This window comes from Puntigrus tetrazona, chromosome 23, assembly GCF_018831695.1.
Source record: "Puntigrus tetrazona isolate hp1 chromosome 23, ASM1883169v1, whole genome shotgun sequence".
Classification (NCBI taxonomy): domain Eukaryota; kingdom Metazoa; phylum Chordata; class Actinopteri; order Cypriniformes; family Cyprinidae; genus Puntigrus; species Puntigrus tetrazona.
Genome location: NC_056721.1, coordinates 9,881,848 through 9,953,936, shown reverse-complemented (window position 1 = coordinate 9,953,936; position 72,089 = coordinate 9,881,848). Strand labels below are relative to the sequence as shown.

The 72,089-nt window shown below is 36.7% G+C and overlaps 4 protein-coding genes and 1 long non-coding RNA gene across 9 annotated transcripts; 3 read left to right on the top strand and 2 right to left on the bottom strand.

Moving 5' to 3' along the window:
- The first annotated feature begins 12,928 nt into the window (after positions 1 to 12,928).
- Positions 12,929 to 33,890, top strand: sgk1 (serum/glucocorticoid regulated kinase 1). 5 transcript variants are annotated; one of them, XM_043224507.1, is made up of 15 exons: positions 12,929 to 12,947; positions 13,073 to 13,192; positions 13,325 to 13,446; positions 16,371 to 16,610; positions 24,257 to 24,454; positions 25,216 to 25,276; positions 30,158 to 30,233; positions 30,518 to 30,593; positions 30,708 to 30,896; positions 31,010 to 31,141; positions 31,564 to 31,800; positions 31,902 to 31,997; positions 32,138 to 32,293; positions 32,425 to 32,514; positions 32,697 to 33,890. In XM_043224507.1, the coding sequence occupies exons 3-15, from the start codon at positions 13,369 to 13,371 to the stop codon at positions 32,862 to 32,864; spliced, it is 1,797 nt and encodes a 598-aa protein (XP_043080442.1). In that variant the 5' UTR covers positions 12,929 to 12,947; positions 13,073 to 13,192; positions 13,325 to 13,368; the 3' UTR covers positions 32,865 to 33,890. The 5 variants fall into 5 exon arrangements, with proteins under 5 accessions (XP_043080442.1, XP_043080445.1, XP_043080444.1 ...); XM_043224510.1 differs by lacking the exons at positions 12,929 to 12,947; positions 13,073 to 13,192; positions 13,325 to 13,446; ... (1 more) ...; positions 24,257 to 24,454; positions 25,216 to 25,276 and adding exons at positions 27,767 to 27,904; positions 28,080 to 28,197; XM_043224509.1 differs by lacking the exons at positions 12,929 to 12,947; positions 13,073 to 13,192; positions 13,325 to 13,446; ... (1 more) ...; positions 24,257 to 24,454; positions 25,216 to 25,276 and adding an exon at positions 27,769 to 27,904.
- Positions 33,891 to 36,281: 2,391 nt separating this feature from the next.
- Positions 36,282 to 45,149, top strand: slc2a12 (solute carrier family 2 member 12). The gene is made up of 6 exons (XM_043224506.1): positions 36,282 to 36,427; positions 36,997 to 37,131; positions 38,740 to 40,131; positions 41,445 to 41,567; positions 43,138 to 43,270; positions 43,867 to 45,149. Exons 2-6 carry the CDS (start codon positions 37,020 to 37,022, stop codon positions 43,955 to 43,957), a joined length of 1,851 nt encoding a protein of 616 aa, XP_043080441.1. The 5' UTR covers positions 36,282 to 36,427; positions 36,997 to 37,019; the 3' UTR covers positions 43,958 to 45,149.
- Positions 45,075 to 49,714, bottom strand: tbpl1 (TBP-like 1). The gene is made up of 7 exons (XM_043224542.1): positions 49,467 to 49,714; positions 48,566 to 48,768; positions 47,426 to 47,508; positions 47,246 to 47,309; positions 47,056 to 47,159; positions 46,437 to 46,531; positions 45,075 to 45,767 (listed from the first exon to the last, which is right to left on the bottom strand). The coding sequence occupies exons 2-7, from the start codon at positions 48,698 to 48,700 to the stop codon at positions 45,688 to 45,690; spliced, it is 561 nt and encodes a 186-aa protein (XP_043080477.1). The 5' UTR covers positions 48,701 to 48,768; positions 49,467 to 49,714; the 3' UTR covers positions 45,075 to 45,687.
- A 15,843-nt stretch (positions 49,715 to 65,557) lies between these two features.
- Positions 65,558 to 68,892, bottom strand: LOC122328703. The gene is made up of 3 exons (XR_006247821.1): positions 67,292 to 68,892; positions 66,918 to 66,950; positions 65,558 to 66,204 (listed from the first exon to the last, which is right to left on the bottom strand). It is a non-coding gene; the product is annotated as an uncharacterized LOC122328703 (long non-coding RNA).
- A 190-nt stretch (positions 68,893 to 69,082) lies between these two features.
- Positions 69,083 to 70,500, top strand: tcf21 (transcription factor 21). Its single transcript, XM_043224541.1, has 2 exons — positions 69,083 to 69,773; positions 70,356 to 70,500. The coding sequence occupies exons 1-2, from the start codon at positions 69,216 to 69,218 to the stop codon at positions 70,443 to 70,445; spliced, it is 648 nt and encodes a 215-aa protein (XP_043080476.1). The 5' UTR covers positions 69,083 to 69,215; the 3' UTR covers positions 70,446 to 70,500.
- Positions 70,501 to 72,089: the final 1,589 nt, after the last annotated feature.

Sequence of the window (72,089 nt, the reverse complement as noted above, 5' to 3'; positions counted from 1 at the left end):
CCAGTAGTAATTTTGTAATCTTAAAGACATAAATAAAAATGACTAATTATAAAATCATTATTAAACTGTTTTTCTGCTTTAGAATATTATCGAGGAAAGAAAACTGCAGTGCCACAGAAACATCAGGAGCAACAAACAAACATAGTGGACTCCATAAAATCACACAGGCTTACATTAAGGAAAGTGTCAGATGGTACATTGTGACCTATATATAAGATTAGTTTGGTTTAATTATCCTTATCTTATTTACTTTTGAAATATTGGTAAACGGTTCAGCAGCTTTTTGTGGAGAGATATGCATGTGATATGATATTCTGAAGATATGACTTCTGAAAAGAAATATGGTTCTTTTCCTAGTAGTGAAGGAAAGTGAGTTTGTTTTGTTTGCTAAGGTTGTGTGGAGAAGGCCAGAAACACGTGGTTCACATTAGCACCATCACGCTTGGCACATTTGCAGAACAAACACACTTGATAACATGATCTTTTTGAAAAGATCAGTCAGAAAGGAATGTACAGAATGTAGAAATGAAGTGTTATAAATGAGCAACAGTGTCACTGTAGGCTGGTGATTTCACAACAAAATACAAAGGGAAATTCAGTGTATTGTGTAGATACTTCTGAGCAGGAAGCGCATGTCAGAAGTTTTGTAATTTTTCCTTAACGTGGGAATAAAGCTGTTTGTCAGGGCTGATGGGTATAAAGTTACTTCATGTTTGGCTATGAAGTGACATATCCAACATGCTTTTCAAGATAATTCATTATAAAATATTCCTGTTGGAGCTCGTGTTTGAAAGAATTGTAAATGTTAAATTTTGATCCAAAATGGTTTGTATAAAGCTCAATACAAATGTCCCCAGTGCAGCTTACATAGAATATAATAGTGCCCTACAAACCACAGAACCTGATTTTGCTGAATGTGACGCGTTCCTGGTTCCAACATCTTTGCTGATCCTGGAACAACATTGCGATTAACTAGATTAATCAGATTTGAAGAACCATTTTATAGTTTTGTGAAGTTTAGGCTTTTAATCAGTGTTTGGTGCCTTTACATCAGCATCATTAATCTATTATTAAATCTGAGTATTGACTAGTACTCATGGGTGAGGTTAGGTTTAGATGTAGAGATATGGTCAAGACTAAAATTTTGGATTAAAATGTTGTTCCAGTGTCAACAAAATTTGCTGACCTAGGAACACATTGAACTCAGCAAAATCAGGACTACAAACCACCATTGTGCAAACCAAAAGACCACAAAAAATAAAAGTTAAAACAGACTTTTTTTCCCAGAACAATGAGCAGAAGCACAACATATATATATATATATATATATATATATATATATATATATATATATATATATATATATATATATATATATAATATACAAATAAGAAATGTAACCTGAAATCAAACACAAATGGACAATTGGCTTCATCATTATGAGATGTCATCATGTCCAAGACTTTCTACCTAAATGTTGACATGTGCAAATATTTTTGACAAGAGACGCAGTGACCTTGCTGTTGTGTAATACGGTTAAGGACAGATGATTGCATTAGTGGTTTCATTCATGTACACACAGTCTAAGAGGCCAGTGGCCGTCATTGCGGATTAAACCAGACATTGTGATCAAACTCACCACAGGAATCTGCCCCAAACTAACACGCAAGAGAAAAACACAACATGGAAATCACTGACACCACTAAAGCCCAAAAAAGTGCAGTTAGACATTTCAAGGGTAAAAACAAAGCAAAACTATGTGAAAAACTGACTTCAGAAAGACCAATTAGTGCAGAATCTACAAGATAGAATTGAGATACTTGCACATGCCTTATTCTGCCAGCATCAGATAAAAAAGATGCTGATTGTCAGTCTTACATAAGCCAGGCAGAGAGAGAAAGATAGAGACAGAGAGAGGACAGCCTGTCTCCTCCTGCATTTGTCCCTCAGGGTGGAGGGAACCGGCTGACTTACCGTCTCTTCAGCCCCCTTAACAAGCACAGCATTCCCCCTAAACGCAGGTTACACAAGGATCTTCACCAGCAGTGATTCACGCTGGTAATTTGTCTATGTTTTTAGGATCAGCCTTAAGCCCTGAATGTCTGGGACTGGATGTGATATTACAATTTTACTGTCTTACCATCATTTTTATTTATTTTACTAGCTTGTTTTGTTTTTACAGATGATATTTTGCAGATTAAAATATAAGACGACAGCCAGACCAAAAAGGAGGCATGGAGGAATAAAAGAGAAGACGGCCTAACAAATAGAGCTATACTATTTTTAAAAGATAGCTGTTGGTGAAGTTTTCTGAAATGTTTTGTGAATTTGAAGATGGGAGATAATTAAAAGATGCTGTCACTGCCAATGAATGTATTTGGAATTGGAAGTGATAAACAAACAAAACATTCACTTTATCACAGCCTCTAATCTAGTTTTCAGAATTTTTTATGTTTTATGGGGAGTAGGCAGTGTGACGCAATGCCATTTCAGGTCAATTTATATGAATTATTTGTGCTACCTGGTTGAAATGTATTCCAGAGAAGTGGCGTGTTTCAGCAGATCAAATTGAATTCAGTTTTTTCTTGAAGTACCAAGGACACACATTTATACATATATAAATTTGGGTTCAGAAATGAAGTTCACTGCTTTTTGGTCTTAATTCAGGCCACCAAAATGTCATATTTCATTGTGCGGCTTTATTAAGCATGAAAATGCCAAACATAAAATTGCTGCTGTTGTTTTCTCACCCTAATGCTATTCTGAAAAATGAGCTATCAGGCTCCAAAAAGGCACTATAAAAGCAGTCCATATAACCCAGTATTTATATTTCAAGTAGCCATATGACAGTTAAACACTGTAAACTTTCCCAGAATTAAAGTCTGTATTTTTGGATATATTAAGCTCTCGAATCAAATATAGCTTTGATGATGCAGGTTTGGTGAAATGATGAATCAATAATGTTTGATGTTATTGATGTATTTGACAGCTCATGGTCGTTTTACTAAAAAAAACTTTTGAAGATTCTTTAAAAATTCTCTTTTATGATTTTCACAGATTAAATGCAGCTTTGGAACGACATCAGGGTGAGTAAATAATCGCTGAATTTTCTTTGCTTTAATACATCAAAACATCACTAGAATGTGAATGTAGAAACTGAAACTTCTCCACAAAAGTTGCCTGTTTCACTCTGTCCCGTGAGAGGCGGATGCTGTTGCTGGGATATTGTTGCCTGGATACCATTGTTTCCATGTGTGGCCTGTATCATTCTGTGGTCAGATGAGACCCTTACAATTGTGTGACGTCAAGTTCCAGCCAATCGGCACGCAGGATGAGCCGAGGGGTGCTTACGCAAGTGGTAAGAGCACACAGTGCGCATACCAATGATCTTAGCACACACACAGTCTGAATACTGAGCAGCCGATACACACACAACAGTGCTGAACTGAATTAAATACATTTCCAGCTTTAACAAAAGAATGAAATTAACCAATTAGTTTTCATTCATACAAACCTAGACTTCTAATTATGTTTGTGTGCGTGTGTGTGTGTGGTTGAGAGAGAAATTCACTCACATCTTCATTAGCACACGAATTCAAGCCTTTAACACACTTCAGTCACTCATCAAAAACAAACAACTCACAAGCTCAAAGCACAGAGAAAACCGTACACTTCCTGTGCTACAATTTCCTAAAAAAACACTCCTGACATGTCTTAGCTATTACAGTGAGCCAAGAAAGTGCTCACATTTTTTTTTGTATGGTTATATCTGTTTTGGGGTGATCTGATCACAAGTGGATTACACTTAAAATGGGTTTAAATGGGGTCCAATGTGTCTTTAGAATTGATGACTCACATCACATTTGAGGACTCAGGATGTGCGATCATGATTGTTTTCTAACTACAGGTTAAGACTAAGATGAAGCTCTGTGCAGCCTAAAGCTGGAACTCCGGATATCAAGGAAGTCAAGGGTACCGGATCTTCACTGATGCTTCAGGAAATTTGTGAGTCATATGTTGGACCTCTACAGCAGCTGGCATGCTTGTCTGATGGACACCGTGATAAAGCCAGATGATTTACGTGAGGTGCGTAACCCACGCTTGGCACACAATGTAAGTTTTAACAAATAATTTTGCTTCTAAGCTTTTAAAGTTTTTCAGAAATTATTCTTTTTTTTTTTTGCAAGGACGCATTAGCTTGATCAGAAGTTACAGTAAAGACTTTGACATTACCATAGATTTCCATTTCAAATAAATACTTTTCTTTTGAACTTTATGTTCATCAAATAGTCACCACATCACTGCATTGATAATAATAATAAATAAAAATACATTTCTTGAGCACCAATCAGCATATGAGAATGATTTCTGAAGGATCATGTGTAAATGGGGAGATAATGCTAAAAAATCAGCTGTGCTTTTAGAAGAATAAATGCCATTTTACATTATATAACAATAGAAAACTGTTCTTTTTAAATAGTAATTCATTTCAAAGTATTACTGTTTTAAAAAAAAAAAATTAACCCCAAACTTTTCAGCTGTAATGTTGTTGAAAAGAGTATTAAAAACAAATCATTTTCATTTGAATATTTTTCATAAATGTGGCTGGCATACTGCAAACTATTTGTTTTATTATTTTCACCGTTTTGCTGAATTTCAAGCCCAAATCTGATTAAGAGCATATGCTCATCTGTTTAATGAGGAAAAATCATGTTTTGATTATGATAATTTTTGATAATTTGATTATTATATTTTTTGTTGTGTACCTGTGTTAGTCATGTATGGATGTGCATGCTTCACTACATTTTCTCAGTTGTGTACATTCCAAACATACTTGTGTACATTCCAAACACAGTTGTGTACATTCCCTGAACACTTTCTTCACACAAATCCATTCAAACACACATTCAAACAATGTTCAGGTAACCTCATAGCTTTGTAATATAAAGAAGGATGTTAAAACGGAAAAGAGTAGAAGTCTGAGTGTATGTGTGTTGAAGGTCATTTTGAAGGGCAGTGGAATGTTATCAGCGTTGGTTTTAATGCCAGGAAGACTTTTTTTTGAGTTATGTAATGTTGTACAATGGCATTCCACACACTGGACAATAAATGACCACTAAGCCTCTAGGAAACAATGCAGGGTGTGTGTGTGTGTGTGTGTGTGTATGTGAAGTCTATGCATGTGTGATATCCTCTACATTTTTAACCCGATGCCACAAAACTGCAGCATAGAAGTGAAACTAGGTTAAGATCCCACTTCAGGCTGTCTGTAAAATCTACAGATCTGACAGGTTTCAAGGAACTGTGAGAACGGCTTGCCTGCGTATGTCTGTGTGAGGAAGCGAGAGAGTTGTTGAGAAGATGCTCACTTTTGTCATTCTTTGGGTCATTAACATTTTATCTATCTTAAACCTTCTCAGCATTGTACAGCTTAGCATTTCGGACAATGGCGATATAAATTGGGGGTGACTTTGGACCAATCAGCTGTAAAAGAGTGAGGTGTGTTTCTCTCTCTTTTTTTTCAGCAGTGAGAATCCAGGCCGAGTCCTTTGGGATCTTTCTGCTCATATCCAATTCACTTTAACACAAGCCGTCCTTTCTGCTCTGTCTCAAATTTATTGTTTTCATCTCTCTGACTCATCTCTCTCTCTCTATCCTTCTCTTTTCCTTTCTATCTTGGTTAAATATTCTCTTTGTATGGTCTTGTCTGGGTTGTGAGTGACTCCTTATCATTAGTTTTAAGTCAGCGGAGGCATTTCCACAAATGAGTGGTGAAACGCTGTCCAGCTGCAATCCTCTTACAGTCAACTGCTGGTATCTAGTATACAAGAGTTGCACATTCTCTGCATACAGAGTGCTCTCAGTATCATACTGCAATGTTTTCTGGTAGATTTAGCAGGATAAATGTATCTGAGATTCAGAAATTAATGAGATATTAAGGAAATAGTTCACCGTAAAAATGTGCAAAACTGGATGGGGACCAGGAAACTATTCAACTTCTGTTGTTTTTACTTATTTTAAGCATCAATCTCCTTTTAATATAGTTATATATTTAATATAGTTTAATATAATATAATGTTTTGAATGTTTTCATCTTATACCGTTTCCATCCAATTATGTGGTCTTGTAATGTGTGTTTTAACATTTTTAAATGCTCTATTGACCAGTCAGCATCCGAAAATGGAATTATATATTAATAATCCACTTCATTTTATTATCATTTTAATTATATATCATATTATATATATATATATATATATATATATATATATATATATATATATATATATATATATATATATATATATATATATATATATATATATATATATATATATATATATATATATATTAACTATATTTATATATAATATAGAATATACAAAGATATAAATGTAAATCTTTCAAAATATACACACGCATGTGTGTTTTTATATATACATAATAAATATACACAGTACACATACATTATGAAACAAAATTTGTAATCGTGATTAATTGCTTGACAGCACTAATAATAATGTATAAAAAAGAAGGTTTAATAATTAGTGAGATAAGTAATATAACTATGTTTTATGATTCTACTGATCTTATGCAAGCCTGTAAATGACAGTTGAGAACAAGAACAAAACCGTTGTGCAACTATGGAAAATCCTCAATGCAGTTTTGTATTTACTTAAAGACAATGGAGCTATACTGTGACAAGAGCTTAATATAGACTACCAGAATAATGTGATTTTCCTCACTCTATCCCTGCTACTTAAAATCATTCATAGTTTCTATTTTTCCTTTTTCAGTATTATCTTACTCATCGTGTGCTTTGGCCTTTTCAGAAATGCAGAGCAGTTGAAAGACCTCCCTGAGTTCTGTGTGTGTGCGTGTGGGAGAGAGATAGGGTCTGTGCAGCACCATATGTCTGTGGCTTTAAACTCATGTCATGTTTGACACGGTCACTTTCACGGTCTTAAGCATGAAAGGCACTCAAACACATACCATGCATCCAGTCTGTTATGTCAGTCTGGGCATAATCAATCTGTCCCTCAATCATTCTCTCTATGGGCAGAGAATGTGAAAGACCATCAGATGTACAATCCTCATGATGCTCACTAAGATAAAACAGCTATTGTACACTTATGCTGTCATTTAAGCCAGTCCAGCAGGTTGCATTCAGTTGAAAAGTTTTAGTTTAGTTTTTTTTAATGAGTGTAAATATTAATTGATGGGGTTGTAAATAAATGTTTGAGAGGAGCATATAAAGAACATACATTTTTCCCAATAAGTGGTTGGATATGCTTACAAAATTCCTAAATGTCATTCTGTTAGATAACAACTTATCAAATCAATCGATATGTGTAAACAAATTATATTTGACCTTTTCTTCTTCAAAGACTATCAGTGTAGCATGACCTTTTTCTGTAATTATTTTAATTTCAGGTATATTTTTAGTAGTTGTAGTAGTAGACTTGAACATAAGCTTTATTAAAACTCTCTCTTTTTTTCTTTCAAGGTAGTGTTTTTTGTTTTAATATTTAAATTTTATTATATTTTATTTCATGTTTATGTCAATTAAAATTGTAAAAAAAAAAAAACTTTTAATTTTAAAATTTGCTAAATATGCTTTTCTCTCCCATATGTAGCGATGGAAAGTCAGGGGAAAATAATAATCATTGTTTTTATAAATTCAGGTACTTTTTTATTTAGTAGTGTTTACCTCTGTCTAGTAGTATTAGTAATATTTGCCAAGTCTTACTTTTTTCTGTATTTTTTTGAACAGCAACTCAAACCTTTTCATCTTTACCATCCTTGAAGATTATATGAGCATAAAATGTGTGAGTGTGTGTGTTTGTGTGTGTGTGTGTGTGTGTGTGTGTGTGTGTGTGTGTGTGTGTGTGTGTGCAAATGTGAGAGCCAGTGCTTCCACACACACCTCTAATGCACAGACAGGGTACACACACACACTTCTTTCACCGATGCCCCTGCCGATGCATCACGATACATCTCTGCTCTTTTCACTCCCACACTCGTCTCGTTCTCGCCGCAGAAGTCTGAGCAGCACTAAATCCTGGGAGATTCAGAATCTTAATGACTCATCATGTTTGAAAATCTGACACGCTGACATATACTGGCTGAAGTCGGCGACATCGGTTTTATCTCTTTAGGCTGCATTCTTTGAGAAGTACCAATGCTTACGTGAAACGAACAAACTGTGAATATTGCGGTGCGGAGATTACATTTTTAATTTACCTTCCTGTCAGCGGCCTTGAATATCAGCCATTTTTATCCTACATTCACACACACACACATATACACACTTTGTACCGAGATGAGCCAATGCATCAGTCACAGCTACTCCTCCCACTCCACCTGTCAGCCTTCCATCCTTGCCATCTCTCCATCTCTGTTTCCTTCAGTCTGAGTGCTATATTAACATACGCAACACTACCTTTACCAACTTTTTAAATGGAAAACTGGAGCAAAATTGTCTTTCTCTTTTTGTATGCAGAATTGTGCCAATCTGTGTATCCGATTCAATACTCCCGTTTGTCTGGCCTGATTTCATGTCATGCATTTTACATCTCAGGTTTGTTAAAGTGAGATTTTCACGCTCTCACGTGTAACTTATTCTGTTTGGCTCTGAAGCATCATCCGCACGTGAGGGGAAAGAAGCTATTCTGAGAATGGGAAGAGAGAGAAAAAAGAAAAGAGACAGAGAGAGACTGTGTCCCCAAAGATATCTTGCCTTCCCTGTAGCATAGAGAGAGATGAGCAGAGAATCATGTTTATTTTATAAGGCTCACGCACTCTCTTTTATGTGTGTGTGTGTGTGTGTGTGTGTGTGTGTGTTTGTGTTAGAGAGAGAGTAACTTTAAAAAGAAGCTGAGCGTTTGGAAGGAGAGGAGAGAAGAGGGCAGATGATGTTGTTGGTATCACGGTCCCTGTGGTTTTTTTGGACCGAGGTACTGAAGGCCAAAACACTCCAACAATGATCTAATCTTTTCCACAAAACACAGCTCAAATTACACCACACACACACACTCACAGAGAGAAATGACTCAACATTTATATGAAGGGATGTGAGGAAGACATTTATCTCCGGAACACCTTATGAGAAATAACTATGACTAGTCATGAGTCTGTCCTTTTCATTTCCAGACACTTTCCCACAGAAAAGAAAGACTGCAGATGTGATCTCCTGAATATTTAAATTGCTTCAATGGGTTTAAATAGAGAGCAGACTGAAATTTTGTTGCTTGAAAAAGTACTTTAGTGGAGATCTCAACCATAACTCCATAAGTGGTTTGCCCAGATCTTTAGTCAAAACTTTGACATCTCAGTATGAACTTGGAGACTAAATTATCTCTATATTTTTGCTGTATTAAAATAATTTGAAATAATTTTTATTAGCAGCATGTGTTGATAAACTACTGTTCAGTAGATTTTTCTTTTTGACAAAAATTAAATTGTTATTCAGCAGTAATGCATTAAGTTGATCAAATTTTACAGTAAAGAAATTAATTTACTTTGTTAGGTGGCCTTAACTACATGAACCTACATTTAAATTAATAATTTGGTACAATGCATTTATTGTGTATGTACATTTTACTTAAAAATACCTATATGTAATTGATTTCTGTAATTGCATTTATAATTACACTGTTGACCCATCTTTTACACCATAACCCGCTTTTGAACCCATACCTTAACCCTTCCCTACCCATACCACCAAACCTACCCATATCCCTCCTCAATAACAGTTTTTCAATACAATTTGACATACATTGTACTTATTTTGTACTTATTTTTTGATGCATGTACATGCAATTAAGACCACTGTCACAGATCTGCCAGGTTCTGCCACCACCCAATCACAGCAATCTCTATCACCTGAGTACTAACTAACCACACCTGCACCTCATCAACACAGTCATCAGGAGCACTACAAAAGCACACACCACGTTTCAGTCAGTGTCCGAGCTCGTATGCTCTTAGAAAGCATTACTGGGTTACTTATAATTTAAAATAAATAAAAATGAAGCAGCACTACTGATTTCAACATTCATAATGATAAGAAATGTTTCTTGAGCATCAAATCTACATATAAGAAAGATTTCTGAGAGGGAAAAAGAAAACCTTATATGATGATAAAAAAAATCACATTATTGCTGTTATCTTTGAACAAATAAATGCAGAATAAGAGACTTAAATGTAAATGCGGTATATATAAAACATAACTGAAAGCTCCTTTTGAGCTACAAACAGACATTGTTTGAGCAAAAATGTCCTCTAGATTAATCACAGAATTACTTTTTATTTCTAGATGCGCTCACACTACAGTTTCCTACTTTCCATTTTTCTCTCTCCTGTTGCTCTGTGTAGTTTTGATCTTCAGATTTGTATCTGAGAATAACAACTTGAGACTCGCGAGAAACCCACTTCAAAGAGATATGAAGGCACAAGAGAGAGAAATAGAGGTTCTGTCTGGTCTATGTGTCAATTTATGTCAAAATGATGAGTTTTTATATCTTATCTTGCATACTTACAAGAAGAAAAACATTTCTTTAGCTGGAGTTGTTTGGGTTGTATATGCTGTGTGCCTGACAGTCTCAATTCATTGGACAGTATGGCCAGTGTGCTGATGAATAAACTACTCTATAAATAATAGATGCCCTCTGCTACACTGTGCTTTGATATTCTAAATATATGTAAACAGAAATCGATTGATTAAAGGTACAATCCAATGGTAATGATACTTGTAAAGACTTCCACAGTCAAAATAACCCCCCAAAAACAAAAAAAAACCATCCAGATTTTAATGTGTTTTTTTCCTAAATGCTTTAACTATTTGTCTGTCATCAAAAAAAAATCAGGAATGTGTCTAATAAAATACTGTAGTCTTATGTGAAGCAGCTGTTTCTCCAAACACCACACCACGAAATTATGCATATTTCTTTGACTATTTATTTATTTATTTGATATCTGAAATCACTTGCTTTTTGAATATTTCGTATTTCACAGAGCAACTGATTATATCAGACAAATTATATGAGACTCCTTTCACTGCTCAAACTGATGCAACACCCTTTTTTATATGAAAAATGAAAAGCGTGAGCCATGAAACGCATATAATAATCATATTTTCCAACTGCAGTTTATTCTTTGGTGGCTTCTTGCTCTTTGCAGGGTATTTTAGGTTTGATTGGGCAGAGCAGACAGCAAGATCAGTGATATGCATAAAATGAATACCTCTTTTGTCCAGGATGAAAGACGTTTTTCTTTCTTTCCCAGGTTGGCTCTCCAATAAAAGGATCCAGTCTGTTATAGTGAATCACACAGCTCTCACAGTCAAGATGGGAAATGCATTTTCTCCTTATCTGTAATTTGTGAAATTGCCTTTGTATGGCATTTTATCTTTCTGTCATCTCCAAAAAGGAGAAAATATTTTTTTTGTGTGTGTGTGTGTGTGTGTGGGATTCAGATTTTTTTGATGTAGGTTTAGAGCTATGAGTCATATATGCTACACAAGGTTTGTCATCCACACAAATCAAGCAAATGACCACTGAGATTTCACAAAATTATTTGCCAGCTGTGATCCGATGAATAAAAATATGTCACTACACACAGTGCCAGGCTACTTGATACTGTCAATTCATAAACACTAAATACTAACTATAAATTTTCCCTTAATAAATTCCTAATTTAATAGTTCGTAAGGTATTTGTTATGTTAGGGATTGGGTAGTATTATGTGCTTAATTAGTATGAACAAATAGCTAATATTCTAGTGATATACATGCTAATAAGCTACTAATTAAGAGACCCTGAAATAAAGTGTTACCATTTCTTTTACAATAAATGTATGCATTAAACCTCATTCAATGCATATATTTAATCAGTTCATGCTTTCCATGGGATTCAAATCATACCTTTGTAGATACATTTCCAGACCTCTACATTTTGTTACATTTTATTTGAATGTATTTATACATATATTTTTATAGCACAGCACACAATATATAAATATTTGTGTTTTTATATACAATTTAATGAATAATAATTATATAGATTAGTACAGTGTATTGTTTATTGCATCGTTATTGTTTATAATTATAGTAACATTTACTAAAAATTATTTATAGTGTTTTATTTTATTGGTGGGGTGGTATATATATGTGTGTGTGTGTGTGTATATATATATATATATATATATATATATATATATATATATATATATATATATATATATATATATATATATATATATATATATATATGTATATATATGTATATGTACACAGTAAGAATGAGCATTTAGGATTTTCCCTCTTAGTTTGGTTTATTTTTTTAATATCAAACATATTTGCCAAAAAACATAAGGTCCCCAAACGCTGCCATTTTGAATCTTTCTTTAAATGTTGTCAACATCCTGATACAGTATACATACCACTGACTCAGAAGAACAAGGAACTGACTGATCTCTGTCAATATGTCTTTAACTCGGTATATTGATTCTCCCCTCATTATCTTCCCTTCCTTCTCCCTGCAGATGTGTGGCATCCGCTGCTTGCAGGATGACAAACCTGTTGACTCATTCATCCCCGCTCATTCATAAATGATTCTTGACCAACAGAATCCAGGTAGGACTGAGAGAAAAAGAAAAAAGAGAGATGCTGTGTGTGTGAGTCAGAAGAGGGTTGCAGCACTGCAGCGGTTCCTGCAACGGCACTGGTCAGGCTAAACACACCCTTCCCATCCATCAGCCTTCATTCATCCTTCGCCCATCCTTCCATTCACACAATCAAAGCAGCGGAGAGAGAGAGAAAGACGCTGCGATAGAGAGAGCATCTGCTTCTGCAGAAAACGCAGGGGGGAAGGGAGGAGGAGAGAGAGTGTATCGTGCCATCGGGAAGAGCAGAGAGCTTCAGAAAGAGAGAGAGGGCAGAGAGGAAGGTGTGCATCTCTCCGATTGCAACACTCTCTCTCTATCACATTAACAAGGTGTCTGTTCGGCTCCATCTCATTCTGTCTGTGTCTCTCACACACACACACACACATACACTGTGGTGGTGCTGCAGAGACATGCTGTGAAATCCAGCAGCATCATCGGGACGGACTCGCAGCTTCAGCGCAGCGCTGATATCATCGGTCAGCAGTGACAATCATAACAACCTGGACAGAGGAGGACGACAACACAGGTACGGCCACACACACACACACACATGTGCTTGTCAGGCAACAGATATCACAGATTTGTGTTGTCGTAGTTGCTTCAGGCATCACAGAAGAGCTCATAATGTTGTTTTCACCTTCTCGTCCCTCTTTTAAAGGCATCACGCTGGGGTCCGCAGAGTGCGCGGGCCGGCCAGAGGCCATGAGGCTGGTCCATAATGCAGAGAAACAGTCTTTCTCCTTTAAGAAGTGCTCTGCTTTCCAGTTTGTGAAGAGGAAGGTGAGTGTATGAGAATGCTGGGTGCAGAACTTCCACGGCTTGTAGAGACTTAAAAGTGCTGGAGACATGGTCTGGCAGGTAATGCGTGTGCTCTGACATGTTGCACGGGGGACCAATTTACTTTGAATTGGGTTCATGCCATTTCCATAGAAAGGTTTTAAGGGTTTAAAAGTATTTTTGTCTGTGGAGGAAGTGAAGTTTGTATATTTATCTGTGGTTATGGATATAAAATATATGCATGTATGTGGTTATTTTGAGTAATTATTTTCATGTTATGAGCATTATTAAAATTATGTAGTATTTTAAGTCGGCATGTAAGAAAATATTAAATAAAATATATATTTTTCTAAATAAATAGTAAATTACATAAAAATTATATATATAACAATTGAATATTCAATATCAATTCATATTTCATCATCCTCAGCCAATAGCCAATTTTGTACCTGTATATATTGTATAAATACATGCTGTTTGTGTCATGGCTGTGAGGCCATTTGTGAATGCACACATAATTTTTTCAATCTCATTCGACATTAGTGTTGATATTGTTTATGAATGTCTTTTGTCTGCAATTGAACAAAAGCAAAATTGCCATTCCAGCTTGATTTGTGACTGCCGTAATGGCCAATCAGAACAGAATTATTTATTTAAATACAATGTATTTGTTTTGGTTATAGGCGAGAAAGTGATTGTGGTTTGGGATTGAGTCCAGACTCCTACATACACACACACACACACACACAGCAGATGGAGTGTCAGGGAGTGACTCAGTGAGACGGTTTTGTTGGATTATTATGTATTTATGTGTACACTGAGACAGAGAGAAGAATCTTCTGGAGTGCCAAGGTTGATGTTTGTCTTTTGTAGGTCAGCGTGCAGTGTTGTCTCGAACGTGTGCTGCATAACTGGAGGGTGCTGTGTGTTTTGACTTTTGCGGATTTGTTAACTTGCTCTGTGCTCCGGACAACACCATACACACAAACCGATGTTTTCCTCTAGCGACTAAAGTTTGGTGGGTTGCTGAGTCATCAGTAGAGCTTGTGTTTGGAGTGGTTTATTGAGTTGCCATTATGCTTCAGTGTTTGATTCCTGTAAAGAATGATTCATGTGCCTGACATGCAGATCAAAACAATAACACGCTGAAATGGCTACTGCACAGAAAAGGCAGCATGTCAGATGAGGTGAGATTAATATATAAAATCTTTATATAAAATCAGCCCAAAAATATTTTTGTTAGTTAGTAATTGTACATAGTGCCACATTGAAAATTCTTAATTAAATTTATTCATATATATATATATATACTGTATATTTAAATATTTACTATTTCTTTTAAGAAAGGCTTAAGCAAAGAGACTAAATGTTAGTGGACCGCCACACAACATACAATGACATAACTCTGAAAATCTGATTTAAAGAAGAGAGCACTGAAATGTTAGTATCTGTGACTGTGAATGTATATGAGATATTGGGAAGCATTGTTTTCATTCATTTCAGGATTTTTTTTTCTCCATTGTTTCCCTCATTCTAAAAAAAGACAAAGGTTTGATCGTGTAGAGCTTTGAGATTGTTTTTTCATCTGGCTGTTTGGTCGCTGTATGAAATGAAGTGAGAAGTGGAAATCTCTCAGCCTGTGCTCGCCGTGAGTTCCAGGATTTCCTGGGGCCTAGAAAATTGCTTTTCACTCAAGGGATTGAAGTCATTAAATACATTGTAAACTACAAAGAAGACATACGACCCTGTGCCCTGCCTCTTTTAGTCAGTCACTGCTGGTGATTTGGAGGACGCCTTTCAGATTTCATTGTTTAACTTGTAAAGACATAACACGGGTACGGCCCTGAGACGCCTCATTCTGTTTAACACAGGAGCAAATGCACCAATCCAAAATTCATATTCACAGATTGCCTTAAACCGTTCAAGATGTTTTCACATGAAGATTATTGCCTACTTTGAAAAAACATGGTGTTTGATAACTGGGATTCACAAGAGCGTTTTGCTGCAAATAATACTGCATCCCGTATGATGAAAAATCACAAATAAGATCTCTATAATATTACACGATGGAATATAGATTAAAACGTTCTCTTATGCAGTGTCACGTGTCTTGTCTGCCGTATCAGAAGAGATTTGAATGTCACAAAACTTCTCAGAACCAAATAATTTGAGTTAGGCCTATACTAGCCATATATATATATATATATATATATATATATATATATATATATATATATATATATATATGTATACATGAATTTACATGTCTATATTTATGTTCAAAAATGCATAGTGTATATATAAATAAATTATTAAATATATATATGTTCATGTGTGAGTATAATATATACATATATATAATCACAATACATATACATTATGTAAACAAAAACATTTATTTTGGGTGCAATTAATTGTGATAAATCATTTGACAGCATATATATATATATATATATATATATATATATATATATATATATATATATAATTATTTAATGTCATTTTATGTCATATTATTTGTATACTTCTGTAATTTTATCTTGGTAAGCATTGTATTATTATTTTATTTTACTTTTATTGTATTTTATGTTACTTTTAAAGTCAGGTATTTTAAGAAGTTTTCAGAGGGGTATCAAATGCAAAGCTGATTCTTAAGAGTAACTTTTCTCAGAATGCCATTAAATATCCTAAGCACTGTACTCCCAACATATTTATTCTAGATGTTGTTAATACAAAACATGGTTTCATAAGCATTTCATGGAAATTTATTAGAGTTACCACATGACCAGTGGAATTTGTTTCCTGGACTTGTGGGTTCAAGTTAACCACCAACTTACTGGTTACCAACCCTTGAGCCTTGAATCAGCTTTCGGCACCACTCATTATATAATGCACAGATGTAAAACTCTTTGATGTTGTGCCTCCAGGTGCGCAGGTGGATGAGGAATCCGAAGGTGAATGTGGAGAAGGTTCAGTCTAAGGGCTTTCTGTCTCCATGTCCGAAATGTCAGGAAGGCCAGGACCTCTGGTACACACACTTCCCAGCTCCTTACGGCTGCTGCCACTACAGTCCTGGAGGATACTATCTCCCTCACCCTCCCAGCCCTCTCTGTCAGCCTTGTGCCCCTTGCACACCTTGCCAGACAGACAAGAACAAGACATGCAAGGTCAGAAAACTGTCTGTTTATTAACTTTTCTGTCATCTGTTAATTGTTTATTCATGCGTTAATTCTTCACAAGTGATATTGAGCCTTGCTTGACAGACGATTTTGAAAAAAATGCTGTTTTGTCAATAGTGTATATTTTCATTGTTTGATTGGAACGGTTGAAGGTTGAAGATTATTCAAAAATATTACAAAATTAGAAAATATTAGAAAATATTTTAATGAGACGAAATAAAACATACAAAATGCATTCGAGATATTTCATAATTTGCTCATCTTTAATAATACCTGGCAAAATACCCACTTGAACTTAAAAAAATGATAATAATAATAAATACTTGTCTGTGTTTACTTAAATCTGACTCATTCCTTTCAGGGTTTTCAAACTAGGGCCTACAAGAGATTTTTAGGCAGTCTGTAAAACGCTTGAGAGAAAATAAAAGTGTTTTATTAAAAACATTTCAACAAATAAGCAAAAAATAAAAAAAAAAAGCTATTTTATACAAAAATATAAAATACAAAGATTTAATACATAAAAAATACAGTAAAAAAGTAAAATAAGGAGATATAAGTTGAATCGAACAGAGCAGAATTGAAAAAATTGATGAAATTAACTTTTTGTAGTGACTGGTGAGAGTAGGATTCAGATTGAAAGATATCTAGATATCAGACATGCAGAGAATCGCAGTCATAAATAGGGTCTAATCATTTCTACGCCATGCAACTTCAGGATCTACCAAAATGCTCTTAATGTCGTTTTTTTCCCCCCATTTTGCTTGTTTGTTCTGATCCCTTTGCAGTGCAAGCTTTTAATCTTCTCGTTCCATAGGGATGCATAAGAGGCTGAGTATGTTGTCTTTCCATTTAGCAATGCTAAACAGCTTCCCAGGGTTGGACTAGGTTAGCTGAGCTGAGTGCTCTCACACTTTCTCCTACGGTTTTTTCCCCTGACTGTTTGATTGGCTTTCAGAAACAGTGAGTATTAGAGAGATGACACAGAGCTCAGAGGGAGTCTGTATCTCAGTCGTCCCTGCAGAGAGAGAGAGAGATCACACATGACAGCATCGCTGCTCGCTATATGTGCCCTCAGTTATGTAACAGACAGGCAGCCTGAAATCGTATTGTATGTGTTTTGTTTTTCAGGGAAGCGTTTGTATAGCAAACTTTCAGAAATGTGCTCTGGTACTTTAACTGCAGAAGCATATAATTTGATTAATTACACAATGGCATGAAAATTAATAGGTTGGAAGCTAACAGAATTGAAATTAGGAGTTAAACTAGGCCTTGCTCAGTGAGGAATAATGGTAGCTTGCATAAGGTGTCAACTTGAAATTTTAATGTCATAGCGATTTGTGTGATTCGATCAAACATGACGGAACGTTTTACAGCGATGCAAACCAACTAACATTACAAAACATCACAGAATTTATTTTACCCATTGCTAATGCTTCAGCTAAACCTTGAAGTAACAGGCTTTTGTTTGGACACAGCATACATCTATAAATTGCATACCAAACTGACAATTAACAAAAAGAAACAAACATAAATAAATAACTAAATAAATGTGGGAAACGTTTTAAACAGAAAAAAGGAAAACCTGAAGAAACACCAGAAATATTATTTTTATAAATTGCCAGTTTTTAATTTTACAGGGCATAACATTTTGCACTTGCACTGAAGCATTTTAAATTGAAGGTTCAGTTAATATGATATTGTGATAAACTAATTCAGGAGTTATAAAGGTGGTTTGAAGGTTTAAGTAGAAAAATTTATTAAACATTTTATGAAACACTCAAGCAGAAAATAAAAAACTGCTATATAAATAAATGGTATATATAAGATATAGAACACAAATATAATATAAAAATAATTGTAGGGTCCCTTTCAAATGGACATAATATTTAGTTTTGAAAACCTCTTAACTAACAAGTTTTCAATTTTTCAAATTTTAATATTATTATTTTATGCAACCTATTAGCCTAAATGTATAATATATATATATATATATATATATATATATATATATATATATATATATATATATATATATATATATATATATATATATGTTGGTGTGTTTGCAGACAGTCCGATAGACAGACAGATAGTGTCGATTACATAACAATGGCTAAACTTGTAGCCGTCTGAGATTGGTTGATTTTTGTGTTTGATTCGATAACCTCTTGCCTACTTCTCCTCTGCTTTGCCACAAACAGTTCTCAAATAACCCCGAGAACTAATGCCTGGGCTGTTTTATTCATGAATTCTGTGTAGGAGCTACAATGAGCGGCTTGTATATCAAGGTTAGGTTGGGTTAAAAATATATGTGTCCTGACAGGGAGAATGGGAGAGGAGAAGAGGAAATATTACGGCGGAGTGCAAAAGCGAGAGAGATGACACATCATTTTGTGTCCAGTCGGTCTCGAGGCTGAAGTTATGTAACGTGTATCAGGGTGCGAATGACGGCATCAGCGTCTATGAATGACTGAATTCATTCAGCAACCTGAGAGTAATATCGAATTCGGTTCATCCTTCATCCTCACTGTCAGATCAGATCAGTCATCCTTTTAATTAATATTACCCAAAGCAACAGCTTGATGTTATGATTCTAGTCTTCCCGAACTCTCCCCCAGTAACCCGGGCTGGTGATGGATCTGTGTTATGTTTCCTTTGTTTTGTTTTATTGACTCACGATCGTGTTTTACAGTAGATGTTGCCTGGAAGGATTTTTATTTCACGCCCTGTGAAAATATGGAGAGCAGTGGGGATCCTTCTCGCTCTGCGTGTGGGTTCGTGTGCTTGTTTGTGTTTGTGTGTGTTTGTGGAATTAATGTGGCAGAAAGACGCGAGGAGCGGGGGGCTGCGCCGATGACTCATCGCTCATGAGGTCTGCGGATCACACAAACGCACACACGCAGGGACAGATTTTACAGTGCCAGGTTTCGCCCGGCTTGAAATGAGCATAAAGTTTGATTGACCACACTGCGCCGGCCTTCAGTACTTCAGTGAGCTCGTGATGAGATCCTATGTGATTTATTTGGAGGATCTGCTGTATAATTATTGCATGAAGCAGATTGTTCCCGTCGAGATGATTATATTAACTGCCTGATTGGTTATGACTGATTAAACTCTTCAGTGTAGAGGGCCTCCTCATGTCTGTTTATTAACTTTTCGGTCATCTGTCAAATGTTTATCCATGCATTCTCATCCTTCTGGAGTGAGTCTTGAGATTTTTAACCATCTCGAGTCTTCTTCGACGGACACATTTTTAAAAATGCATTAAAAATTGGGGAGCCATGGAAGATTTGAGAGGAAATTAAGGATTTTAAAAATTACATGTGATGCTGTTAATTTCTCAGTTGCCTCTGCTAGATGGTAATGGGATTAAACGGAGCACAAATAGAAGGCCTCCTTTTGCTAGGTCTCCTTTTTAGATTTATCCCCCCAAAAAAGGACATCTTAAGGTCAGATTCCATTTAAAGTCAAAATAACCTCAACATTTTTTATTGCATTCTTAGTGAACTTAGTGATCTGACATATCCTAAAATGCTAACTTATTGCTTTATTCTCTCCTATTTCTGCTTTACCTAAGGAGATACGTCTGAGACAACAATAATGCAATAAAACAAATGTCTCACGAGCCATGAAAGAGCAACCTTTGAGCTATAAAATGTTCCCCTTGGCAAACAAAACCACAAAAACACACACTTCTATCATCATCTGTCCACAACATAGTGCATGTGTCATTAGTTCTCGTAAATTCAAAGCTGTTTTGATGTGAGTGACTGGAATTCCAGAGCTTTGACTCGTTGCGTAAACAAGCGGATCAAGCAACGGTTTTCCAAACCCCGCTGAGATGATGCGGACTTTGTTAGTGTGAATTTGAGATCTCTTGAATCACTGAGATTCTGTTGTAGTTTTTTTATATATATTTAAAATGTTATTTTTTTATTTATTTTTTTTTAATGTTTGAATAATTTTGTTAATTTTTTTCTGTTTTGGCCAACCTGGTCTTATGAAAAATTGTACCTCCGTGCACTTTTTGTGCAACACCTTTTTTACATGCCTTTCTACACTTTTTGCCGCAGTTGTGAGTGGTGCTAAATCACAGGTTCAGTACGTGAACCCCAGCACATATTTATCGCATTAATAAAGGCACAATATGTATTGCAGTGGTTCAAAATCTATCCTGCTAAAGATTTGCCCTACACCATATCCAACCCTAAACCTACCCAATAGTGTTATCAAATGCAAAACTGAAAAAGCATTAGCCACCATGACATTTCAACTTCACAGAATTTAACTGTTTTATTGAACCATAGTTACATGAGATTCGAACTGAAGCTCCTCGCCTGTTAAAACCCATAGATATGAAGCTATATATGTGTTTTCAAATATCCCAGCATATCATAACATGATATTCTTCAAGTATAATAAATCTGGTTCGTTAGAATTATAACTTTTTTCAAAACAGCATTTGTGTTATATAAGGCATCAGGATTAGTTTCTGAACTGTCAGCCAATTAGCAAAGTACTATTTTTATCTATTTGTTCACGCGTCTCGTCTCTGGCACTGTAACCCTTTGTCCCGGTATGAATCTCTAGTTGGGGTTAATGAGGCTAATGGTTACTAGGTTTCAAAGGAAAACACGCCACACAGAAGTGCTGTCACCAAAGGTCTTAAAGTGACAGCATCAGCGTCAGTTCCAGTCAGAGCTCCAGCTCTGGTCCAGGTGATTCTTTATCTCTGTTTTAAGCCCCGGCCCTTAACTATGCTGTTGCATTGCAAACTCTGGTTCTGTGCCAGTCGATGGTGGCTCCGAGCCAAATTCCCTCTCACCTTCCAAGCGTGGGCCAGCGGTGTCAGCTGGGTAGAAGTTCTTATAAGGAAGTTCATGACCTTCACCTACTTTATATATTTTCCGCTATCATGTTAAAGGAGCGATTATATTTAGAGAGCTTTGTACTGGTGCAAAAAAAGGCCTGAATCATTCTGTAATCTTTCCTGAATCGTTCTGCAATCCTCATACAAAGAAGCACAGCGGGCTAATAGATTTTAGGAGGGAAGTAATACTTATTCTGTGGGAATGAAATACTTTCCTGCTTCAGGGAGTGTTTAATTATGCTTACAGGATTTAGTGTGTATAGGGCTTTACTTTGCTATACTTTTTTTTTGCTAAAAATGATTCACAGCCAAAATGTTGTTTTTTTTTTAATTACAGGGTTTGTCAGCATTAAAATAGCTTAACGTGAAAACAACTTCTCTTTATGGCATGTCATGATGTAGATAACTTGGGTTGGACAGACAAGACTCGCACGCTAAAGCACTCATAAAATATTTTTAGCCTTTATAGAAATTGATAAATGGTAGTTGACACATGACTTGTTTATGAAAAACTGCATGCTAAAAATGTTGTGTACAATAGATTTAGTTTGAAGTATACACTTAAATTTGATGTTATCTGATATATTGTATAAAATATTTACACTACTGTTTAAAGTTAAGTATCATTACTTCTTTTTTAAAATAACTTTTACGCAGCCAAGATGCATTAAATTGATCAAAAGTGTCAGTAAAGCCAAAAATTGTAATAATCAAAGAATCTACTGTTTTTACTGTAAATAAAGTGTGTAATCTCTACAATTTGTACATACTATGAATTCAGGATAAATGTTAAGCATCTTATTAAAATTAATTAAAAGTGTAAACCCCTATTATCAAACCTAAAATATGGCAAATAGCAAAGAAACTACATTTACTTTGATATTATTTGAACATATTTTAAACTTGGTAGTTACAGATAAACATGTATAAATACATGTATGTATGTATGTATATATATATATATATATATATATATATATATATATATATATATATATATATATATATATATATATATATATATATATATATGTATGTGTGTGTGTGTGTGTGTATAATTAAAGTAATACTTTCATTATATTTAAATAATCCTTTGCCAGGAACTTTTTCTTCATCACGGGACATCTGTGCAGGACAGCTTTGCAAAAATATTTCACGTCAAGAAGGCTAAGGAAATGGGACTTTTAGTATAGTGTTCGTTCCCAGCTGGGTTCTGTGATGGGATGCAGAGAGAAGAAGTGTTTTGGGAATTCCACATAGGCCAATCCCATACAAGAGTTTGGGTCTAATCTCTTCAAACAGAATTACAGTGTGCAATTTAACCTCCCTGGCTACACACATAAACAGACACAAACATACCCCAGGGTTTCGAAAATATAACGACTTTGTATTGAGTAGAAAATCTCTGCCCGGTAAATACTGTCAGAGAGATTTTAGATTACAATAGCAGCGCAAAGCCTCTCATGCGAAATGCCAACTCACTGACTGTTTGGAGGACAGAGGAGGGAAGAGTTGCTGATTAACTCTTTTTTTTTTCTTTTTTTTTTATCTTAACATTTTCCTGTAAGTGTACTTACATAATCGGCAGCTTTTGATGTCGAAATATTCGGGGCAGGCCGAGTGTGTGTGCACAGGACTAGGCCCTTAAGAAAGGCTAGTTACAATTCCAAGATCACCTTTCCCTGGAATCTTTGCTTCATTCTCGGCATCAAAGGCTAAAGAGCAAAGTGTGTGTGCCTGATTATTGTGGATTATAGAATAAGCTTGAGTCGCTGCGGTGACGTCTTTCTCTGACCCTTGAGCTTTTATCAGCACAATAGCACACACACACTTCATTTTCAGCTGTGTCTTTGAGTCAAATTTAGATCTAGTCTTATGACCTTTCGAGGCAAATTTGCTAAACAGACACTTTTGAACAGTTTTTTTTTTTAAATCCAAAAATAGGTATTTTATCCTGTGAGTCAAGTGCTAATGCAGTCAGCTCATGCAAATTAACAATTTGCTATTATTCTTAGTGAATTTCTAAAAACCTTATTTTGTAATTTATGTATCAATTTGCCTCATTATTTATTTACTGAAGAAGCGTATGAAAAGAGATGCAGCATTGATGGCTTCTATTTATACTTTACTGTGCCACTTACTGTGCTGTTTTTGAATATCATGCTTACTCATGGGGTATTGTGACGTAGTGGTTAAAGTCTGAACTGGTAACTAAAGTTTTTTTTTTTTAACCCTGCAATAGTAAATCAATAATTTGTTGTCATTATGTCCTTGAATAAGATTGAGAGATTGTTCCTGTGCTAAGTTTTTTTTTTTGTAAAAAAAAAAATTGGGGGGTTAGTGGGTTCACGGACAATAGCATCCAAAGATACGACTTTAACTTGTGCACAAAACTGGAACATCACATAAAACATTCGCGATTAAAGCACCATTTCCATCCAAGTCAAAGAAAAATAATTTGTCACTTCCTGATGAACTGAGAGTATAGTTCCTAGTCATATCAGTCTAGAAAACTGCCACTTTTAATTTTTATTGGTACGCAATGTAACTACAGAAGAGAAATTTTAAATAGGAAAAATATTTTTAAACGAGATGCTTCTGGTCTAATCAGATTCAATGATCTATGCTAAGCTATCCTGTTTTCAAAAAAAGTAGAGTGTTCCTTTAAGGGTTCATTAAAAAAAAGTTTGGAATATTAAATGACTTATTACTACTACTAGGCCATATCGTTGCGATAGCTTAACTCATTTTTGTTTTTCAACAGGTGAGAAAATGGAAGATGCTCAGTCGACATCACAATGACGGTAAGGTGAAGGAGGCCGAATCAGAGGGGCATGTGATCTGCCCCTGGACGATGTCACCACTGCTGGGAAGCCCTGTGCTGCTGGAATGCTGCATCTGCAATGGACCCTTCATCACTTACGGGCACGAGGAGGCATGGCAACCACGTCAGCGCACACAGGTCAGCACACAAACAAATGTCTCACGCAAAAAAATGTATAATTATCATAGCATTAGATAACAAAATATACCGTACAATTACAGCACACAAACACACTTGCACAAAAATGCTTTCTGGTTGTCAAACATAGTGATTTCTGGAAGCGTCGAATTCCGTCCTCATATCCAGTTCTTCTTCATTCTTTGTTGCCTGAACTTAACTTTAGCCGCTTAGCTGTTTACACAAGATAAAAGAGCAGTGAGACACATGGGATGGAAAAGTTTAGCGTAGGTGCACGTGCAAAGATGTTAATACTATCCCTCACATATTTCAGTATTCTGTTAGCTGTCTCCCCAGGGAGGTTATTAAAGAAGTGGATTAGGGAAATTGCTCTTTCTGTCTCTATCCCAAGCTCTCGCTCACTTCATGAGAAAGGCTTGCAGCTCGGGTGCACAACTGTAAGCCAGATGTCACATGATTTCATTTTTTGCAGGCTGTAGATTAAGACGGATGTGACAGTTCATCTGACAGTCATAATTTTACTGATGAGTGTGCATGCATGATAAAACTGTTTTAAAATGTTCCATGTGATTCATCTAAAGCACATTTATTAATAATCCAAAATCCTAAGTCAAATATTCAGTGCCATCACTTTCAAGAACCAAGGCCTCAATCTGTCATTACTTGTGTATAAGCTAAAAGAGACATACTGCGACAACAAAAGAGTGTTTTCATTGAAGACACATTGGACTGACCTACATTACTTCTTTTTTTTTTCCCAGGCAATGGACCTTTACTACCATGGAGACCCTGAGTCTGATTATTGCTGTCCGTCTGACACCAGTAAGTTCCGTCTTTTTTTCTCCACCAGTCTTTTCTTTCTTTCATTGCTTTACTTCCGTACTCTCTCCCTCTCTTTCTCATTCATTTACCTTTATAACTCTTTCAGGATCTTTCTGCTTTTGGTCGTTGCACTTCCTTCTCTTTCCTTTTTGAGGTGTTTTGTTTCTTCTCCCTGTTTTTCTCTCTTGCTGGTATAAGCACAACCCATAATCACCTTGATCCATGTAGGCTTAGAGTTGAACCTTTAATAACTATTTTTAGGCAAGTGCTCAAAACAGCACTTCTGTGAATAAAACGCTCCTACACTGTTCAATTACAAACAACCAATGCCACCAAATAATGGTGGAAACGCACCACACGCATTTTTCACATGCATTGTATGCGCAAAACTACCCCAGACGCTGATGTGATTTATATGGGTGACTAGAGGAATGGAATGGATGATTTTAAAGAAAAAATCCTTAGGTTTTAAAGGGTAGAACATAATTTGTCTTAATTTCTCTATTTTGGGCTTATTTAACTTTTTTAACTATTTTAGGAATTTATAAACACCAAACATTTTTGTTTATTTATGCACGTCATAAGTATTAAATAAGGAAATCATTAACATTATAAACAAACATATAAAATGCACATAAAATAATGTTTTTATATATTATTTGGAATTTATATATATAGATATAAAGAACAGTTAATTATATAACTATATAAAGAACTATAAAGAACAGTTCGGGGGTCAGTTTATTTTATTTTATTTTTTCAAATAAATGCTGTTCATATTAACTTTTTATTTATGAGGGAAAGAATAAATAAGTTATTTTAAAGGTATAATATTTAACAATGTTTTTGTTTAATGTATTTGTATCAATGTATAAATGCTTCACTGGTTGTGATGTAACAAGGGAGATTTAAAGTAGATCAATCAGCCCATAATTAATGACTCACTCATAAATGGTCTTTTGCTGACGCTGTAGATAGAAGATTTTCAAGAATACTTTCACAATGACATGGCTGTATATTACCAGTCTTTTAAAGGTTAGGGTGATAAGCTTATCTGAAAAAAGGGCAAGTGCAAAAATATTTTTATCTTAATTCTTTGGAAAAAAAATGTCTTTCCTTTTTGTCCTGTCATAACTTAACGCTGAACCCAGGACAGAAAGGACAATGCAATCATTTAGCTGTCTCATAATTATTGAGTAATGCAGTACAATCCCTGTGAAGACACAAAGAATCAGTATAGCTGCATCTTTAATATATTTGTTTGTGTTCATATTACATTACTCATAGTCTATATTTGTCTAAATGATCTCATAAGCTCCAGAGTTTCTCTTGACGGAGTCACTGCAGGTGTGTTTGTTTACATGCATATTTGTATGCATTCATGTGAATCTGTGTGTGTGTGTGTGTGTGTGTGTGTGTGTGTGTGTGTGTGTGAAGGAAATTGCATAATACTTCTGAAACCAGAGTATGATCCAAGATCACATTAGTATGCATAATGTTTGGGTCTTAGTTCTTAGCCGCATTTAAATAAGATTTTACGTAATCTCTATCTTCCAACATAAATAAACAAAGCGTTTGGACACTTAGAACTGAAGCCCCGTTGATCTCTGTGTGCTCTCTCTCTGTCTCTCCATCCTTTCCCAGACCTCTATTCACTTCCTATTTACACAGAAAATGAAAGACTGAAAAGACCAGAGTGATATGATGAGCACAAGGAGACAAGGGGAAGATACTCTAAATTGGGAGTATCGAACTGAGAGCTTGAAGTTGAAAAGTTTCGAAACATTTCGTAAAACTGTTTTGAAATATAGAGAACCGCAAGGAGAGTAATGCGTGTCAGGAAAACATACAAAAACACACAAGAAAGTTAGATATTTTTATATTTACGTTTACAATTTAGCTATGAATTGTGATTTTTATTTAATTTTATTAGATTTAACCTATATTGATATAATTTTAATGCTTTCAATTGTAATTAAATAAACATCAAAGCAACTTTTGGCCAAAACAATGCTATAATATTATATTATATTATATTATATTATATTATATTAATTATAATATATTATAATTATATTAAAGCTATTGTAATACGATCATTTCTGTAATAGTTTCCAACTATTAATAATAATAGTTTCCATTTAGACTTTATCTCATACAGTCTTAAGTTTGTGTGCTTTGAGCAATTTGTGTGTTATTTTCATGCTTTACTAAACTGAAATTAGTGTTGAAGAGGTGTGGATAATTATTTAAGTATTTGCTTTATCTAAATGATCTTAATTAGTACATAAAGAATGCATCAAAAACGTTGCAAGACTCCATATCCGCATTAAAACTCTCTTTTTTTGGTCTCAAACGAGTTGCACTCGCCAGTGATGCTCAAAAAAATGCCTTCAGGTAGAGTTGTGACCGACAGCCCCTGTGTTCGTTTAGCTTCATCTTCTCGTGAAAATAGCGCAGCACATTGTTGTCGGGCTGGAGAGACTCCGCCCCGCAGATATCCGGTGTCAGATCAGCCCTGATGGAATGCGGCGGATTGAGAAAATTCTTTCACCTCCAAACTTCCTCATCAAGCGTGTCCGCGGCACTTTCCTGACCGTATGAAAGACAAAACTTCTCCGCTGTCATGTAAGTTAAATCAACTTTGTCGCGGAAAACTGTGTTGTGGGACTGTTTTTATTTTAAAGCCGCTCCACTGGAGGTGTCCGCTTATAATTAGGGTGTGCTGGAGACATCTGTAGGTGTGTTACCGCAGGGGCAGTGACCCGGTTTTAACACCTCACTCGTTTCTATATTGATCTAGTCTGATCAAGCCACTCGGCTCTACCTTTGCCAAACATAAGGAACGCTAGTCAGCCTCGGCTCTGCTAAGAGACTTGTCAGGATTTACAGCACAATGAGAACTTCTGCGGAACTTAAAGGTTTGTACTTTTCTCAAAAACAAATTAATCATAATAACCGGTTATATGTATAAAAAAAAACACAGCAGGCCTTTTGCGGTTCATTTAAACATCTGGAGGGTGCGTTAATTTTTTTTAACGTTAAATGCTTACTTAACAGTATTACTTAATCACTTGTTTGAGCAACAGCAGAACCAAAATGAATATATAAAATATACGCATTGAGTGCACGATGTTGTATTGTTGTATTTTTGTTTTATTATTTCCATGCACTGTAGCATAAACAATGTGAAACAACTTTTTGTAGGCGTGACATATATTTAATTGGTTTTGTTCGGTTAGTACTATTTATTTATTTTACTAATACTAGCATGTGAACAGCTAAAGTGTTTTGTTATAGAGATCTACTGCCACGATCTACTGTATAAAAAAGTGCTGCAAAATGAGATTAAACATCTTAAACTAAGTGGTTAACGTCAAAAATGTTTTTTGCCACAAACCAACAATTTATGAATTTAAATCTATTTGAGGCTTGGGTTCTGAGCTTTTATTATGACTTAATGAGTTGAATGAGTAACTTTTAATGACGTTAATTAATAGTCTGCTGGGGTATAGAGTTGCATAACTGTGGCAAACTAGGGCATTTCATGATCTTATGCAAATTTCCCGATACGGGCTCTGAATGAAAGAAGGGAAGAAGGCAGAAGAAATGAATTCTCATAGAAGCAATTAATTATGAGGAGTTCGACTCATTTCCGCGAATCGGTTCTTTCAAACAGTTTGAAAATAGTTCAAAAACAGATTCGGCTTGTTTTACGTCATGGTATGTTTTACACCCTGATATCGCGGTGTGGAAATACACTTCAATGTTTCATACGTAGCAACATATTTACCGTTTAATACATTTTAATAACGTTATTCGTTCAGTGAGTTGTGAGTAGACCCGGCAACGGCTCCAACTGACTCGTTCGGACTGTGTAGTGAACAAGTTCAACCGATTCATTAAAAAGGCCCCACACAGAACAGTCTATTCGCTGTTAATCCAGTCAGTAGTTTTCCAGTGAGTGCTGAAGTTTGGCAGGAGTCCCTGTGCTTTTGTCTCATTCATGCGTCATCTGTCACGACGGTTAAAATGGGACTTTAAGAATAAAAAAAGTGAGGCAAAGAGTGAAAGAGCTGCAGGAGGACTCATTGACTCTTGTGCACACGTGGATAGCAGTTGTTGTTTTTTTATCCTTTTGAAAAGGAATGCTGAATCAACCGAATATTTCTGCTTTATCTTTACACTTGTAGACGTATTTTGTTTACACTTGCAGTAAAGCAGCAGTGAGAATGTATAGCAACTTGTTTGTATTATGACTGTATTCTAAGGCAGGCAGGGGTGTTTATAAAAGAGAAATACAGTGACTCTGTTTTGAATCCTTCTGACGCTCTTGTCAACAGAACATGTAGTCCTTCTAAGCTTGTTAGATCCGGAAAGATCTTGAGTTGGGGGCGTTACGTTTTCGTTCACTCACAGCTGGCCCCTCATAGACGTCACAACCGACTCCGCTAGAACCTGTGGTATTTCGCCAGGCCACGCCCCCCGCTCGCAGAGACTCGCGTCAGGACACGCCCCGCTCTCTAAGAACGCCCGCCAAACCACGCCTCTTAGCAGAACGCGATCTCTAGCCTCCTCCCCCTGTCTTTTAAATAGTTGGAACAGTAGTGTAGGAGTTCAGTAGCGCTTTGTGTCGTTTTGGTTACGGGCCCGGAGTGGAAAACTACAGCAATGACAATCCAAACGGAGACGGGCGTCCCAGCTCCAGACTTGACCTACTCTAAAACAAGAGGACTAGTAGCTAATCTCAGTGGTAGGCTTTGTTTTTCAGATGAATGGAATCTCCTGAGCCAACTTTAGCACAGAATGGGAAGAATATTAAGTGATCTTGCTTTTAATGGACTTTTTTCTCTCTCTCTTTGCTTTTTCTTTTATGTGCAGCCTTTATGAAACAGAGAAAGATGGGACTGAATGACTTCATCCAGAAGCTTTCCACTAACTCTTATGCATGCAAGCAGTAAGTTTATTTTATGGAAATGTAAATGGTTGCATATTCATTTCAAATATGCATTTATTGTATGCATTTACAAACTTATTACAAATATGTGTTTATTTACAAAGTAGAAATGCTTTAATTAACCTTTTTGACATTTTATTGTTGTTAAAATAATTATTTTAGTAATATAATATTAGATCTACAGTAATATAACTACTCTTATACAGACATTTCTTTTTGTTTGTTTGAAAAGTTGTGCTTGTTAAAATCTGCATCTGATCATCAGTGGTCTTTTCTTTCCGCAGTCCTGAGGTCCAGTCCATCTTGAACTTGACACCTCCACAAGATGCTGAGCTGATGAACAGCAACCCTTCCCCGCCGGTAAATCTGCGTTTATTTATGTCACGAAACCATGCGTGTGCATGTGCATCATGCATCTTTCTACAAAACAATATGTTAATCAACTATGCTTAATTATCTTTATCTCTTCTCCAGCCAAGTCCTTCTCAGCAGATAAACCTCGGCCCTTCCTCCAACCCCACTGCCAAACCGTCAGACTTCGACTTCCTTAAGGTCATTGGAAAAGGCAGCTTTGGGAAGGTTCTTCTGGCACGCCACCGGAGCGATGAGAAGTTCTATGCAGTCAAGGTGCTGCAAAAGAAAGCCATCTTGAAGAAAAAAGAGGTATGGAACTCACCCCTTGGTGACAGATGTTTTGGGCTTTGGAGAAGGCATGTGATTAATAACAGCACAGTGGTTTTAGACCTCTTATCCTGACCTCTAAACTCTGACCTCAGGAGAAACACATCATGTCTGAGCGCAACGTGTTACTGAAGAATGTCAAGCATCCTTTCTTGGTGGGCCTGCATTATTCATTTCAGACTGCTGATAAACTCTACTTTGTACTGGACTACATCAATGGCGGAGAGGTGCGTTATTTCATTTGCATTTTTGTTTAAAGTTACACACAGCAGGGAGTGAAGCAATGTTTACAAAAAAGGAAAATTAAAAAGTCAAAGATGTTGGAGACAGTGAGGTAGATGCAGACAGAAAAGGGATATCCTGTCATGAGAAGCAAAGAGGAGCGGCTGGGCTCTGAATAGGAAACTCTCGTCAGGAAATGGCTGGGAGGGGAAAGTGTGTGAGGTATAGGAGCCAGATTTAGCAGCTATGATGGTTTAGACTCGGTTTAACTCAACAGACGTCTCTGAGGGGCTGTGGAGAGGGGGGGGGTACGTTCTCATTTCCTGCCATTGTTAGGGATTGTGGAGTCTAGAAAGCCTTGATTAAGTATGCCATTCAGGATATGGTATTCATAGCCTAATCGGTCTCCTCTCCTGTCTTTCCATAGCTGTTCTATCATTTACAACGGGAGCGATGCTTTCTGGAGCCACGTGCCCGGTTCTATGCAGCCGAGATCGCGAGCGCCTTGGGGTACCTGCACTCACTGAACATAGTGTACCGAGACTTGAAGCCTGAGAACATTCTCTTGGATTCTCAAGGACACATCATCCTGACCGACTTCGGCCTGTGCAAAGAGAACATAGAACCCAATGGAACAACATCAACTTTCTGTGGAACACCAGAGGTAAATAACGTTCACTTTTAAGTATTTGCTTTCAAACAAATGCCATTGCATTTGCGGCCTGTAAGCTAACTCGTCTTGATGTTTCTGCTTCTGTCCTGCAGTATTTGGCACCGGAGGTGTTACACAAGCAGCCGTATGATCGGACGGTGGACTGGTGGTGTTTAGGAGCAGTGCTGTATGAAATGTTATACGGCCTGGTGAGTTATCCCAGCGAACTAAATTGATTTCATGCCTTTTAATTCAATGTATTTAACTAATTAGTTTAATTGAATTGGAATTGCCTTGAGTTACTTGGCTTTTTACATGATTGCTGATTGCTTTTATGGTTTCTCCACAGCCTCCGTTCTACAGCCGCAACACAGCGGAAATGTACGATAACATTCTGAACAAGCCACTGCAGCTCAAACCCAACATATCTAACGCTGCCAGACACCTGCTGGAGGGCCTGCTGCAAAAAGACCGAACCAAGAGACTCGGCTTCACTGATGACTTTGTAAGTGTTTATATATACATATGTAGTTTTTGCGTACACTGCATAGTTTTTGCTATTAAATATATTAACCGTGTATTAAATAGCAGTTTGTTGCTCTTGTATCTAATGCATCGTCTATTTCACTTTTACAGACCGAGATCAAGAACCACATGTTCTTCTCTCCCATAAACTGGGACGATCTAAATGCCAAGAAGCTCACGCCACCCTTCAACCCCAACGTGGTACGTTCCACTGCTCTTCTGTTGACTTTGAGTTCTTGCAACATGGCACTGGGTGCTATAGATAAAAATGACATAACCGTTCCGGCATGATTTGTGATAAGAGATTGCGGAGAATCCCGCTATGCAAATATCACAGTTTCAGTTGATTTCAATCGTGTAATTTTGACGTGTTTTTGTTTCAGACGGGTCCTAATGACTTGCGGCACTTTGACCCCGAGTTCACCGACGAGCCGGTGCCTAATTCGATCGGCTGCTCCCCGGACAGCGCTCTAGTCACAGCCAGCATCACCGAGGCGGCTGAGGCTTTCCTAGGCTTCTCTTACGCCCCTGCCATGGATTCCTACCTGTAGTCGACGCAGAAACGCCATCCAATAGACTCTTACCTGTAGCTCATTACCATGGAAACGCTGTCCCATGGAATCACACCTGTAGTGCATCACTATGAGAAACGCAAACCCCGTCTCATTTCCCTGCCTCCAGATAGGGGGCATTTGCACATGGCGTACGGCAGCTCAAAAGGCCTTTGTTAAAAGGCCTGAGTTTTTTACACAAAAAAAAAAAAAGACTTGTCATCTTCATCGACTGCATCCAAATGCACGATTTCTCCTCCGCTTTCACCCCGGGTTGTGTCAGAGAGACAGATGGGGAAAAAGAGAGAGAGAGAGGATTGATGCTGATGGAAGTTTGTTATGTACTTTTCCTTTCTTGAGATTTATTTCCAGCTTATTTACTTTTATAGGATTGTCAGTGCTAGACTTCATTGTTTTGGATGGATTGGATGTGTGTGCGCGTGCCTTCGATTAACACCCCTTCACACATGTTTGCTTAATCTAAATCATGTGATCTGGCACGTCAGTCTGTGTCGGATATAAATACAGTCAACGTGACGCTAAAACCACTAAACTATATCAGCATCTGATGTTTTTGTGATCTTTCAGTTGCGCATCTGGGATCAAGTTGCACATTTATCTTCCTAATTTAAAGAGCACTTCCTCTTTTGCGTTATTCTTGTTCTTTTGATTCAAGTGGAAGGTGCTAGAGGGATGTGCTGCTAATGTGTGTAGATACGCACTCGGACCAAGGAATCAGACGCCTCTGTTTTACCTTAGTCTTCCAGCCTCCTAGGATGTACAGTAATCGTACAGCTCAGAAATGGGCCAGTTTGTCTGAACATCACATTCCATGGAATATGACTGTATGATTATTTAAGTTTGTTTGTATATTTTAAGGTCTATGTATTAGTTTTAATGTATATGGAACAAAAACTTAAGGTATGCTTATGTGTAACTATAAATGTACTGTAAAATTGTAAAATGTTTGAATCATGTGACCTTGTTTGGTTCGCAATAAAACTTTATGGTTATTTTTCCCCAAAACAACTTGCATCTGTTTTTTTTATTTTCTTTAGATGAAACTAAATCAATGGGTCATATAATATAAAAAAACATCATTTAAGAAATGGTCAAGCGTCACATGCCATGAAACAACGTCATCGGTTTCCTCAGCCGGCCAAAGGTTGCTTTTAGTACAGTCTTGTGCGTCATTTTACTTTCCCAACCCAGTGCTCACGCCATCCCTGCACATTGAACCCCGTCTTTAACCAGCTATAATTTTAATTTCTCTGGCAGCTGTCAATGTTTGTATGTATTAACTGCAGCTCCTGGAACTGCTTTTCTTAGTCCTGGTGTAATGGTCTGAGTAAGTTCACTAGAAATGCTGCACTTGAGGCCTTAAACTAGGTCACGCATCAGTGAAATGATTGGTGATTTGTTAAAGGTAAACCTGAGCGTTGCTTTCAAGAGATTTCAGAGACAAGCCATGCAGGATACACATGGAATTACAAGCTGTAAAGATACTTGGGCTCTCAACCGGCCAACATGGCTATGTGATTGATAAAAGGTTTCTTAATATAACACTTATTAATTACCTGCAGATATGTAATGTTGTGTCTCAAAATCTCACAATTGAAATATGTTTATACTTGTTGCGTGAAGAAGGCTGATAAATAGAAGATCTCTAGTATTACTCTATTAGATCTCTTATCCACTAGCGCCCTCCAATGTTGCTTTTGAAACTAATACACATTAATACACATTTTTCTCTTCTCATGATCTGAAGCCAGACCTTCAACAAGATAAATACATGCAAATGTATATTATTATATTAATAACTATATAACTATATTATTTATAAGTATGTATAAATAATTAGATTTTTGTTTGTGTGTGTGTGTTTACACAGACAACAGTTGTGGTGGTTTATGAAGTTTTTCAGATGCACTTAAGTAAAAAAAAAAAAACAGCCCTGGAACTTTTGACTTTTCACGTAATTACAATGATCTCGCCAGTAGATGGCTCTATAATACAATAGATGATGTTCTAGAACTAAAACGGTGATCTTTTTTTCTTTTCCATTAAGCAAATAAAAATAAATAAAATAAATAAATAAATAAATAAAATACAAATAAAAAAATAAAAAATAAATAAATAAATATATATATATATATATATATATATATATATATATATATATATATATATATATATATACACACACACACACACACACACGGTTATTATTTAAAAAACTTTTAATTAGCTGTAATAACAGTACAGCAGGCTATGTTTATCAGTCATACTGTCTGATCTGTTGATTCACACTCAGTTTATCTGTGACGCAGCAGTCCGCCATATTGCATTTCAGCTATATTATCACAAGCATAAATTAGTTTTATCAGTCAGATAAAACATTATATTATACATTATAGTATATACGTTTATATATTATTACAATATGTTAATTGCTTATGAAATTAAATTATGTGGGTGAGCGAAAGTACAACTTTTTAATTGCGTGATACACAAGCCAACTAAATGATCATGAACGCGAATGTTATAAAAGTTATATTCCATTATAACTCTGATATCACTCGCATCACAGTACAAAATGGGTAACGATGAAAACGCAAAAAGGTAAATAATAAATAAATAAGCAAAACCATGAATGGGAAAGAAAACGCCGGCTTTACATTCTCGCGGTAGTTCGTGAACTTTTGAGCAGCTGTAAAGCAACAGCGGAAGTGTTTGTGCCTTCCTGAACAAATTAAGATGCGGTTTGTTTTCTTTTTCAGATACATGTCATACCCCGGTGTTTTCGACATTTGTGGGTGTGGTATTTTGAAGTAAGGGAAGCCCTTGCATAATCCAGCGAGTCGCACCAGCCTGATCAGTCCGACTCGTTTTGAACGAGTCTTTTGAACAATTCATTTAAAAAAGGCGGTTCGAGAAAACAATGTGCCGATTCTTAAATTTAGTGAAGTGGTCCATGACAACTGTTTGTATGCTAATTCAGATATCCAACATACAAGTCACAAAAACATACCCAGAGTGCGCTTTATTTACAACATTCCTTCTGCCGAAATATTTTATGTGCTGTTAGACTGTATCACTAACATTATTCGAGCGGGTAATAGGTATATTTAGATGTTCCTGGCGTTAAACCCTCATGTGTTAATATCCATGTAGGTTTTGTAAGCATACTATTTTCCGTTAAACTGTAAAAACCAAGAAAAACACGATCTCACATGACTTCCCCCCAAAATGTTAGTAGAACACTATTTACTGAAATCCGAATAGTCCTAATGTAATAATGCGTATGCGATTTATGAACACAGCTGCTTAGTTCCGCGTAGTTCTTCAACCCCTTCTGCTTACTTGACACTTTCAGCCTCGCTGTTTTGCACTGGTCAGTGGAGGAGGAGTTTAAGTCACAGCGCCTTCCAAAACAAGGAACGTGTGTGTGTGTGTGTGTGTGTGTCGACACAAGGACAGATAAGTTACTGCCACCGGGAGGAGAGAGTCGAGGAGCTGAAATGATTTCGTAGACAGCCTTCCACGTTATTGACGTTAAAAAGGTAAAGTTGGCACCAAAACGCGGAAGCTCTGTTTGAATGGTCTAATAGTTAAAAACGGTACTACTAGCTGATCCGCTCCTACGGTAATGGCACTGAGAAATCCAAGATGGTCAATGGCTGTGCATTCCTGATTGGGACATGCTGTTACTCTTGTGTGTTAACAGTAGCGAATAAAGTTGTTTATGCATGTTGCGTTCTTCTCATTGGTGGCTTTGTAAGTATTAGCTTCCATAAACAGGAGAACCAGTTTCTGTTTTTTTAAGTATTCATTGGTTACTTGAATGCTAATTAGAGTTATGTTTAAATGATGATCTTCCTATTAAGAAGTTGACCGTTTGAAAAGTTTTTTTCTTCTTCTGTTGGTTTAATCCCAATGAATGCCTTTAGTGTTGTGGAGGTGTCATGGTTGAGATCTGGGAGAGCTCTGAAGTCTCCTTACAAATGTGTTCTGTCATATCTGTGTTTGTATGATTGCTAATATTATTGCTGGTGAAATGCATGATCGCCTGATTGATTATTATGAACCGATTCTAAAATAATCATTGTTTGTTTAATGTTTAATGTCCTAGTTGTACCACAACCCTTGAAGAGCATGGACGCATCTGAGGAGCCCATAAGAATGACTTCTGATCCTCAGAGCAAAACGTGTCTACAAAATCAGGAGACACACAAATATCAAGTGAAAAGCCCATCTGCAAAATCAGGTAAGTACTCCACATAGGCAACAGAAACTTGTCAAACTTGACTAAAACAGATTTTTCACTTGCAATTTGTTAAATGTCAGAATGGAAGAATGGAGCAACGGAGAATTTTTGTGCTTTTTTTTATCACTTTCATCAAAGTCTAAAGTATTCATTCAAGTTTGGTGTGTCTTTAAACAAAAAAACCCTCCAGATTATTCCATTCTGAGCTTAAGAAGCTTCTGATAGGTTAATTGATTCTATTTGAGTTAACCGGTGACATACCTGTGGATGCATATAAAGGCACAACTCAAGAGGAACCTTTTTTTGTGCGAAATGTGTGAATCAACCCCAGGACAACAGTAAAAGACCTTGTGAGGATGCTGGCTGAAACCGGTAAGACTGTGTCATTATCCACAGTAAAATAAGTCCTCTACCACCATGAATTGAAAGGTTACTCTGGGAAGAGAAAATTATGTGGATATATTGAAGCAACATCCGATGACATCAGCCGGGAAGTTAAAGCTTGGGCGCAAATCGATTGTTCCATTGGACAATGGCCCCAAGCATACCTCCAAAATAGTTACAAACTTGCTGAAGGACAACAAAGTCAAGGTATTGGAGAGGCCATCACAAAGCCCTGTTCTAAATCCAATAGAAAATGTGTGGGCGGCACTGAAAAGGTGAGTACGAGCAAGAAGGCCTACAAACCTGACCCAGTTACACCAGTTCTGTCAAGAGGAGTGGGACAAAATTCCAGCAAACTGCTGTAGAAAGCTTTTGGAAGGATACCCAAAACGTTTGGCCCATGTGAAACAGTTTCGGGGCAATTCAACCAAATACTAAGGAAGTGCATGTAAATTGTTGACTGATGAAAGAAAAAGTAAAATCCATAAAATTATCCCTTGCTCAATTCTGACATTTAACAAATGCAAAAATATGTTAATATTTACTGATCTAAACCAGAATATCACTCTGATTTAATGTTTGACAGTAAGGGTTTTTCAGTTTTTTACAGTTTCAACTGTAAATGTTTGTGTGGCACGAAATTATAATTACAAGCTATTTCTGTTATAAAGTTTCAAATAATTCAAATGAACTAATAATGACCGACTGACCATTTTTCTGATCTTTAAATCTAAAAATTATAAAGGTAACCTAAAACATGCCGCTTTCGTTGTGTAACGGTTATGTTATACAAATCATAACTTAATGGAACCTTATTATTGATATTGTGAATTTCTTGTGACAGCTGTGATGCTGTAATCAAGGTGTCACATAGTTAGGCATATTGGAGTTAATTAAAGGTGATTTGTATGCAGATTGTTTTATCATTTATCTGGAATGCATTTATGGTCCACAATACAGCAATTCAAACACTTTCCAGTGATTTATGTGAAATAGCTTGTACGCTGTTAAAATTTTTAATGTACTGGTCATTTTTTTTCATGCTATGATGCTTGCATGGCATGTATTATGTACTATGTGTAATATATATATATATATATATATATATATATATATATATATATATATATATATATTCATTTCTAAAAAAATTAAATTATCTATAAATATATATATAATATAAAATGTCATCTATTGTACTATCCTTTCTCTCTGTCTCTGTAGGCAATGGTGCAGCGCTGGTGTTGTGCTCTGTGTCTGTGGCGTGCCTGAGTGGGTTGATGATGGGCTACGAGATGAGTCTGATATCAGGAGCATTACTTCAACTCAGGGATGTTTTGACTCTCTCCTGCCCGCAGCAAGAGCAAGTTGTTGGCTCTCTTCTGTTTGGAGCCTTCCTCCTCTCCCTGGGTGGTGGCACCATCCTGGACCGCTACGGACGGCGGTTCTCCATCATCCTCACGGCGCTGCTATGTGTCTTGGGCACACTTCTAAGTGTGTGTGTGGTGTCATTTTGGACGCTAGTAGTCGGGCGGATGCTTGTCGGCATGGCAGTAGCGCTGTCAGGCACGGCGTCCTGTCTTTACGCGGCAGAAGTGGCACCGGCCGCCTGGCGCGGGAGGTGCGTGTGTGTATATGAGTTGATGGTAGTTTTAGGGATGCTGTTGGGTTTTGGACTGAGCTGGGCGTTCGCAGGGGTCCCGGATGGATGGAGGTTTACGTTTGGTGGCGTGCTGCTCCCTGCTTTGCTGCAAGCCGGCATCATGCCACTTTTGCCGCAGAGTCCTCGCTTTTTGCTGGCCCAGCAGCGCGAGAAAGAGGCTCACGCAACTCTCCTCCGTCTTCGTGTTGGCATCAAAGGAGTAGACACGGTGGAGAATGAACTTGGCTCCATACGCATGGCATTGGGGGCGGAGCGCCTGCACGGCTTCCTGGACCTCTTCCGCTCTCGTGACAATATGCTTCAAAGACTGCTCGTTGGTGCAGCGCTGGTTTTCTTGCAGCAGGCTACGGGACAGCCCAACATTTTAGCGTATGCGTCGACTGTTCTCAGCAGTGTGGGCTTCCATGGGAATGAGGCGGCGACTCTTGCATCTACAGGGTTTGGTGTGGTTAAAGTGGGCGGGACCATTCCTGCAGTCTTTCTAGTGGACAAAGTGGGGCCTAAAGCCTTATTATGTGTTGGCGCAGTTGTTATGACATTGTCAACAGCAACTCTGGGGGCCGTTACTATGCAGAGCCGCACACATGTTTCTAGCCTATGCAGAGGTCCTGTTAATAAAGCAAACCTCACAGTTTTTGGGACGGGAGAAGAGACTGATTTCCAGACAAACACTCCACTGGGATTGTACCATCCTTCTAACCATGAACCTCAAGACAAGCACAAAACAAATGCTTTCCTCACAAGCATTAATGACACTAAGGACCACTGGATTTTAAGTCACACTCCAGATCATAGGACAGCATTGATGGAACTGGCTGAGGGTTCTGAGAAAGACGGTTCCAAAATTGCACTTCAGTCTCTTCATGTTAATGAAGTGTCACCCTCACTGAAATGGATCTCTCTCGTCAGCTTGCTGGTATATGTAGCTGGATTTTCCATCAGTTTGGGACCAAGTAAGATTCAGTCACTGTTCATACTGTCATATAAAACAAAAACGTCCTGTTAAAGGAATAGTTCACCCAAAATTTAAACTCTGTTGAAATACTCATTCTCAGGCCATCCAAGATGTTGATAAGTTTGATAATGTTTCTTCATCTGAACAAATTTGGAGAATTTACATGAGCTTTACATTACTTGCTCACCGCAGGATCTTTTTTAGTGAATGGGTGATGTCAGAATGAGGGTCCAAACAGCTGATAAAAACGCCTCAGTAATCCAGAAGTAAACCACATGACTCCAGTTCATCACTTAACAGAAGTGCAGAATGTTGCATGTTTGTAATAAACAAATCCACCATTACATTTTTTAATCTTTATATTAATATGTTTCAATATGAGTTCTTTTATTCATAATTTTGCGTTCTCCGATTTCCAAACTATTCTTGGATGGCCTGAGGGTGGGTCATCGGATAATCACATAAAAGAAAGGTCTAGAATAATGTTATTTATTTTTTAAGGTTATTTTAGAACTTTTGGAACTTTTAGATGGTTTTTGGAACTATTTTTAGATGGTTTCTAGATGGTTTAGAACCTTTCTATGCAATTAAAATAAACGGCAACTTTTTCTTTTTTAAATTTCATAAAAATCTAGTGAGCTGTTAGCAGATGTAACTGGATAATTCAGTAGTTTAACTGAAATTTAAACAGAAATTTTAACAAATCATTTAAACAGATTAATTAAAACTTATTAGTCTTAAAAGAATGTATTTATCATGAAATGGTTAAAATATTGTTACAGCTCTTGGCTGTTAATTGCTTTGACCAGATAACTGATTAATTTAAGAACTGGATCAGTCTTTTTTTATGAACAAATCATAGAAACTGATTCATTAAAAATATCTGACTCAAAAGAATAATTTGCGGAGCTTTGCAGCCGCTGTGTTCATTTATTTTGTGTAATGAAAAGAGTGGCCAGGATAATCTTTAAAAAAATAACTGGTTACACTACAATAAGTTTCATTAGTTAACATGAACTAAAAAATAAACAACACTTAAACCAATGTTTACAAAGATGAATACTGTAATAAATGTATTGTTAGTTAATACGGTATCTAATGTTAACAAATGACATCTGATTGTAGTGTTACCATTAATTATTTTCATGTTTTATAGAAAAAAAGAAAGCCATTCAGATTTGCAACATGGGTTTGAGTAAATTGTTTTTAAGGTGAACTATTATTGTAGCGTTGCATTTCTGTTTTTTCATTGTCATTGTTCTTTTTTTAAACTAACTTTATTTCTTCTTCTGTGTCATCATCAACCTGCAGTGGTTCATGTGGTTTTGAGTGCGATCTTTCCAACTGGCATCCGTGGAAAGGCCGTGTCCGTCATCTCTGCCTTTAACTGGGCTACAAATTTGCTTATATCGATGACCTTCCTTACTCTGACAGGTAACCCACACACAAACACAGAGTGAACGGTTGTTTACAGCTATGAGATCAGTAGATCATGGTGACCCTGTAGTATGATGCAGTTTATTTATCAGTATCTGGGTTCTGAAGGTCATCCAATAAAAGCAAAAAGATTGGGGCTGTCTGTAGATAAGTAGTTAATTTATGTGTTCTCATTGGTTAAGCAATTGCTGATTTGACACTGTCAGGAGGAAGATCTTATAATAACTTTAATAATTAATTAATAATTACTTTTTCTCAAACTTAAAGTTAGTGGTACATTCCTAAGCCTAAGTGCAATATCTGTCTCTTCTTGTTTGTGCTACATGTCATTAGATTTTTAAAATAAGTCTAAACCAGACTGCATAATGTCAAGAGTTATGTAAGAGCACAGTTAATTTTGTCACAGATCATTAACTAACTAGGTAAAAAGGATAAGTTGTTTTGATTGCAATACTGCTATTTTTAACAGTAGATTGATTATTTATGTTACAATTTAACTCCGCTTGTTGCTCCCATAAGCTATGCTCTAGCCAGCCTAAAATGACATAAATATATAAAATTATATATAAATGATATGAAAAGGTTTTCAAACAGGTCCAAGGACCTTAAGGAGTATACAAGAGGGTTATCAAGGGGCCCACAATAGGGTCTATGGAAAATTAAAAATTAAGCCTGACAGTGTTAACTATAAACCTTCTCTAGAATAATATTTGTTGTAAAAAGGTCACTACAGAAACTTTCATAATAAGAGGTATAAAAAAAGAAAGACTTAATACAATGTTCTTATTTTTCATAAATAGTTGCATTACATATCAGATGATTAGCAGCCTGCTCTTGTCACGTCTTTGTACCCTCGTTATCCTGTGTGGTTGATTACAAAGCTCCAAACTCAGGGACCTAGCTTTGACAACTGCTTATTCATCTGGTCTTAAAGTAATAAAAGAAGTACTGCAAGTACTTTCTATAGAATTCAAACATTTCAGCATATATGGCACTACGCTAAAAACAAGCAAATAACATATCACTGAAACAGGTACAGGGGCAATTATAAATTACAATATCGTGAAAAAGTTCATTTCAGTACTTCAACTCAAATTGTGAAACTTGTGTATTAAATTGAAAGTGAATTGGTGGGTTTTTGTTAAATGTGAGCCAAAATCATCACACTTAAAAGAACCAAAGACTTAAACTACTTCAATCTGTATGCAATGAATTTATTTAATACACAAGGTTTACAATTTGACTTGAATTAATGAAATAAATGAACTTTTCCATGACATTGTAATTGATTGAAATGCACCTGTAAATAGCAATGTCAATATCCAAAACACAATATAAGCAATGTTTTGTTCTCAGAAAACAATTTGCATAGTGTGGATGGAATTAGGATTGTGTTTAGAGGCAGTCTGCCAAACATTCATTTGCCACCTGTGAGGATGTTCCTGCAGAGATGGAATGAAAACACCAAGAAACACAAACTTACAAAGCTTTGACCAGAACAATAAACAAAAAGTAGGTTTTGTATCTCTTATCAGAGGTCATTTACTGAAATGTTTTGTGGTTGCAGAGAGGATCGGTCTGCCCTCGGTGATCTTCTCCTACGCTGCTATGAGCTTCATGTTGGTGGTGTTTGTGATTGTATTTGTGCCAGAGACGAAAGGCCGATCACTGGAACAGATCTCTAAGGAGCTTGCCATGAAGTAAGCGCACACACACACACACACACACACACACAAAGTCTGTCATGTTAATGATCCCATTGACTTGTGTTGTTCTTATATTAAGTGTAATGCATGTAAATTGGAAAACAAAGTCAAAACCAAAATATTTTAGGTGATTATGAAGTCTTGACATGTCCAGGAATAGAGGGCATATGGTCATCCTAAATGAATAGTGTTTCTGTTAATTAATAGCGTTTCATTAAATGTATTTAAATTTGACATTGAAGAAAATTGTATTAATCAAAATAAGTACTATATTTTATATATTTTATATAATTTTTTTTTATTTTATTTGTAAATGTATTTATCAAATTGTAAATATGGCTAAAAAAAGCCCTACATATTTCCAGTGAAAGATAGACTTGGATTGATAAACGGTGTTTTTTCAGCAACCTGTTGTACAACAGCTACACGCCCCATCTGGCTAAAAATGACTTTAGAATGTTGGCTCGTGGGTAAAAAACATTCATACACCCGGTTTTACAATACTTGGCACTTTCCCAACATTGCATGCATGCAACTTTTTGTTTTAAAGTGCATCATTGTAATGACCAGACACGTGTGTTGTTCTGCAGAAATCACCTGAGCAGTAGACTACTATGTCATAGAAGAAAACACGAGGCTACAGCACAACCCTTACAGGAGGAAAAATCCCTCGCTATTTGACTTTTTAACTAGATAAAGAGTGGAAGAGCACTAGGGTATTGCAGACAACCGATTGTTCTTGGTGCCATTACAGGACAGACAAACCCGTGACTGCATTTTTCAAAGTATTGAAGATATATAACTGATTGATGCTGCCACGGATATAATTTAGCTTGATAAACCTTCCAATGGCATGATGGGTCAGTTGAGATATGTTTATATGTCAAATTGATTTATTTGTGTTCTTTGTAAAAATGCATTTTAAGTAGTTTTGGTACTGACTGAGATTTTATATGGAGAATTTACAGCTAACTGTTATGAAACGCTTTGAAAATTGTGCAATCATGACCATAATCCTGCCATGACAAGTCAAAGCCAAGTTCGGTGGCCCAGTCACATATCAGTGTTTGCGTGCTGAGCACTACTTATGAGGTGAAGGTGTCTCTCCGGCAGGAGATGCCTTCATGTAAGCAAACAACATTATGTAACATTACGAACTGAAATGTTATGTAATACAAACTGAAAACGTTTTGACTTAAAACAGCCTTTTTGCATTTTTTTGACTAAAAGCACATTTGATAAATATAAAACAAAAATAAATTAAGACAAAAAGTAAAGATTGTAGCGATCTGTTTTCTATAGATTGCTCTTTTTTTCAGTTTCTCAGGGAATTATGCAAATGTAATGACTTCCCTGAGGTAAGTGTGATATCACGTGACCTGTTGTTCACAAGCTGATTACATAAGGCATCATAAGTTTCAGTAAGTTATATTTTCTTTTATGGCCCTCTAAAGTTTATTCGTGTTGGTTCCCGCACCAATTTTCACAGTGTAATGCACACAAAGTCCTCAATTTATTTATTTTTTTTTTTTACTTCGCTTTTAACCACATTTCAAACGGCCAATTGTGACCAATTTGCAGAATATGAAGCCTGTTTGTGCAGATTCAATTTAAATAAAAAAAAATAATTTATACATAATAATAGCATTAAAAGAAAAAAAAATTAATTAAAAAGTAAAATAGCCACAAAAGTATTAAGTGAGGCAGTGGACAAGCAGTACTTTGTGAATGACCTGTGAGCAAAATAGAAGTAATGCTGGGTTATTTCTCTCGCACAGACATAGACGCAATGACTTAATATAGGGATTATTTTATTTTGTTTATTATAAAATACAAAAGTTTTCACATACTACATAAACGTATGAACCAACAACTCCTTCACAACCCAGAGTGTTCTTTGTCCACAGTATACACCAGATATACATCACCTGCTGTTTAAATGTGAAGTTTTTGCCCTTTAACCTCTCGCTTCTGACTTATAGTATCAGTAAAAGAGCTCCAAAGATGTCACTAAAATCAAATTAGCTAAAATTTCCAAGATGTTTCAGTAAAACGCGATCCTTAAATGTCACTGCTTGACAAGGTTTTACTTTGGTGTCCATGCATTATATAATACAGTTAATTCAAGTGTTTAAAAACTACACAATGTCAGCAACACAATGTCAATGCACTAATGGTCCTCTTCTGAGCTTTAAGAGGTCGTCATTAATCAACGTGGGGTCCGAACACCAAAGTCAAGGTTCAAAGGCATGACTCTGAAAACACACGACCCAGACCCGCTTGGACGTGAAATGGCAAAAGCTGCCTTGGAGACACATACAGTACAACAGTTACAAGCCTTAAAACATTCAATGATAAGGTGCTTTTTTGTTTCAAACCGGTGCCTGCGTGTGTGTGTGTGTGTGTGTGGTTTATGACAGTGTTTTCTGACACTCAAACAGCAGAGGATAAATCTGCTCCACAGCGGACGCCACGCTCTGCACATTTGGTCCTAGAGAGAGGGAAAGACGGTTATTGATAGGATAAGACCCAACATTTATTTCACCTTTATTGTTTGACAAGAAAGCAGATACTAAACACAGTGAGTTGCATTAATTATTCATGGTTATATTTGTGTGAAAATATATAATTTTTTTTTTATTAATAATAATAAGACTCAAACATTACAAAATATTATAAAAATAGTAAAAAAAACCCCAAAAGAATTAAAATGTTTTATCTCTTATTAAGATATATGCTATATTATTATTTATTATTTTCTGCACATATAATAACATTAAGACAATTATTAATATCACTGAAGAATAAAGACATTTAAATCCTAAACAAATAAAAAGACATTATAGCATACTATATTTGCTTGTATCCAGACCTTCATGATTCACACAGCCCACAGTCCTGTGGGCCGCCATTAATATAGTGTGGCTAAATAATCTGGGAATAATTCTTATTAATGCAGTAATCTGTATAAACTCTATGGAGGCAGGAACTGAAGTCTTGGTCATTTAAAATTCGTAAGTAACTTGACACTCAATTCATATTAGTTGGTAGATTTCATAAACCCATTAAATGTTATGGACTGGCAAAGGGGCTTCAGCTGTGACCCAGATTATGGTCATGAAAATGATGATACTGAGCGAAAGCTGTGTGAGTGGTTTACCTGTAACAGTGATATTGCCTGTGGAAAAGACCTGCACTGTACTCCTGAGGTGTTTAATTCTGTATGACGCAGCAGGGTGGATCTCGGGTTCATAGCTGAAAATACACACAGACACAAATATAGCTCTGAGACCTGCAATCCAGCTATAGGAGAACATGTTCCTTCACATGTTTTGAGGTTGCTCAGTCGCATTCACCATTTCACCACTAGAGGGCACCGTTTCCCTTTTTAATGTTCCTTCGGGGACTGGGTTAACATCCGTCTCTGGTGAGCCGATCACAAGTGGTCAGGCGAGACACATTACTGTTAACAGCTGGTATTAACATGCATTTCAAATGTGCCTCCTGTGACCACTTGTGACCGGATTTCATTGAAGGGAAGGTCTCTGATTTCATCACTACATCCATCGCTAACTGTTTAAACCTGTATTCAACTCCGACCATTTGTCAGATTGGCCCAAAACGGATGATAATACCACATGTAAACGAGCGCTAGCACAAAGTGTACGTTTGCTAAGCCACTCCATGGTCTCTTGATGCAAGCCATACACAACACGAAAGCGCACGCTGTTAAAATGCATGGGTAAAGTTTGAGAACAGAAAAACCTGTAATGTCGTACCTGGCAATAGGGCGGTTATTCTTAGTGAACTCAATGAGACGGATTTGAAAAGGCAAGGAGCACACTGCTAACACATTGACAACCTTGAAGTCCGAGAACCTCACCTGCAGATGAGATTATAACAATAATACATCATTTAGAATTCTACAAAGCCGTTTACGGTAGCTAATTAATCAATCAATTTCGACACCTTGAATCCAATCTTCTGCAGGCAGCGGGCCAACCGTCGAGCTCCTAGTTTGGCTTCCTCCTCACTAAACAAAAACAAACACACATAAAATGTACAAAATCTCATTTTAGAATATACTGATCATTTCAGAAGCACAAACAACTCTTGGCTTATTAGTATTCTTAGAATTGAAAAGCAGACCTTGTTGCTCCAGTGCAAATAATTTTCCCTGATGACCATATAGAGGCAGTGATACGTGGTTTTCGCAGCTTCATCAAAACTTTCTAGAAAAACATCCACAGAACATAAGCAACAACATGCATTAATGATTGCCAATATACTGACTAATAACGCTGACACTGACGATTTTGAGCAAAAGGTAAAAAGAAAACATGATGGCACTTTCCATGTTGGTTTCCCCATTACATCATTTTTAAGCTGTAACGGACAAAATGCATGTTTTGTAATAAAAACACTCTAGACATGTCAAACGTTTATGTAACATGACTGACATGATGCTAGTTTTCAAAAAAATAAATAACATCAATTGGACCCTTTAGTAGCAAGGGTATATTTAAAGCAAAAGCCAAAAATACACTGTATGGGCCAAAATGATTAGGATATTAGTAAATATTAGAATATTAAGTAAAAATTGCATTCCATAAAGATATTTTGTAAATTTCCTACCATCAGTTTTGATTAGTATGCATTGTATTGCTAAAAACTTAATTTGGACAACTTTAAAGGCAATTTTCTCAATATTTAGATTTTTTTTAAATGTGAAGATTCAAATTTTCAAATAGTTGCATCTCAGCCAAATATGATCCTATCCTAACAAAACATACAGCAATGGAACGCTGATGCATAATAAATTGATAGTTTCAATAAACTGACCCTTATGACTAGTTTTGTGGTCAAGGGTCATATGTTTTCCACATTCATCAGGCTTAACCATTCAACTCGTATTTAAAAAATAAAAATGATCAAACTAAAATTGATTTAAAAGCTTTTAAAAATAACTTAAACTTTGCGTCTTTTAAAATAACTTCATGCATTTTACATTTTTGGAAAAGACTGAAAAACACTAATTTAGTGCTAGCACTAGCACTAGTAGAGCTTTAAATTGGATGCAGGCACGACTCAAACTTTGGTAAGTAGTTTCTGAGACAATAACATTTTACATACATCATTTTGGTGAAGTATAATGATGATTTTTTTAATAAGAGTTGAAGGACATAAATTATACTGTTACAAATCTTTTCACACTAACATATGTAAATACAGAATATAGGTGTTCAAAACTAAAAACTCCTCTCCGAAGGTCTAAGTATCTAGACTTACTCCCACTTCAGGCTTGTAGATGACATTAGTCCCCTCTAGGCCGATGGTGCGCAGGTTTAGATGGCACCTGGTTCTGAAGACAGATACGACATTGGTAACGATGATATCAAGCGCCACATCATTACTGGGTTCCATGGAGCCGCTGTAGATGTTTTAAGCTTGACAACCCTTTTACAGATGCATGTCACGTTACAAAACAAAACCTGCAAAACACATGAATTTAAGAATTGTTCTCCAGGTACTAGGTGGTTTAAGTTACATTTTGATGTTAGCTAGAGCTAAGTTATACATGTCTTAAATGACTAGTAGCCAAGCGTTCTCTAGGTCTAATACCCACAATAAATGGTGATTCATTAACTATGACTATTGTGCTTTAAACAAAGGCACTTAACCTCAGCTGTTCAATGGAAATGATCTGTATAACAAATTAACTAATGAAAGTCACTTTGGATAAAAGCATCTGTTAAAATGCCTACTTCTAAGTACTAAAAGTGAAAAAGCTCGCAAGTTTAGCTGCTGAGATGCCAACTTTAAACATACAAAAGCAGTTATTATTTGACATACTCTATACGTGCTGTGCCCGCAAAGTACTGGCAAACATTTTGAACAGATCTCATGACAAAACAGCAACTTATAAGAAAATGATTTTACAGTTACAGTTAACTGCAAGACATTTAATTTAATCACAAATTAAAGCAACACGGGCATCAGCAGGAGACAATAACATAAAACGTGCACGCTAGCTATTTGAGCTCTAACACTAAATAACAGAGCTGCGCCGTTGCAAATAAATGTCAATATGCATGCAAAAGCGACCATAATTTAGTTTAAACAGCAGAGAGAGGTTTGGTTATTGACTAAATGACTAGCAAACACACTGACCTAATAAACTTTCACTTACTTGACCGATATGGGGCGTCAAACGGTGCGTCCGAGACAATCTTATTATTATAAAACGTTGTGATGGCTATCTTAAAACGAGTGTTCAAATGTTTAGAAACCTATATAAATAAAAATTAAAGGTCGGAAGAGCACCAAAAGTAAACAAAAGCGTCAACATGCAAACAACAGACAACCGGCGATTGTTGTCAAGGATGCCTCAGTTCCTGCGCGAGATGAGAAACTGTCCGGTCAAACACTCTACAGCGCCTCCACGCGGAGCGGAGAGCATCAGCGGCACGAGCTAACGTGTAGCGCGCGTATTATCCCTCATATCCAACAGCCTACTAGTGCCATCCTTTGGTACGAGAAAAACAGTGATAATGACGGTATACTTTGCGTATTTTAAAAGTTGAATTTAATAAGCAGAATGTTAAAATACGCAATGTCCCACAAATTTAGCTGTCATTATTTAAAATAACATTTCTGCTGGAAATCAAAAATGCCATGTACATTTAAATGCATTAAATTAGAAGATACTGAACGAACACAAAAGAAATATGAATCCTTAAAAAATCTTTACACATGTCCAAAACAAAATTTGCAAATAGGTAAGACTTTTTCAGTAATGTTTTATATTTGATCCAGACACACAACAAATTATTATTATTATTATTATTATTATTATTTAATCAGGCAGTATCAACGCATCCTTCATCCTAAAGTAATCCATCTTATAGTTGTTTTTTGAAAATATTTTTTTTTTGTCACAAGCTTAACACATGCATTCCATGTCACTGTTTTTTTTATTATAATTACTATTAATATGAATATATGGGTAACATATTAAAAAATATGATTTTGTCGAGATTTCCCTAAATGAAGCTGGCTTTCAGTTTGAAGTATTGTATGATTTCATCCGTCCACTAAAGTAAGAGCTATTTGTCAATGGGTGTATTAAATATTTTACACTTCTTTTGTACCTGAAGTTGTTAAATCATATTGAACCAGTCAAGTGATTGTCAAAGAGAAACACTTTTTGTAAGAAAATGAAGGAAGCATAAGTGAATACCTCTGAACATGTTGAACCAGTTAATCCAAAGTAATTACTTAACACTTAAATTGCCCTTACAATCTCCCTTGTACTTGTAAAAATTGCACATTGGCCATCTGTCCATGAGTCTGACGGTACTGCATTGTGTCCGGCACCCTTTTTTCTGAGATATTATTCACAGTTTTCCACGGCTGTGTTTATTTTGTCCTGTCTCAGGTCCAGGTTTAAGGGGGTCAGCAGCTTTTGTCCGAAGTGGACACATCTGGACAGAAAGCATTGTTAGGGGTTTTGCGGTTTCTGGAAAGGTGACAGCTAAATTGAAGTAGCCACTCTGGCATGACTAGGAGAAAAGGATATAACTGAGGGTTTTCAGCTGTCTCTATGGACCTTCAGCACTTTTAGTGAATGAACTCATGACACCAAGATTATGCACTGAATCAGCCTCAGATAAATCTAATTTATTTAATAAGATACTAACAGCACAGTTCCTGGACGAAAGTCAGGTTACCTTCATTTTTATAGCGCTTTCAACAGTACAGATTATTTCAAAGAAATTTACCATTTAATCACTTGCTCACCGATGGATCATCTGCAGTTAATGTCCAATGCAGTAAAAGTCCATCATTTAACATCCTGTGAAAAGCTGTGTGTTGATAAGAAACAAATCCACCGTTAAGACATACATTTCAAACCGGTTTTCAGCTAAATATATGAGTGAACTACCTCCAGTGAAAAAAGGAGAGAAACAATGTTTGCAATTGAAAACAGTTCTAAATAAATGTGTTGGTGGATTCTGGTGTGGGAGAATGATAGAGGGTGGACTTTTTGAAAAAGTCATATTATGGACTATATGCTCATATTTTGTCCAGAAGCGACAGTTAAACATCTTAAGGATTGATTTGTGTGTTTCACAAAGATGTTAGTTGATGGACTGGAGTGGCGTGGATTACTTGTGGATTATTGTGTTGTTTTTATCAGCCGTTTAGACTCTTGTTTTGATGGCACCCATTCACTGCTGTGGATTCGAGCTAGTGATGTGAGGCTAAATTTCTCCAAATGTGTTCGGATTAGGAAACTACCTCATCTGCATCTCAGATAGCCAGAAGGTGAATGCACTTTCAGCCAATTTCCATTTATAAGACATTCCTTTAAATGTCGACGAAACTCTAAATTTTTATTCCAAACTGTTTACCGAGCCATTCCGATTTTACTAATTTGGGCTCGCCTGAACTCCATTGCACTCTAAGACCCTTGACTCTCTGTCCAAACTGGACGTTTCCCAAGCAAAACAGCACAATAGCTTCAGAGTGATTCAGTGCTGTTGTTTGGTTCCTCCTTGGTTACCAGATAGGCTTTGTGAAATCTCAAGGGCCTCTCTGGCAGAAATATACTGAAGTAAATAAAATAAATTGTGTGTGGAAAGCCCTGTAGAGATGTCCAGAGCTGTTTACTATAAAGCTCGAGATTTAAAGCAGGTTAGCGCAGTGTCAGACCACAAGCGACGTCTGCCGCGCCCCCTGCCGCACTGGAACTTCAGAGACTTAAGTGTGTTTATAGACTATAAAATAGACCTTAGCATCATTGAAATTCTCTTCCTGAGAGAAATAATACGTTGTTCATTAAGATAGAAGATACATAAACAGACAGAACAGGCAGAGTAAACACATTCTCCATCACTCCCTTGCTCCTCCGTGAGCCCTGCCCAGCCCCGACCACCAAGATCCTCTCGGATCTTCTGTTCTCCTATCCGCTCATCTTTCGGATGGGGAAAAAAAAATAACCGTTGCTTTTACTCCAGTCGATTCCAGAACCATTATTCTTGTTTACCGCTCTGGAAGTCAGAAAAAGGAAGTGCTATCGCTGTTTTCTACTCTGCCAAACAGCACAAACACAGCCCGATGGCTTAATACCAGCATGACGCACCATTTGCATATTGTGCTAGTACAAGGGTCGCGCGGGATTCGGGTCGGAGGTTAAGAATGGGTCGGTTTCGCTGGAGAGTGTTTGGGGTTAGATGAGGGGCATTGGACGGCGTAAGCTTGCAGGAGGATGTGAGTTCTGGAACCCTTTAGAACCCTTGTAAAAGTGAAATCAAATGCATCTGGACGCCTCTTTGTCTAGTTTGAAGACAGAGATGCTGAAACGCCATGTCATATTAAACATTGTTTGCGCTGTTGGATGTGTTGCTGAGGTAATGAGGGCGATTTGTAAACAAGGAGGGGTGGAGCATGACCCTCCACTCCATGTTTACATTGGGCAGAAATCACAGGAACCAAACACTGCGGATTGCTGCGCTACAGTAATGCATTCTGGGTAATCATACGCTTTGGGGAGAGGCCATCTCAGATATTCTCTTCTATACAGATGAAAATGCTTTTGGCCTTGTTTGTACAGCTTTATCTCAAAGGCTTTCAGGTAAATAAATGAAGTAATGTGCATAAAACCACTTCCAGTAATCAGGTCTTCCTCAGGCCAGCAGAACAGAAATGGGCGTAGTGCGGCTTCTCATATTTAGATGAAATAGGTGGTGATACGATAATGTTAAGTTAACGTGTTACTCAGATACTTAATGTGCAGTTACTGTACTTTTGGGCACTTACATTTTATTTTATTTATTACATTAATTTTTCCCCAAACTGAATGAATTCTTTCAATGTGAACTTATTATTTGTTTAATGGGAAAAGGTTGCAAACTGTGGCATAGAGGTTACAATGAATGCGTATGTTGTTATTTTTATAGATATAAAATAATTTTTTGGATAATTAGAACATACACTTTTTTACTTTATATAATTTATTACGCATACATTTTCTATATAATTACAAATTAGACATTCCCGTGTCACTTGAAAAAATCCTGTTTACCTTCATTTCACATAATGTTTTAATTTTTTTTAACAGTTTTATAATTTCCTACTACAGTTTCCTCTTTCCTTGACTTTGTGCAAATATATACAGTATAAATCAGCCAAAATGCGATGTTTCCTGATAGCTTATAAATAAAGAAGCAATTTATGGAAAAACGTCCCGGCTTTGTGAGCAGTTGTGCGGTAAACTCATAGAGAGCAAGACTCCTCAGATCTCTGCTTCTTTATCACATCTGGCAAAGCAGAAAAGAGAGCATGAAGAGAGTGCATGACTGAGAAAGATAAAGTGATATGAAAAAGAAAGAGATCAACCACAGTCAGAGAGAAAGACACACACACACCTGCTCTATGCACTGGTTTATTTTCTATGTGATTTAAAGGCAGCAGATTTATGCACACTGGAGTGTCTGGTGTTTCAGCACTAAGCCGTAAAAAGAGAGCAGACGAAGGATCTGAGTGTGAGAGAACAGACTCTGTCTCAGCCATAAACACAGATCTGGGAACTTTCGTGTGTTTACATCATCCATTCTTACCAGCTAAATCACACACGACCATGCACACACACTGCTTACTTCTACCACAAGTGTGCTGTTCAGTGCTTGAATGTAGTTAAATCATTTACATACTGTATAGAAATCACCCCTATTAAATCCCAAAATGTGTAAAATAATAAAAAAAATAAAAGCGATTTAGGAAAAAATCTGTGCCACTTTATTGGTAAAATGTGAAAATAATGACTTATGCGCCGTCCAAATACCCACACTTGTGGTCTTAGACCACTTGACTAATTATGATGCATTTCCTGTATTTGATCCAAGTGTTTAAGTGTGCATGAAGACCACAAGTTTGTGTAGAACTTTACCTGGATGTATGTACAATAAAAATACAAATGTTTATAGAGATTTATTTTTAGTTTCAATCCATTTAATTTTAAAATAAACTTCTAAATATTAATAATATAGTAGTCCCTATAATAAATGGCGCTATTTAATTTGTGGTGCTTCTAATTAAGTGATTAAAAAGTTGCTAGTGCAAAACGAATGTACTTATCTTTACATCAATAAAACATACAAAACTGTGCATAACTCCTAAATTATATGTACTATATAATTTCTTATTAATATTAACTTACACTGGAAAGGTTTCTGTGACCTGAAAATCTTGGACAGCAAGTGTGGATATTTGAATAAGACATGCGTTTTCTGCTATTGGTTGACTAATCAGACAGCACCACCCCCAACTCATGCCATTGGTGAAAAGATTTAAATATTCAGTAGCTACTGAATATTTTTTAAGCAATTTTGCAAGCCATTTGAGTGCCATTGACTCCTCACCCACCTGCCACTATGAACATTCCTCTGTGGCATTTCTTTTAAATGCTCATAAACAGGAATTTCAGGCTTGGTCGAAGAGCTGGCACAGGTGAGGATGGAGGTCAGAGGTCAGCCGGTTTCGATGGCGACGGAGTGCTTGGGTGTGGCGCTCTGGCTGTGTTTGGACTGAGCCAGAAAGGCAGTGAAGATGTGTTTATAAAGACGAGCCTCTCTCATCACAAACACCTCTCTCTCCTCCTCTCCGCCTCTCTATCTTTCTCTCATCCTCTCCTTGAGATAAATAAACTGATAAAAAGCGGGAGGGAAAGGCCATGACGTCAGTCGGGCCCCTAAAACTGTGAGTGATGTCACAGCTCTCCCTGACCTCTGCTGTCACTCAGGCTCGAGTGTTTTTATGTGAGGGTCTCTCCTCTGAGTTCAACTGCTCAAAAAATAACAAAGCTGGACACTTTTTGTAAATCTACTACATCTTGCAGAGTGGAACTAAACATGAGCTTGTGCCACGTACGCACTGCAAAGTTTTGCGAGTGACAAACGCATTAGTTAATGCTGCATGTGTGTGGATGGACCGCAGGAGTCACTCCTACTTTCCTGATCTTGCAAAGTTTTGGCCCAAGTTTTGTTTAATATATATTACAGCAGCGTACTTCATAAGAACAACCGTTGCCCAAAAAAAGAGTAAAATTGCAGTTTTTATGAGCTAGTTATTCAGTCCTGTTCTGTAGACATTTATTACATTTTGTGTAGAATTGGTTGTCAGTGTCTGATTATTTATTTTTTAGGAGTGAATTTGGGTATGCAGTGTTGTGGTTAGTTTATTTGGCTTTCGCATCTTAAATTAAATGTCTTGTTTGATGTTAGTTAGTTATTTAGCAGAGTTAAACCCATAATCAATTTGACATATTTTATTTAAATGTGTAGCATAACACTTAGTTTGTAGGTTTTTATAACAACAAACTTAATAACGTTTTTTTTTACTGTATTTTGTCAAAAATATTTTATACTATACTATAGCAATTAATTAAAAACTGGTTACACATATTGCTTATCAAAAACTTTAAAGTAGTTATGTAATGGTCATAAAAAGGCAATATCTGTTAAGCTTAAAATGTTGTTATTTCAAAGTGTGCAATTGTAAACAATGGCTATTTTTTTATGTGAATAAATACGTATTATTTTTGTGTAAAAATGATGTAAAAACTTTTATTTAGGAAAGACACAGAAAGTCAGAAACTGATAAAAAGTGGCAGTAACTTTTACTTTGTTACAAAAGATTATATTAATCAGACAATCCTATAAAAATGGATTATTATCTTTTCCGCAAAAATATTAATCACCATTCTCATGGATGCTGAGAATTAAGCTTTTTTCATCACAGGAATAAATTGCATTTTAAAACGAATAATAAAATGTACATAGAGAATTTAAATTGTTATAATATTTTACAGTAAAGGTATTACAGTTTTTCAATGCAGCTTTGTTGAGCACAAGCCTTCTTTTAAAAATATATATATTTTTTAAATTGTAGAAAAGGGCAGTTTATGATTAGTTTTGTTGTTGTTGTTTTGCTAAAGGACTCGCTGTAAGATAAAGTGGTAGTTACTCAAACCATATCCGAATGTTGAGTTGAAAAATGTTTGTGTGTACAGACTGGGATTAAGCAGAAGTGTGATGATTGTATTTAGCAGTATAGTGTGCACGTGCCCAGTGTGTAGCCTCTGTTTTAATCACTATTAAAGATAAGGTGTAAAAGTTGCCAGTCAATGACCATCATCACGCATATGAAGTGTAGGCATTCCCTGGCTGGGATTGTACAAGATATTGTTTTCTTTGTACTGGATGTACCAAAATATCTGCGGTCTGGTGAACCCCAGTGAGTGACCGAGGTGGTGAGACAGTACAGATAAGACAGTGAATGACTGTTTGACCTCAGACACATACGTCACTGTCTGCTGCAGTAAAGTGCACACGTAACAGAGTGTGTTGTGATTTCAGGGGGTAGTGCACAAAAAAAAAAAACATCAGCATCAGTTATAATGCAGTTTATGCTGGTGGTACGTCCTTAATTTCTGAAAGATTATTTTTAGCTTTTGTTCCAGTGTATGACCTTTATGTTCTCGGTTTGTTATGTGTTTTGTATGTGTGTGTGTGTGTGTGTGTGTGTGTGTGTGTGTGTGTGTGTGTGTGTGTGTGTGTGTGTGTGTGTGTGTGTTTAAATGTTGGCCTGTGCAAGTCAGCCAAAGGCTGGACCGTTTTAGAAAAAGAATTCCTAGAAAATAATCCTTCTTCATTGCCATGGCACTCCTCATTCAAAATCAGATCGATTCAGAGCATAATGAACATAACGGTCAGATAACACAACAATTCACCTCTTAGATCTGAGGATGTTATTAAAACTCAAAACCATAACCAATAAAAATCTGTCAAATATGCGAGTGACCCCAGCAGAAGGAGATTAATCATCAGACCCATTCACATGAGAGTTATATTTCTCCTCTTGAGTTTCATATCCTGTTACAATGCGTGGGTGACTGCATGAGTTCAGCAACCCTCTTTCTTTCTCTCTCTCTTTCTGTATTTGCATGAATTAGCCATGTACCTCAAATCTCTTAATCAACTGAAATGATGTGATGCTAAACTACAATCTTCGTATGTATTCTAAATAATAATATTATAAACAATATATTATATTCAATATATAGTTTATGCAATTAATCATCTAAAATGACATTTTAATAGATATAATAAATTCTACACATGAATGAAACATTTCAAATAATTAATAATTATAAAAAAATATATATATATATATATATATATATATATATATATATATATATATATGTAGTTTTATAAAATTTCTTTACAATTATTACAGTACTAGGTAGTGTATATTATATACATGAACTGCATAAATTAAAACAATGAAATATAATTATTGAACAATATTTTGTTGTATGTAATAAATTACTTTGCTAAAAGTATAATTGTGTTTGTGTATGTAGAGCATCCCATAAATGTTTGAAACTGTATAAGAAATAGTTTCTTACTATGTTGATTTTGATGTTGATTTTCAAACATTGTGCACAGGCTTTGAATGTAATCTCAGTGATCCTCCTTGGTTCTACAAATTTTGTCCTAAATGGCATATTAGACAATATACAAGTCCAAACATTTGCATTACAGCATAAGCATACAGAATCAGGGCAAATACCTTATTTTGAACAACTGTTTTGTTTTATCTAAATCATGCTGGATAACTGTACCTACGTAAATGTCATTAAGAGACATACGCCTTGATACAATACAGTTTTTTTCTCTTCTCTGTTACGAGAAGAAAAGAGAGAAAATGGTTTTGTTTTTAGTGACTAAAATAGGCTAAATAAATGATTCATGTTCTCTCCTTCCCTCAGCAACTCTGTCTCAATGAGAACAAGATGTTTAGAAAGCAATGAATGGGAAAAGATGATAATAAAAGTTGGATTTTCCAATTTGGCCTCAATCAAAGCCAGATTTGTGCTTGCCTAAGCATTCATCCCATCCAGCATCTCCTAGTTTTTACCTTCTCTCTCATATTTAAGTTGCTTTCGGTCGTCTTTAAAATGAGAAGAGCTGCACTTTCATCCACCAACCGCCTCTGATAACTGATCCATCATGTTGAATGTGTGTGTGTAGCCTTGTGGGTTAAAAGTTATCTGCGCAGCTGTGTATGGATGAAAGACTGCACATATGCATTAACCCCTCTCAGACACCTGTGTGTGTGTGTGGACCAGAGAGATGAATGAGAGACTGTAAAGAAAAAGACACAAGGGAAGCGCATATGCGTTTATTATCTTTAATCACAAGGAAAAGAGATAAGAACCATCATACTGTCGGTAAAATGATAGATTGAAAGCTTTCTTACACAAATACACGTGCATGCAGACACCACATCCACTCCAACTGTATAACACTCCTTATTTCCTTTCAAACACTTCTCTTGCGTGTCAAACAGGTCTTGTGTGCCAAATCCATCTATACAAATCTATGAGGCGTTCGACGAGATTAAAATAGCTAATATTTCATTATTTCAAGATAAACATGAGCAACTGAAAGGAACAAGGCAAAAGATGCAGGGAACTCGTACATAGGGACTGGAACAGATACATGCTCTGAGAGATAGTTTGACCTTTGACCCGAGGAGGTTTCCTAAGAAGCGTAGCTCAAACACTCAACTTGTTTTCTTTCCGCCACAGACACTCGGACTGAACTCCGTCCACCATCTTGACAGGAAGACTTGACGCATTTTGGAGACACTAAGCATTTTTGTGCTTGTTTGGAAAAACTCTGACCGGCTGCACTGTGAGCGAATATGCGGATGAATCAGATAAACGAAGTTTGAAATCTGGCCATGATGCAGATTTACTGCGCGAGTTATTCGCTGACAGTTATCAAAATATTTGGCCGGAGCGTGTAGTGGATACTGAGGTTGAGCTGAAGAGAAACTGAAGTGATGTTTAAGAGGAAAAATTTACGTGTTGGCTAGATAGTTGACCAATTTTTTCGTGGATTCATTTCAAGGCTATGTTTGGAATGGAGCAGGTTGTCTTTACCTTAAAGGGCCCTATTTTAACGATCTAAATTCGAAGTCTAAAGCGCACGGCGCAGGTGCACTCAAGGCGTATGCAAATACCACTTTTGCTATTTTAACGGAAGGAAAATGGTCTGTGCACTTGGGCGCATTATCTTAATGGGTTGAATAGGCGTTTTTTGGGCATAACATGCAATAAACCAATCACTCTCATCTACCATTCTCTTTGAGAGCAAGTTGTTCTCTGTCATGGCAGATTGCTGTTTACATTGTTTTTGGAAGATATTTTTGATTTTTGTTGTATAAACAGAAAACAACAATTTGAGAAAACTCCACTGAATCCGTTTGCCTTAAACTTTTAAACTTTCTCACCTTTTGATTTTTTTTTTTAAATTGTGGTGCAATAGTCGAGTCAAAATTCATTTTTATGCTAAAGTGTTAAAGTCAAGTAATTCAAGGCCGCCTTCTTCAGTTGTTTCAATAATAAGAAATAATGATAACAGTTCCTGAACATGTGGAAATGTAAAAATGTTTTTGCTAAAAGGATGTTATTTGCTGAATCATGGGTTTTATCTTTCACAAACATACTAAAGATCACGTTTTCCTTTTTTAATTCATGGGGAATTGACAAACGTAGGAAATAACCCGTAATGCAAAACTTCCCGAACAGCATAAGCAAATTTACAGTAAAAATAAATGTTCTGTTGTTTCAATGCATTTATCGCAATTGTTCAATTCTGGACCACATTTTTTCAGTTCTCTGGAAGGATATATTCTTTTAAGAGTTTTAAAGAGGACTTCCTTTGCTTTTGATGCTGTTGGCGATTTAAAACATTTTGTTTCTAATTTCTTAGCTTAATTTTTTTTTTTTTTTTTTTTTTTTAGGAAAAAGTATATAGTTGTTGTGTCTATGTCATGTTTGAATTGAAAACATGTGCTAATACAAATGTATTATAGTGATTATAAAGACTTACGGTTAAGGAAAAAGCAGCACGGAAAGTCAACAAAACAAAACAAAATTTTACAAAAGCTGTGATCAGTTAGCACATGTTAAAGTGTAACAGTGTAAGTAATGTGTTGATTCAACTTAAAGTGTTCATGCTTGACTTAAAATTTTAAGTTTATCTAATTGCAGCAACACTTTTACAGTAAAAACAAGTCAGGTGGGTTTGAAAAAGTATTAATTTTGTGTGAACTGTTGCTTTGAGAGACAGCAGTAACTATCTAGGTGTGTGTATGTGTACAGGAATGTCATTAGCATGAGTGTTACTCCGCACTGTATGAGTTCAACTTCGTTCATCTGCTAAATTCTGTCATGTTTACAGAGCAAGAGAGGGATGAAAGGACCATGGGGAGGAATCGGAAAATGTATAAGGTGTTTATATGTTTCCGTGTGTGTGTGTGTGACTATGTGAGTGCATGTGTGAGTGAGCGAAAGACTCATTATACATGAATCACTCAGTCTTGACTATCCCAGAGTGTTGGCGTTAAATAAAGCGCCTCAATCATCAGTCATTGCTCACCTCATCTCTGTACAACACAGCTTAAATACCTAATGAAGCTCCGGCTCCATAGAGAGAGCGTTTGTGAACATGGGAAGTGTCGTAGAACGCCTGCAGCTGGTCTCTTGAGAAGCAGACGCACACTTAACACTGTGCTAGACGGACAATAAACAAAGATAAAAACGTAAATACCGCCAGCTAAACAAAATAGTAACAAATATGTTTGATGGAAGAAAAATATCTAGCAGTTTAGCTTTTCAGGGTCACTGTTAATGATATTGCATTCCATGGTAAGAACAGATGGAGATAAAGAAATACTGGTGCGAACAAAATGGACGGAAAACAAATTACAATTATTTGAGTTTTAATGACCCTTGTTCTTCAGTTGCTCTACATGTTTAAATGTGCGTTAGTGGACGTTGGCTATATCTGACAGAAAATCCTTATATAAAACAAACAATAGTTTATGGAACAATACTGTTTGATGCTTTGATGCGCAGGTTTAAGGTTCACACACACACACACCCCAGGGACCACTTCTCTCTCCTCGTTTTCCTTCCTGTAGTAACATCCTTTTGGAAGACATTAGAGCGCATTAGACCAACCCCATCTGACAGAGCGATGAAGGATTTTGAAGTGGCAGATCTGGGGGTTCAATCTCTGCTCTGACCCTCAATTCATTTCCCTCCAAGATTTACAAATACTGCAGTCTATGGGCAAGAACTCTTAGCCACAGACCATTTTAAAGGAATAATTCAGCCCAAACTTAAAATGCTTTCATTATTTACTCATCCTCACATCAATCCGAACCCGCGTGGCTTTCTTTCTCCTCTGGAACACAAAAGTTATTATTTATTCGGTGCGCCTACTACGGAGCTTTTTAAGCTGAACACACTGACACAAAAGCTATTAAAGTATCATATGTGATTTGTGTGATACTCCAGTGAAGAAAAAAACATGAGCTAAATGTGAGGAACAGACTGAAATATAAGTTTTTTTTATTTACTAATTGTCCTTTCCAGCGGTCTGTTCAGAGATGTTTTTGTTGAATTTGAGAACCAGGGTAGCATTTCCCAAAATCAGTGTAAGCCACATCACAGAGAACACTGCTGACAATGGTTTCTACACTTTGAAAAAAGTAGGCCCAGATCAGTCCGATTAGTGAAGTGCATCTTCCAGTTTAAAAAGTTATGAATCCATTGAAAAGTTTTATGTTAAAAGAAAAATTTACTTATGAATGATTCATTTACTGATTAATTTTAAAACAGATAATTTACAAACTCTTCATTTATAAATGATTTATTCACTGATTTGTTTAGTTCAACAAGAATTAATTTACTAACAATTCATGAATCATTCACTCACTTCTCTCACAAACTGTCATAAACATAACATAGAGAAAGAGGTCTGTTTTTCTTTTTTTAAAAAGCCCCTTCCTCAGAAATTGATTGGTTGATTGGCTCTGATTAGTCAGTTTGGTCTCTCTATACGGTGCTGTGATTGGTTAGCTAGCCCAGTATTAGCTAGTGTTGTGATTGGCTAAACCACTTGCATGTTATTGGGGGGCCGGGTTTATCTGGGTTCTTGACCTAATAGACCCAGGAAGTAACTCGTTGTAGTTCCTTACCGATCAATTTTGTAGGCATTAAAGTGACAGAATTTTAAGAGACCATATCTCTGTTTGAATTGAATTTTAATCACTGCAACTCGCTTTGCATATTGTTTATGCTCAAACAGCAACATTACACACTAACTAACATTAAAAAAGTCAATGACCACCCCTTTGAACATTTGTAAAATGACACTGTTTATAGGGACTCCGTATCTGAACTGAGAGGGCTCTCTGTAAATGGAAATCTATAGAAAATAAAGGAAAACCATGTGTGTTTGTGTGTGAGAATAGGGAGGAAGTCATGTTCGGTATCATAACGTAGGAGTATGAGACATGTTGCATTAGAGGCAGTCACCATGTCCTCGCTATCACTGCTGCGATAGGGCTTCTCTCCGTTTGGGCAGACACTCGGCGGACTTCAGTCTGCCTCTCCGCCTAGTTATCAGCTCCACGCCGTGAGCTCACTGCTGCCGATGCCCAAGAGAGCTCCATACTGATATCAAGGCTTCCTGGGAGTGGGTCAGAACCAACCTCAGAACAGCTCATTACCATAACATTGTTTGGGAGGCAGTGTTTTCAGACTAGTTTTTGGTGATAAGACAGTGAGGGGAGTGAATGTAAGAGCAAACGCACACGTGTATGAATGCAGAACCCATCACATTAAACGGTAGACATCAAAATATGACTTTTCTATTGGAATCCTGACCCTTGACCTCCGACTAATAAAAACGCTTCATCCATCCAAATCTTTCACTTTAACATCTCCCTCCTCTTATTTTTATTGCATATTAATTCTTGTTTGTAGACGTAAACAAGTGGTGTCAGGCTTGTCAAACAGACTGATGGAAGTGTGATGCTGGAGTATGAGTTTTGTATGTGTGTTTGTAACGTTTGAGCTATGAGTCACAGAGGCAGCGTTACGAAACGAGCCGCACAGGGCCAGCTCTCTTCCTCTCATTATCGCTAATGGGCCGACTGGCAAAAACACAGCCGCTAATGTTGAGAAATATCAGACGTACAGTATATTTCAGAGGAAAACAGATGTTTGTCAGTGTTAGTACTGTAGTTTTAAGATTATTTGCATCAAATATATTGTCTTTTTATACAAGTTTATTTAAACATATTTCACAAAAAAACATATTTCTTAGTGGAAGAGTTTTTTCATACTATTATAGGTTTTAGAATATTATCTATTTTATATTTTCAGTTTTTATTTCAGTATATTATTTTATTTATTTCCAGTCAGTACTTTTAGCTTTTTCTAGGATTTGTCAACTTGATTTTTTTTCCGTCTAATATTTATTTCAGCTTTATTTCAAATATTCAAATAATGTTTTTTATATTTGAATAAAATAAAACAAAATATAAAACTGTTTATTTCAAAATTATTTTCAAAAGTTATCATCAAAAATGTTTTAATAGCTTTAGCTTAAATCAATAATAATTTCAGTAATTGCTAGGGCGATGCTGTGATGGTGTGGGTGGTTACCAGGGTGTTACTATGTGGTTTCCAAGGTATTCTGAATAAAAAGTTTGCTTTGGATGGTTCTTAAAAGATTGTTAAAAAGAGTTTTTGCATTTCAGTGACCAGATATATGTGAACCAAAGGGTTCTTCCACAGCCTAATAGGGAAGACATGAAGCTGAAGAGATTTGAAGAGAGTGACACAGACAGGATATCTCCAATCTTTTGGACACAGGAGGATTGATAGTGGAGTTTTGCTGGGAAGTTTGGGGGTTGTTAGCTGTCTGAGCTGTCCTCACTGGTCTGTACTCTCATCCTGATGATAACGCTCTCTCTGTGGACACAGAAACCTTTCGCTTTATAGATTGTGCTGGCTCTGTTCATTTGAAAATCTGTCCCATGTGACTCCCTCCCACAGTACTCACATGCACAAAGATTGCATCTTTCCATCTCGGCCTCTGTCTTCCTATCTGTCCCGCTCTGTCTCCATCATAGTTTTCACAGTATGAAGTTTCATGCACCTGGTGAGTTTGAGCGTGTGTGTGAGCGTAGAGTTTAAGCGATGAGAAGAGGAGCAGTAGGTTGAGTGTGATGAAGCTCATATAGAGTAGAGAGTCGTTTATCTATGGCTGTGTGAGAGATATAATGTAAATAACCTCGGCCTCACACGATCGATTTATCAGACCTTCGGCTCAATCTCCCATAAACACAGCTTTGTGGTGACCCCACATCTGTCCAGCCGTCCCCACATGCACAACTTTAAGATGAATCCATAGTGTGTGAGTGTAAGAAAGTGTAAAAAAAGTCTGCCTGCCTTTTATATAAACATTATATAAACTTTAAATGAACTAGTGAGAATTATTACTTTTTAAAAAACGATATATATGTATATATATACTCATCAGCATTTGGAGTGGATCAAAAAATTTAATCAAAGGTTCATCATCATAGGTTTTAGGACAACTTTGATAAATGGTCAAATGTTGACTACTGTATATATATATATATATATATATATATATATATATATATATATATATATATGTGTGTGTGTGTGTGTGTGTGTGTGTGTACTGTGTATATTTATTATGTAACTATAAATACATGTACAGTATATATTTTGAAAATGTTTACATTTTTATAGTTATATTTTCACATTTTTCTTAAACATACACACGCGTTTGTATTTATTTATGCATAATAAATATAGACAGTATACACATATATTATGTAAACAAATGTATTTATTTTGAATGCAATTAAATGTGATAAATCATTTGACAGCACAAAAAAAAAAAAAAAAATATATATATATATATATATATATATATATATATATATATATATATATATATATATATTTTTTTTTTTTTTTTTTTTTTTAAATGTACAGTAATCTTATTTAATTTTTAATAATATAAACATTTTAAAATATATTTACTTTTTTGTACTTAAACTATATTTTGTAAATGGAAAAACAAAGACAATAAAAGACCCTTAAGTATTTTGGCCTCACTGACTCTGTAATTGAAATGATGGATAAGAAAAACAGGTTCATTAAAAATGTTACTGGAACTATTATATGTATTTATTTTAAAACTAGAAAAACCATATGATTCTAGTCACACTGCACTATATTATTTGGAGACAATAAAACAAGATACAAATTTGACAATATATGGAGCCTGGTTTGTGTGTGTGTGGGTATGTGTGTTTGTGCATGTGTGCATTTCCATGGCTTCATGTACTTTGACATCTGAACGTGGAATGTGTTTATTAGAACATTATTTTGAACGTTTATGTTTGTGTCTTCTTTAAAAAATGCACCGTTTTAAGCAATAATTCAGCGCATCACGGATTTACAACAATAGATACACCCCAAAGATGAATTATTGTTTCCATCTTCATGCAATAACTTACAAAGGCTGTATCGTTGACCACTGACAATCGCTGTAAGGGTTTCACTTTGTTTTGAGCAACACCTGCCAAAGAGCCCAGCAGCACGGCATCTCCCTTGCATTGTTTAAAACGATTTTTCTTTGAAAGTATTCGTGTCCGGCGTTGTTGCGTCCTCCTTAAAACTTCGCGACAAGGCAAAGCACTTGTGCATTCCAACTGTGGACATTGACCTTGGCAGTTAGCGGCTCGAACGCAGGGGAGTAACACCACCACTCCCAGCCTCCCTACCCCAAAACACACACAAACATAAACACAAGCCACACACACATCCGCAAATACAACACATGCACAGCTGCAAGACATCTTGATAATATCTGACAGCCGATCCACTCCAGGTCAGCGTTCATCCCAGACTGCACTCCGTGCCCTCGTCTCTCTCCTCGCTTGCGTCCGTGTCCCTTGTGACACAGCAACCATCCCACAGGTCAGATGCACAGACATAACTGTATATGATTATCTAAACAAAAAGCTGTAATCTCTAAAATGCATTGTATGTGTCAGGCTTCCTCTTTTAAAAACAGAGTCCTTAGGCAGCATTTAAAACCACACCATCCATCTATATTAAACAGTTTGTCAGTTATAAAGTCTTTCATGAGGTGTTATGTTTTTGTTAAGAGACTCCACAATGTTTGACCCAAGAGCTGCCTAAATGGATAATTTGTATTCAAGTCAGTAAATCATCGTTTTTTTTGTCTTGTCTTGTTTTGTTATTCTAATTCATCTTTTTATTTTTTACCAGGGTCGTCACTTAAAATTTTTTCCCGTCCTAGAGTTTAGTTTTGGCCTGGAAGCGCCATTTGTTAGCTGCCACGTTGCAGCGAGTGTGTCGTTGAAGTACATGTAAGATTAAGTGTGTGTGCAGTTGCTGTTATCTGTCATCTTGCGAGTTGGGTGACCGTCTCTCCTTTTTGTTTGAGTGTGTGTGTGTGTGTGTGTGTGTGTGTGTGTGTGTGCGCGAGCTCTAAGTCGGATGTGGACATGTGAGTGTCCAGTTTCCAGTAACCTTTGACCCTATACAGCTAATTAGTGATATCCCCACTAACACCACTGAGAGCTTCACATTCTGCGGCATTTGTTCAATCATTTTTCATTTACAAAGACTGCTGCTCACCTGTTGCTGTCTGTCACCGTTTCTCCAGAAGAACTGAAAGACGAATGAAATGCAGTTAGTGATTACGAAAGATTTTTGAAATAGATATCATATATGGTCATTATTTCCATATATTATAAAATGCATGAAAAATGTGTATTTTGTAATGCCTTTATTTATATAATAAGGATCATTTAAGCAGTATTTGATTGGTCGTCTTTGTTTAGGTTTTTTGGACTGTAGATGAAGATTATATATGTTTTAAAATGTGACTAATAATATATATTAAAAATTATACAATAGTAAATATGATTTGTTAAAGCTACACCTGAGTTCCCTTTATAATGTCATTTAATACAATATATGAACTGTTCTGTATTAGGTTGTCTGTTTACCTTTCAGGGTTTTAGCGTCAGGGAAGATGAGAGAGCTCAGTCTGAGAGTGACTGTGGAAAACAGTGGCTATTTTAAGCTCTACACATAACGCTGCTCCAGGACAGGACGATTAATCTTATATCCCGCTTTTATTTTCTTTTGACCAGCCCACCCACCAAGGAGGAAGAGAGAGACAGACTCACAGTCTTACCATATCCTTATACTTTTTACATGCATGCAGTGAGCATCTGTAAAAGTTCAGTTTAAGATAACTGAAAATAACTATCTTTGATTTATCACACCTGCAATCTCTGGAAAACCTGATACACCGCTGCAAGAAACAAGATCTGTCCATTCATCTGTCAGGTTAAGAACTATGGCAAGGTTAAAATACCTTTGGTAATTTGCTGTGGTAGAGAGCGCAGAGGGATGCTGTTTGTGAGACACCGGAACTCTGAGGTGTCAGAGGGCAGATCTCTGGAGATTCGTTCTCCTCCTTTGGTAATCTCTAAACTTGCAATTAGCACGTGGACGTCTCGTTCTTTTTGCAATTTTACACATTCGTTTAATCTGCGTCTATATAACCAGGGGCATCTAAGGATGATGGGCACTAACTAACGTGCTGAGAGGAGAGCGGATGCCCCGCGTGTGTCCTAGCAATCATCACCTGATTTAAAACCACTCTTGACTCGCCTTCAGCCGCGCCACTTAGAGCTCGCACAGATCGGGATGTTTTGGCTTGAATTAGTCGGTTGTATTAGAGACCGGTGTGGGTACCATTAAAATAGCAAAACATGGGGTTTGGGGACGCGGAGTATCCATTTCACGTGCCCCTCCGGAGGCGCCAGTGGGCCATATGAGACGCTTCTCGTGGGATCCTATTAGAGGGCATCGGTGCTGAAAGCTGCACGGACTCTCCCATGAGCAATGCGTGATTACGCGTGGGGTCACTACTGTACCATTTTATGAATCCCACTGTTCCGGTGCGCGCACAACCGTTATTTCCGGTCAGAGACACACCATTAAAAAAACCTCAGTCAAATGCCACCCGGCAACTCCAAGGAATTCAGAGAGCGTGCGCGAGTGATGCTCAGCGTGAACGCAAACGTTTACGTCTGTCAGCAGCTATACAATATAAATGCGTAGCTATTCTATTTCCAACAGATAATACGGAAAACAATGCGTTTTAAAAATGCAGAATTCAATCTTAACGTAGCATTTTAATAATAATGGTAATAATATTAGTAATTATTATTATTACAACGTTTTTGCGGAACAAATGCTATATAGCCATTTGCATTAATAACTGAAACCAAATTGGAGTGAAAGGAAAGTTTTTAGTTCTGATTATTAGACATTTCTTTGAAATGAATAATATAAAAATTACATTTCTTGTGAAATCTATACGTTTCTTAACTGAAACCTGGGGTAGAATGTTTTACTGACAGCTACTGAGGAAAGAAGAGGCTGAATTGTGATCATTAATTTGATCTTTTATTAGAAACATTTACAATTCTATTACATTTTAAAACAACAAATATGTTTATTAAATGGAGGTTTATTGCAGTTTTATTGTCATTGAATAACTAATAGACTCATAGCCTATAATATAGCGAATAATACGTTTATTAAAAAGTACATACTATTTTACTAATACAGAAAAATACTGAAATTTTTTTTTAGAATAGGCTAGACATGCACCGTAAAATAAAACGTACAATTTATAGCCATTTTTTTTGTTTCTGTATACATGCATATGCGGGATAAATGACAATATAATCACTGCAATACTGGTGCACCACTGTGATTATCTGAGCAGGTTTAGTGCTTGCTTCCACTAAGAGTGTGTTGCCGCGTGCAGGGGTTACGCCCCTGAGCGCGAGAGATAAATGCTAAGATCCTTTGGCTCGCGAGTTGCAAGTTGCTCTCATTCCCCGCTCGCGCATGACGCGTATCTGCTCTGAAGGCAGTCGCGTTATCTTCAGGTCCCTTCAGAGAGCCACAATCTCAAGTCTCCTCGTGCTTACTTTTTGTCTGCTACATCTTCGTCTTCAGCTCAACATGTCCACCGGCTCCATCAGCGATGTGGACGAATTTCACGAGTCTGAGCTGCTGGATGGTCTTTTGAAATTCGGTTCCGGTAAAGATCCGGGGACGTCAAACGAGAGCACGGAGGACAGTTCCAACTGCGAAGGGGCATCGGTTACCGAATGTACGGGGAAAAGGCGCAAATCGGCCGCCATGCGTAAATCGGCACCTAATGGCGTGGCCCAGGAGGGCAAGCAGGTCCAAAGGAACGCGGCGAACGCGCGCGAGAGGGCGAGGATGCGCGTGCTGAGCAAAGCCTTCTCCCGGTTGAAGACGACGTTACCGTGGGTTCCGCCGGACACCAAACTCTCCAAGCTGGACACGCTGCGGCTGGCCTCCAGCTACATCGCGCACCTGCGACAAATACTCGCCAACGACAAATACGAGAACGGCTACATACATCCAGTCAACCTGGTAAGAGACTTTTAAAAAACGTTTTGAAAAAGAAAATAAGCAAGCAAGATGCGTTAAGTGTACGTATAATGCAACACATTTTCTTGATTATAGCAAAAATCTGTTTCCAGCTAATTAACAGTAACTTCTGTTAGTTCTATAAGAATTTTGTATGTTTTTTTCAGTTTGAGTTTCAATTTAAATTCAGTTTGCATTTCAAATTTCAGTTCGATTTTATTCAATATTGCAAAGGTGATTTTGGCGACACTTTGAATTTACCTAGGCCTACAAAATGGAGACAGAAATTAAACTTTTCAGTTTTAGTGTGTTGAATTGTTTTGAAAAGAACTGGAAGCAGAAATGTAATTTTATAATATGCATGATAAATTATCTGGCCTGCTATGGAAATGATTCCTTCCGAAATGATATGCTACATCTGGCTTTTTATCAAGTAGCTACTTGATAAACGGTATGGGATAACTACATTGTGTAGATTATGTTTAACATATAAATATTTAAAAGGCAAACATAAGTTATCAGTTCACAATTATTTGTATTGTTTGCCTATTTTAACCGAACATTCATTTATATTTTTTTCCACAGACGTGGCCCTTTATGGTGGCGGGCAAACCGGAAAACGAACTCAAAGAAATGCTGAATTCTACACGTTTATGTGGGACTACAGCGTCCTGAGGCACCCGATGGACTTAAAACAAGGACCTATTTGAAATATTTTAATTAAACAAAAGAATAACACTTCATCTCCTATCTAAACACACGAGTGGGAATAACTGGGGACAACATCCTCACTCGCATTCCTGTAAAGAGATATTGATATCTATTTAAATATTCACACCTGGGCGTCGCTGGTTCGAGGCAACGGTGTGGGATTTTATGCAACTGTTTTTTTTTTTGGTTTTTTTATAAAGATACTGTCATCACTTTTTTTATTAAAAACACGAGAATCATTATATGTAGGGCTTCGGTGACGCAGAATGTCATAACATCACGCGCCTTTGCTGTTGGCATTAGAATAACTGTAAATAAAAAAAATGTTATAGTTTCAAGTGGCGCAAGTCACCTCTTTGATCGAGCACGGACGGAGAGTTCATGTTTATTCACTTTGCTTTGACCTGTGTGAACCTTGTTATCATTTCGCCCCACCTTTTTCTCTCGAGATCTCCGGCGAGAAGACGTGTCGCCCTGTCACCCTGCCTGCAGAAAGATAACGTGATTAATTCTCGTAATCGGAAGAAACGCAAACCTTCCCTTTATCGTGATATATCTGTCATCAGATAAGCGTGGCTTTAACCGTTTTGGAAATCGGAGCGGGCGCTTCTTCGAGAAAACTCCTCCAAAAACTCTTTTAATTCCCCCGACTGTGATTTTTTTAAGTAGTCGTCGCAGAAAAAAAAATGCAGGCTGACGTGGTCCGTGTTTAAGGTCAGTTGTTTTTAGGCCAGTAAATCGCGCGGCTCTTAATCTCACTGTGCAGCCGTTGTTTAATTTCGCGCGGGGTTGTGACCGTTATGTTTATAGCGCGCGGACAGATATTTATGCGTCACTCCTCTGAGGGGCGCGAGAGCACCGGTTGCCCGGAGTTACCGATGATGGGACGCCCGATGTCACGGCCACGCCGCGGGCTTACAGCTTAGAAAAACACTGCCCCCGCGCATATAACTGTATTCCACATTAAACTAGTCATCGCTGCTCTCGCGCAGAGTTACAGAAATCCGCGCGGTGAGACGAAACGGTTTGATGGCGCAAGACAATAACAAGCCCGCCGCCGTCATCCATCACGCGCTGTTATTATAAGGAGAGGCTGAGGGGTGATCTGTGCAGGACTGGGAGAGAGGGAGGCTTACGAGCACACACACACACACACACACACACACACACGCTTGGGCAATAAAGCAGCTCTAAACATTGTGAAATCTTCTGATATGTCTTAAAATGAAGTATGGTTATAGGAATACTTTTTATACATTTTAGGCCCAAGGGTTTTAAATGGGATGTTTCGGTGGCTAGGCTATTTAGTTAAAACAATAACAAAAACAATATGCAAAAGTAAAATAAAATCAATAGTGTTTATTTGTAGTCTTAACGAGCTTTTAAAATTGAATGGTTGACTATGCATTTTATATTATACACGTATATTTATAAATCGATTTTTTTTTCCTTTGGGCAATTTTTTTAAACCGCACTTTTAGTTTTTCACTTGTTTTATTTGTTTTCGAGCGTTTTTTATATGCAGAAAATAGTTTCAATCTGCCGAGACAATTAAGGTGACATTTGCACTGCGCAGACTTTTAAAGGCACTCCAGAGGATGTGAAAAT

Bases quoted from the DNA above. Each gene is read 5' to 3' on its own strand.
- sgk1 (XM_043224507.1), top strand. From the start codon at position 13,369: ATGAGGCTGGTCCATAATGCAGAGAAACAGTCTTTCTCCTTTAAGAAG. The intron at 25,277-30,157 runs GTAAGTTCCGTC...TTTTATGTGCAG, and splicing joins TTGCTGTCCGTCTGACACCA to CCTTTATGAAACAGAGAAAG. The intron at 31,801-31,901 runs GTAAATAACGTT...TCTGTCCTGCAG, and splicing joins CTTTCTGTGGAACACCAGAG to TATTTGGCACCGGAGGTGTT.
- slc2a12 (XM_043224506.1), top strand. From the start codon at position 37,020: ATGGACGCATCTGAGGAGCCCATAAGAATGACTTCTGATCCTCAGAGC. The intron at 37,132-38,739 runs GTAAGTACTCCA...CTGTCTCTGTAG, and splicing joins AAGCCCATCTGCAAAATCAG to GCAATGGTGCAGCGCTGGTG. The intron at 43,271-43,866 runs GTAAGCGCACAC...GTTGTTCTGCAG, and splicing joins TCTAAGGAGCTTGCCATGAA to AAATCACCTGAGCAGTAGAC.
- tbpl1 (XM_043224542.1), bottom strand. From the start codon at position 48,700: ATGGAACCCAGTAATGATGTGGCGCTTGATATCATCGTTACCAATGTC. The intron at 47,509-48,565 runs GTAAGTCTAGAT...ATGTTTTTCTAG, and splicing joins TCTACAAGCCTGAAGTGGGA to AAAGTTTTGATGAAGCTGCG. The intron at 46,532-47,055 runs GTACGACATTAC...GTGTATTTTCAG, and splicing joins AATAACCGCCCTATTGCCAG to CTATGAACCCGAGATCCACC.
- tcf21 (XM_043224541.1), top strand. From the start codon at position 69,216: ATGACGCGTATCTGCTCTGAAGGCAGTCGCGTTATCTTCAGGTCCCTT. The intron at 69,774-70,355 runs GTAAGAGACTTT...TTTTTTCCACAG, and splicing joins ACATACATCCAGTCAACCTG to ACGTGGCCCTTTATGGTGGC.